Raw genomic sequence first — 72,089 nt, 5'->3', positions numbered from 1 at the left:
CAAACCCGGCGCAAGGAGCTGTAGACGAAAGGGATCACATCAAACAGGGACAACTGACATCTTTATCACAAAGAAAAATACCTTTCAAAGTACTCACAATGCCGCTGGGTATATTCCTGATGTACGGTAGTTCAGCTAATAAAACCGAGCAGCTGCACCTCACGGACACATACACAGTCTCAGTAAGCACGTTTAGCGAAAACCACAAACTCGTAAGCAGCACCCGCCGCCGTTGAGAAATCCCGAGCACAGTCACGGTTTCGTCCATGATGACGTCACGCCGGCGTCTTCGGCGTATTCTTTGCTCGCTGGTCTGAAGTCGGACAGACGAAGAGGCGCAAGGAACAAGTCCGGACAGCGGCCGTCATCCACCGTCTCAACACCCACAGTGCCATAATCCCGGTGCGCAGGCACAACATGCGGTGGGACGCTGACCCCGACTGCCAGGCTTTGCAGCGAGTAAGCCGACACCGGCCACCATATCCTTGAATGCGCTGAACACAAAGGCGCTCGAGCGGTGCTGAAGGCGGCCTGCGCCGAACTATGGTTCACCTGCGGTACCAAGAAAGAAACTGCACGGATCAAAACAGACCAAGGGGCGAGCCCTCAAAACCATGCATGCTCACCTTCCTGGAGGAAATTGGTCCGCTCCAAACATCCCGGCTCGTGGGATAACCGGAACCGCACACGAGCAGAGAGAAAATGGCTATGGGCCTCCCCCGCTTGCACACACCACCCTCCTCCCCCCGACCACTGGCCTGGCAGCCCTGCACCCTCGCCCCATCGCCGGGCGGAGAGAGGCGATTGCTTTTTGGGGACAGTCCCCCGTGGGGGGACCGGTTCCCGGAACGAGTCGCTCCCGCGTGCGTCCCTGTTCCTGGAAAGCGCGCACTGCTCTCGGCTTGTTCTTTATTTTTTCTTTTATTTTTTTTTATTTTTTTTTTCTTTCTTTTTTTTATACATGGTTGCACGTATTTCGCCTCGAGCGGACAGGATTGCGTTCGCCTCAAAACGCCGCTCGGCCAACACCACTCGGCCCGCGGCTCGTCAATTCTCCACATGGGCGGTCGCCCTCAGTAGCTCTTTCGCGACCGAACACCCGGGCAGTGACAGACGGGTCCAGGAGCCCTCTCGTATTTGATAGAAGAGCAGTAATAAAAATCTGACCGTACTCACACACGATCGGCATTCTCCAAATACTTATTTTTTCCCCCGTAGCGTACAATAAGCAGCAATGTTCATTAATTATGCGAAATGTGTGTTTTTCCACCTGGGCCGTTGCCCACACAGACATATCAAGAGGCCTGAAGGTTTTCCCGACCCCATTAGAAAAGTTCTTGACAGGCTTTCAGACATTTCAAGGCATCGTAAAGGGGACTTTAGACATTTCAGGAGAGCCTCTGACGGGGCCAGTGAACCCACCAGGAAATATCGGTGCCCCCGTCAAACATCTCAGAAATTCCTGAAGTCCCTTTCACACCCTTTAAAAAAATCCTGAAGTCCCATCAGAGCGATTTTCAATAGGGCAAGAAGGGGGCTTATAGATAACACCAAACAAGAATGCACTCGTTTTAACAAAAATCGATTCAAAACTTGGATTGATAAGAGTGAAATCAGATATTACTTCGTAAACAAGAATTTTCTTTATGTAAAGGCAAAATCACATCCTCTCCTATTTGTTCTGTATACAGCTTCACACCTGTAGTCGTCAAATTGTTCTACTTCACTAATACCAGAGAGCCATATCTCATTAAAGGCGAATACTTCAAATCTATGGTCTAAAAAAGATAAGAAAATCTTGACAAATCTTGACCTCATCCTCCTTGTTTCATAAACTGCAAACGTTTAGATGATAAAAGGAAAGCGAGCTAGATGCGATAAGACGAAAAGAACTAGCATCATGACAGCGAGGGTTACACGTTGAGGCTTCCATTGAGATCTGTAATCACTTCTTTACCATTCAACAATGTTTTTTCTATCCTTTCGAAATCGCCATCGTCACAGATCCAAATGGCCATTTCGCCCTCACTTTTCCGTACAAAAACATGACTGTTCTTTTGCAACACAAAAAGGAAGCCTTTTTTTTACAGCTCTGTTCTGCGAGCCACAGCAATCGCCTATTCGTGGGAGTTCAATGGCGAAAAAACGCAGTTTCAGTTCCTTAGTTTTGAGTTGCGAGTGACTCTCTATCCCCTTTTCCTTCAGGGAGTTTAATACGAACTGAACAATCACGACAGGTTCTTTATTGGCTGTGATGGAATGCGATAAAGGGCATTTAAGTGAGAGTTTGCTAGTTCAGGGAGTCCAAGATTATAAGCCAAGATGTTCAGCCTACCAAAAAGATTTCCATGCTCCTCCTATGCCATACAGTGAACCTACAGGTTCAGATAGCGATTACACTGCTCCAGCTCATTAGGCTGAAACTTCATTTGCCCAGCGCTCGCTGTCGCGCCGGTTGATGAATCCAACTCCAAGTACCCAACTCTCCTTTTTAAAGCAGAAACATCGCTACTCTGCTCATTCAGTTGATACAGTATTGTGTCGTAGTTAGCAGGAAGACCTTCGATTGATGCCTCGATCCTATTCACTTTTTCAACAAGCTCTGGGAGAGCATTCACCTTCGCCATAAGTGGAAGGAACATAGAAATTTTTTCATTTATTCCCTTTTGTTCACATTCATTTCTGGAATTCTGCAATTCACTAGGCATTAGGGTACCTTGTCTTTCTGCTGTTTCATACCTCACAAATTGCCAAGTGTCTTTCAAAAAGCCACCCTTGTTGCGAAAGCTAGAGGTTGTTATGTGAGAGCACTTGCCTATGTAATAAGGGTACTTGCAGGCCAATACATGTCATAATCTACCATCCTCAGGCACCGACTCATGGCAATACAAATACTCTCTCATTAAAAAAAAAAAAACGTTATGGCACAGCAGCGGCAGCGGAAGTAAAGTGTTTTTTTAAGAAGCGAGACATGGGCAAGCCACCAACCTGCGAAACATATAGACGGCAGTGAAACCAAGTTGCTGCGTGCCTCCCACCGCCTGTGCGGTGTGCGAGTGTCCAGCTATACCGAGATTTTCCCAATATGAGACACATACTGCATAATATTGGACAGCTGTATGAAGATTACCCCAATCATTACCAATATTAAACACAGACTGGATTATATTGGACAGCTGTACCATGATTATCTCAATATTTACCAATATTGGGTACATACTGGATGATATTGTTAACATTGTCCATCTATGCCAAGGTTGCCGCCATAATTATCAATATTGGGCACAGACTGGGTAATATTGGTAATATTGTCCAGCTATACCTAGATTGCCCGATATTTACAAATATTGGGCAAAGACTGGGTAACCTTGGAAAACTATACCAAAATTTTATTAATATTTACCAATATAGGGAACATAATGCGATAATATCGGTTATATTGTCCAGCCTAATCAAGGTTTAACCAATATTTAGCAATATTTGACTCACACTGGAAATATTGGTCGGCTATTCCGAGATTTTCCCAATATCTACCAATGTTTGGCACATACCGGGTAATATTGGAAATTATAGCAAAATTTCTCCAACATTTTCCTATATTGGGTGCTTAAAGCCGGCCCAGCTTGGGCCAAGTATTCTAATTTTACACATTATTGACCGGATATTTAGCGCTGCCTGGTCTGAGAATATCTCTTCTCCTCCATAGCTCTCTTCAAAACTATGGCCCACGACTCCCCTATGTATGTCTTAAAATCATAACGGCGGCATCGCTGACCATCCAGACAGATTCACTTTTTTAGATGCACATGAAAGAAAAACATGTAATTTTGTAAGCTATACGTTCAGTTCTAAATCGTATCAATAAAGTTATATTTATTTTAGGCACTAGTACGTTATAATTTGGAAGTCACACCCCACCCGTGTCTAAACTTCAGACTCTCCAAAATCGCAGTGCGCGTTTTATTTTTCAAGTTTCATTGTAGGGCCAGCGTGTTGTGTGCATGAAAACTAAGAAATATTGCTCTTTTTTGTTTTGTTGCGAAATATATTATTTCTATCTGTTCTCGAAATTGTATTAATCTATACCGTCTCCAGAAGATAAGGTTCTTCCTCCCGCGTACGTTTGCACTAGCATTGACAATTATAGTGATGGGGTTTCACATAGCCTCCCATATACTCACAAATCCTGGCACTTCGATGAGGGAGCCATAAAGTGCCCGGTCGCAGATTTAGAGCGCGAGGATCTGGTAGCACAGATCATTTCTCGGGGAGTTCGGCATTCAGCGCACAGCTTTTGCAGTGGCGAGGACCCGAGACATGGTTTGCAAAGCCGACGAGGAAAGAAGCGGTAGCCCGAGGAACGCGAGAAGCACGAGCATACTTTGCATCGCTCGGGACAAGTGTGTTTCGGTGTTTCGCCGCAGTGGGGCGCCCGTTACATGACTCTTGTCTGTTGCTCTACCTTTTCACTTCGGCGGCCGCGTCACGTGACGATCTGCCAGGCTTTGTCAGCATAGAGTTTCCACACTCGCAGGCCACGAGGAGAATGGAACCACGGTGGAAGAAATACATTTAAGGGATGACTCTGGCCGCTCTTACCGCGGAGAGCGAGCGACCAGATCGGGTTCGGAGGTAGCCTCGAACCAGGAGTAGTTAGTTCCGCGCCACCGCAAAGGACGCTGAGCTATGAATACCGCGGGAATGAGGTCCCTCCTCGGCGGCCACGGTGTCGGCGGCGTAGCGCGCACGCCTTTTTCGCGGTGTAATGGTGTGGTGGTGGTGTGCGTCCAGTGGCTGGCCTCGTGTTTTGATTTGGTGCTGTGTCGATCACAGGTACCACCATCGTGCATGAAGGTGAGCCTTAACCCGAAGCAGAAAAAGGTATGCTTTAAGGATGAGAAAGACGTGCTTCGTTCCCAACTGCAATTCCAGGCACCGGAACTGAGCAGAGCGAGTGTCCTTGTTTAAAGCTCCATCGAATGCCGCTCGCCTGGAGAAGTAGCATCGTGCGATCCCGAGGGTCAATCGTAAGTTACTACCCAGTGATCATGATTGTGCCAAGCATTTCCCTGACGAACTGATATCGAAACTTATCATGCGGAGTTTGGCGGGAGAGTTCTTCTCCATGCTGCAAAGAAGCCAGTGCTCTTTATAGACGCTGTTCGGGCCATTTTCCCTGACTGCCCGAAGTACCTTACATGTTACCTGTAATACCTGTAAGGCCTGTACGACGGAGTGACCCCATATTGTAAGTCTACAGATGAAAATTGATGTATGTCCTATAACCGCTAGTACTGTTTTGCTTTTAGTCACGGTGTATTCATTTCATTCAGTATGTCATCATACTGTGTCATCATTTCAGTCACTATGTAATCATAAATAATAATGTTTTCTGCCCACATGTTTTTTATGTATCAGAGTACCAGTCAGTGTTGCAAAATGGGCACCCCCATATTATTCCAATTCCATTCCGGGGAATTAGAGTTTTCGATAATTCAATGCCTTTCGATTCCTAGGAATGAAGACCCTGGGCCCATTCCCACTCCGGGAATGGCTCAATCGTTCCATTCCATTCCTTTAATTCCGAAACGTAAAAATTGGCACTTGACAGCTACATTGTGTTGCCATCATAAGCAGCATAAAGCTGACCTTATCAAATGCAGAGACAATTGCAAAAAAAATGCAATATTCCTCAAAAAAGCACTGGTTTTACTAAGCGGACCGCTGATGGAACAAAGCGTTTATTTAAAATGTACTGCAAACATCGAGAAATCCCCTTGATATGTCGATGCTTCTTTAGGTCATTGGTTTCGCGACCACGTGGCTCGCAACAAACAACAAAACTTGAATCCACTGATTTTCTTTTCTATTTTCTAACTTTTTGCATTTGACTTTTAGAACATACGCGGCCAGCGTGTTCGTTTGATAAGACCATAAAAATACCCAGTTCGTGCGTGGCGCAGGAATAAGCTATATTACTGTATTCTTCAGATACAGCAACACGGCTAGTACACTGCTGGAAGTGACTCCGTGCACAGCAGCAAGAGCACACCCTCAGACAAAATGCAACCTCTGCGGCGCAGCACGAGGGACTGTAAGACCATGGTCGTACGGTCCCTCGTGCGTGCACTTGTGCCCAAGCGTGAACTTGTGCGTTTTAAAGCAGGTTTCGCGACATGCATGTCGCGAAACCTGTTTTAAAACGCACAAGTTCACGCTTGCTTTACGAATCTCGATATTTCTTATTGTATTCAATTCAATTTTTGGCTGATTCGGATGCCCTTTTCCACCCTTCGCACGCTCATTCTCGTGTTTCCTCTTTAGATGGCGAATAAAGTTCGATGATATACGCCGACTGCACCGTGTATAGTTTCGTTGCACAACTTTCAGCGTGCAGCTTGTTTATTTTCTTCGAGACTAATGTCGAAAAATATCTTCTACGATGCCATGACTCGGTCTGTATTTATCTTGTCTTCTCGTACGAATTGTGGTGTTACTCTTCGCGCTGATCGAGCGGCGCGTTCAGGCAGCAGACGGTACCAACCGATTCATTCTTGTACCTCGGTGTCGGCTTTTCGTGTTGTGGCGACGGGTCGGGCAGTCAGCGTTGACAAAGCTCTTCACATCAAGATACAATTAACGGGGTAATACCGTACCGTTGGAATTGACATTCCCCGTGTTTCCTCAACACCACCGTCCAACTGACTTCTCACCGCCTCAGACAGGGTCCAGGCCAAGGAGCACGAATTCAGACTGGACAGCCCAGACGCGCGGAAGCCAAAACCTCAGTGGCAGCTAGCACCCAGCTCTCCTTCTCAGTTGTCCTCACACAACGGTCGCGCCTCGTCTGGCGCGGGACGGTCTTTCTGCAGGTCTAGTCAGTTTGGTCACACCAAGAGCGGTGACTATAGTTTTCTTCACCTTACGATGGACCTCAACAGACAGCACGAGAGTCATCGAAACCAATCCAGTGCCTTCTGAGTGTCGCGTGACCGGGTGACTCGTTGCGTCCGCAGCAGTCCATCGCAATGTGAAACGAAGTATGCAGAGACTAAAGTCAAAGGAAATGAGCGGGAATCCGCTAGCTTGCTTGTAACCCCAACCCACTAAAACATATAACACAAAAAACAAGCATCGGAACAAAGACCAAGTAAAAGGCGGACTTACACTACAAATGCAGTATAAAAAAAAAAAAAAAAAAAAGAAGCCTTGGAGCAGAGCTTGAGAGGAGAAGAGGGAAGTGAATCTCGCTTTGTTTTAATGCCGAAGCAATTCCACATTTCGCACTTCAAAAGAGTGCGCACGAATGAACGTGGAAGGCAGCAGGGTTGGCTGCCTGCTAAACAACGCTCCTCGAACTATAAGAAAACAATACCTGATCATCTTGCGGCGGCGCCCGAGTGAACGGGTTATCGAGCTCTGCGAGTTATGAGTCAGTATTTACAGCGCCAAAAAACGACAGGACAAAGTGAACGTCTTTGTCCTGTCGTTTTTTGGCGCTGTAAATACTGATCATGAACCGTCTTTGTCCTGTCGTTTTTTGGCGCTGTAAATACTGATCATGAACCAACTAGCCCAAATTTCTACTTTGCTGGAGTTATGAGTCGTCCCCCGCTCCCAGATCTCAGTCTGTGCACGCGCGTGCATTCTACAAACCGTCGCAGCACCAACAAAAGAAGCATGACAAGAAGTACGAGGAGGAGTTGTGCATGGCAGTTTCTTTCTTAGCCGCTCCCTTTTCTTTTGCTTGGTGCTTGGTTTCTTGTTTCGCTCTTGTGCAACGCCATCGAAGCCCGACGCTTGCGCGTCCGTGAAAGGCGCCACGTTACCCTCCTTTCCCCCTTTGCTCTTTGGTTTGACGCTTGTTTTTTGTATTGCATTTTTTTTTTTTTTTTTGCGTTTAAGTCTGTTAGGGCTCCACACGGGCTAGCAGTTTCCCGCTCATTTTATTTCTGATCAACTGACTCGCTGACTGGCTCGGTTTAACTGACCGCAAACACTAAAAAAAGGAAAAAAAGAAGAACCGTGCCCCATTCCATTCCCATTCCATTCCGTCAACGTTGCCGCCTTTCCATTCGCATTCCATTCCGGGGTCGTGAAAATACGGAATGATTCCGGGAATCATTCCAACTCCGGAGTGGCAACTCCGCAACACTGGTACCAGTTGACATTTTGTGTATAAATCATTTGTAACGCTAATACCTTTCTGCGCATGAAAAGAATTATTTAGGCCCCACTTCGTAACATTATTATTTTTTTTTTTTTTACCATAAGAAGACAGGAGCAGAGTGGAAAAAAACCCGCCGACCTCGTATAAAGCCAAGCAATCTGTGTAAACAATATGCGGAACTGTTACCGAACATGCCGTCGGACAAAACATGCGAGCACGGCCCCGCTGTTTAACGGAATTATTTCATATTAATCTAAATCATTGAAAGCCCAGTAGATTGTGTCGGGAAGTTTTATATTTATATGAGTATTTTCGTCACGTTGAGTCATCATCGGAATGTTCTCGTTTTAAAAACAGCCACCGCACGGAGGAAAAGGCAACCAGTGCCAATGCGGCAGCATAAATCTATCATTTTACCAGACTACACAGGGAGCAAGTAAAGAATGCATCAATTCTTTCACAAGCCTCCTATACAAGCCTTCCCAAGCCCCTCTAAACTAGGGCGCTATCTATACTTGTGAGAGTGAAGCGCGCTCGGTGCGCCGAACATAATCTGGTCGACGCGTCGGACAGAAAGTCGTCACCTAAATGTATTTCTTCCACCGTGATGGAACGCAACCCGTTTTTTTGGCTCGACGAAGGAAGAAGAAACATGCAGTATAATTTACAATTAGAACTACTAGAAGAAAAGTAAAGTAAAGTTGGCATTTAAATCAGAGGAATCACAATGCTACAGAGATGGAATGTTAATCTTACAGCCCAGGGGTTTAGACTCGGAGCAGTCTGGTCTTGGGTGGTGTCAGCGTGAAAGGGCGCGCTGCAAATAAGCGGATTTCTTTTTTTTTTTTTTTTTGTGGGGGGGGGGGGGGGTTATTTTGCTGGACCGAAGCTCGAAGTGGTTGCTGATGTTGAGGAAAAACTAATTTGGTGGCCTGCATGGTTGAACATCGTAAAAATGTAAGAGCGAACCCCTTACAAAAATGAACAATGAGTTTCAATTGAGCTTCTAATGTGTTTTTATAGATTCAAATGAAACTCATAAGAAACTCATCGTTAAATGAGTTTTATCATTACCCACTCCATATCTATTATTTTGAATTTACTCATTACAAATTCATGTGAGGTTTATCGTTACCCAATCAATATCACTTCTTTTCAGTTTACTCATTACAAATTTAAGTGAGGTTTATCGTTACCCAATCAATAGCGATTCTTTTGTGTTTACTCATTACACATTGAAATTTGAAATGAGTGTTATCAAAAAAAAAAATTCAATAAATCTACTCCCTACTGCATTGCACCCGAAACAAATAGCGCGTCGGTGCTAGTTCTGATATACAGATTTATTTCCTGTGCTTAAAATAATAACTGTATTCACTCTCTTTTACTTTTAAAGGCTTATTCAAACGATGTATGTCTTCAACGCGCCACAGTTTAGCGAAACTAAGATTTCGCGAAATCGGCCTGTTCACACGTGGAGTTTGACGCGCGAAACCTGTGACGTATTGACTCACGAGAATTTCGCCAAACCTTGTCTGCACCGGGAATATTAAGCGTCTCGCATCAAAATGATATGAAGTACGCACAGTGTGAAGAGACAGCCTGTTTTATTAATGCCACTCAATGAATTTCGTCAGATTCAGCTCAAGGGGTTTACTAGTCATGCTAAACCCGGGAAAAACCGCGAGATGATCTCGAAGCATTTCGGACATTTTTGCACCGCTAATAAAGAACGTTATCCCCAGTCATCATGTTTATATACAGTGCTTGCACCCGCCGCGACTGTTGACGAATCTGCACCCCGCCCCCAATCCGTACTGTAGGCGCCGTTCACACACCTGCGCAACCGAGTAGGACCAAGACTCGTCGCCCGTATGCATCGCTTCGCCGCTTGTCGCATAGGGGCTTGTCGCTCGACATGTTTGTTTTGTTTTCTTTCGGCTTCGGCTCGGATACGGAATCGGCCGAAAATCAGACTCCTCCAAAAGCTCGCTCCTCCTCGAAGGTCAGACGTCATAGCGAAGTCGAGCGGCCATTGGCAGCGTCCACGTTTCTCCTTCGGGAGATTGACGGGCGTCGGTGAGGTTTCAGAGAAAAATTGCTCCAGAAGCGAGAAACACGCGCCACTTTTTTCGAAGGCGCGCCACTTTTTCGGTTGCGTTCAGACGGGGTATCTGTTTCCCGAAACCTAGTTTCGCGACACAAGATTCGCCAACAAGATGCATCATGTGAACAGATCTATTTAGGCGCCCCTATATCGCGATTTGGTCAGTTTCGGTTTCAGTATTGTAACTTTTACTGGTTTCGGTTTCATATTTTAAGGATCGCGTCTTCGACGCCCCATCGGTAGCGACACCAGTTCTTTGTTTTTTTCCCTTTCCGGCATGGTCGGCATAGTTTCGCCAGTTTTCCGACCCTTGGGTCTTGGGTGTGTCGCGGGATGGAAATGCCTTTAGACATGGAAATGTGCTAATTTAATCAAGTTTATCTATCTGTGAAGTTTTCTCTTGTGATGATTATGTTCAAGAAGAGCGCGGAAGGCCGACGACGCGACAGAACGAGCAACTCAACGCAGTTGGTAAGCATACTTCTTTGTTTGCATTGTACGCGTTGAACGAGAAGTGAACATTATGGAGTTTTAGAATAATCTCGTAGCTGCTGTGCATGCGCAGACCCAAAACAAGCTTCGGACTCGAGCTTTGGGGCCCGTTATTTCTCGATAATAGCGTGGGTACCGCAAAAGGCGGCGTACCGCAAAAGGCGGCGCCCACGACATCTCTGTTGATCGCGTCTTCGACGCCGTCGCCCGCTCGGGAACTGCGTGAGTCGCACTCGGCGACCGCGGTCGGTATGGTCGAAGCGTATTGAAAACGCCACGGATCGCTGGATTCACAGCTCAAAGCTATCGAGGCGCGTGTACTTACGATCGCGGCAGACATGTAAGCATGCCTGGGTAGTGGATCGTCTGGGCTTCGTAAGTACAACAGAGCAGTTTCGCAGCGACAAAAACAAAACATCCGGCATTGAGTGTAAAAAAAACTATAAAAATGTTACTCTGGACAAAAAGCTTGTTTAATTTTCAAGATAAAACGTTCTTACTTTCAAATAAAAGCTGTCGCGACATCTTGGTTGCGTTTTAAGCGCGAGATGCTTGCGTTTGGGGGGGGGGGGGGGGGGGTCCCCTTCAAAAAAACGCTATTCTAAAACTCTTCGCCGCAATCCTCGCTATTTTGCCGTCCGTAACGCGCGGTAAAGTAGCGCCCGATATTCTAAAACTCCCTATTTTCTCGTTAAGCTAGAATGTTTTTTCTTCTTCTTTTTTTTAACTAGTTGGGTTTGCTTTATCTATCTGTCCTAATGTTTGGATCTATGTGTAGCGTAATGAAAAGTTGCCACTCATTCTGTGTATGGTCCGAGAAAGTGTAGCTCATGTCAACAGAGCACGTATTGAATTCCTAATGCTACTTTCAGTCCGTTGCTTTAGGAAATGTCTTATTGGTCTAGCAGTGTACTGATGTCTTTCAACTATAAATTGATTACATTGATAATACTTCATTACATTTCCGAAGTTAGACTTCCTTGGAATTCGGTTCATGCAGAGACAATATTCCTTTTCAGTCAAAATGGTTGAAGAGGATATCCATCTTTTGTTTTGAAGTTATGGAAGTGGACTAAATTGTACTGTTAGGACACACTTCGGTCCCCTGGCTTTCTAGAATTGAACTGGGTTTACATTTGTCGGTTAGAACTTTTGATAAAGCAGTTGTTCCTTTCGCCTCTTTTTTTTCTCTTTCATTTTGCAATTGTGATGTGATCAAGCCGAGGGCCGCAGTTATTCCCAAATGAAGCAGCAGCAGTGTGTTCCGAGCTTGCATCACTTCGATTAATTTCAAGGCATGCCACGAAATAAAAAGCCCTTGTTCATACACCGTTGGAATTGGGACTGACTTCAAAATGCAGTTCGACACAGTCTTTAAGCGGTATAAGACGTGTGTTGAATGACCCATGCGGTTGTCACAGGTTCGTGGTTGGTCACCCCAAAACGCTTGTCTTCCTCTTCCCATTGGTGTGAAGCTCGGCCGGCATTATACTCTGTTTCATACTTAGCGTGCAACGCTGTCAAAGCTACTGGCGCGAGTGCGCGGCTTCATCTACGGTTTTGCTTGCGCGAGAAGGCGTGCAAATGATCAACAAGATCAAGCCCCACGCTCTCGCCAGTAGCTTTGACAGCGTTGCACCTTAAGTATGAAAAGGAGTATAGTCTCATCCGAGCTCAAGCCTTTGACGCTCAGGTAAACATGTGCGAGGATTGTAATTGACCCTCCCCCCAAACCATCCTTAAACAAACCAAAATGACAAAAAAGACAAAATTTGTGACAGCGGTGTTTGAGAGAAACTGCAGACGTTTAATTACCCTGCCTGAAACTTTGCAAACATGTCAGTGTCGTTGCAGCTGTGTGGGCGAGGTAAATCCAATATGAAAACTGGACCCTGAAGCGACGCCTTCAGGATGCCGAAAATAATTATGGTAAGTTAGAAATTAACCCACTAGTATACTTCCTAAATATGTGGGCCGGGCGTCGAATAAAAAAATTTAACCCAGTTAATTTGTCACAAATTTTCAGGCATAATCTTGAAAAGAATGGAACTGCAGATGTTCCAAACTGGCTGAGGTAAATCAGCCTTACGGTGCACCTAGGCTGAACATACTTTTGTGTATTGTCCATGAGGTGTAGCTCTTGCATTGAAGTTTTATGTTGTAGTTTCTTCAATGTTTGAACTTTCAGCGTGCCAGCTGGGTAGTGTGTAAATGTTTTTTTTTTTATAGCGCAAGCAATATCTTAATCTTGGTGGCAGAAAATTTCGGCTAGCAGTTGACATGGTTGGACAACGGTGTGCATGCTTCCTTTCTTTGAAGCGGCCAATGAAGCGAAGTAACAGCATGTGCGGATTGTCCATGCATTTAATTTGTTGTTTGTTGTTCGTTTCAGACTACATGTGCCCCCAGTACAAGGGGGTGGCCCTCCAGGCGCTGACGACCAGCATGCCATCTCTGCTGTGCTGTCGAGGGAAATTTAAAGGGTAAATATTGCAGCTGCAGTTTTTTCTGTCCCTGCTACACTTCCTGCGAATTTCTGTGCATACTTGGTCTTTTTGTTTTCATAGTACTGTAAACTTTTGTTATAGTCCGTTGCAACTATAGAATAGCACAAGCCCCTCCCACAATTCCCTTCGCTCGCCGTGATTGGCTGTGTCCTCTCGGCTCTCCTCCTCTCTAGTGTTTGCTTATTAAAAAGAGTGAAGGGCTTTGTGGGAGGGCCTTCTGCTATTCTAGAGTGGCAACAGAGTATAATGACCTCAGTTAATTTAGCCATTTCGAAGAGTCCTAGCGGGCACCCATGCATTTTTATGGGAAGGACTCTGCATCATATTTTGAACCGACAAAATGACCCCACAAACGGGAAAGCACGGCTTTCTGCTACAAAATTAACCGAACCAAACTTTGTTTTCAAGATCAGACCGGAAAAAGTCGACTCCTGTCTTAAACGGCGAGTAACAGAAATCCTGTGCTAGTAGCGCCACGTTGGGAAGCTATTGCTATGACCCCCATCTTGATTTTTTTAATGCTTGTTATGGCTGTTTTCACATCTGGTATTTTCACTGTTCTATGGCCAAAAGTGAGTGGCAGGTCACCATAGGCTTCCAGAAGAAAGTGGTCGCATATGCAGAAATTTCTAGCAAGTTCTTAGCGCAGTGGCACTTCGTCGCAACCGAGGAAAAACTATGGTATTGTTGGTGCAAAACATTAAGCCTCACAACTAGCAGCAACCTAATCATGGATATACTGCACCCTACGGCGTTTATTTGAGTTCTACTCCACACAAAATATTACAGGGGCACTTAGGTATCCCCTTGTGGATTGAATGCGAAAGCATTGCCATTCCTAACGACACTTCCTTTTTTTTTTCCTCTATTGTTAGGAATGGCAATGCTTTCGCATTCAATCCACGTAGGTATAACTAAGTGCCCCTCTAATATTTGTATTACGTTACATCATACAGCGTCACACATCATGGTACGTCATGTCGTCACGTGAAGTGTGATGTCATCGAACCGAGGACGTATTTTTATGACCATCTTTCGGGCACATCAACGCCGATGCCGTCAAACATGATGTAAAAACAGCCTCAGATAAACAGGGACAAAGAACGGGTAAAGACATGCCATCTTTTGCTGTATTGGGACAAGCTTCTCTTTGAGGGGAGAGTAATGTCGCATTCCGAAGCGGCTGAGATAGCACAACAGCTAGCATGCCCGGCTCTCACACAGCAGCACCGGGTTGAAATCTCAGCCGTGGAAGCACATTTTATTCTTTCTTTTATTCCTCTGTTAACGTTTGGTACAACTCGGATTTTCCGCTCCATGGACATCAGTGTTGCGGAATGGGCACCCCCATTCCATTCCAATTCCATTCCGGGGAATTAGAGTTTGCGATAATTCAATTCTTTTCAACTCCTAGGAATTGGGACACTGGGCCCATTCCCATTCCTGGAATGGATGAATCGTTCCATTCCATTCCTCTGATTCCTAAACGTAAGAGTTGGCACTTGACAGCTACATTGTGTTGCCGGCATAAGCACCGTAAAGTTGACGTTACCAAACGCACAGACAATTGCAATAAAATGCAAAATGCCTAAAAAAAGCACTGATTTTACTAAGCGGAGCGCTGGTGCCACAAACTGTTTGTTTACATTGTATGCAAACATCGAGAAAGCCCCTTGATATCTCGATGCTTGTTTAAAACGTCGGTCTTTCGACCACGTGGCTCGCAACAAACAGCAAAACTTAAATCCACAAATTTGTTTGGTAAAATGTTTTGCATTTGTTTTCTAGGACATACGCAGCAAGCGTGTTTGTTTGATAGGACCATAAAAATGTCCAGTTCGTGCGTGATGCAGAAATAAGCTAGATTACTGTATTCTTCAAATACCTGCACAGCAATACGGCTAGTACGCTGCTGGAGGCGACTCCATGTACAGTGGCAAGAACAGATCCTCTGACAAAGTGCAACCTGTACGGCACAGCACGAGAGACTGTATATACCATGTCACGAAACTGTCTTTCTGCAGGTCTAGTCAGTTCGGTCACGCGACAAGAGCGGTGGCGACAATCTACTTCACCTTACGATGGACCGCAACAGACAGCAAGAGAGCCATCGAAACCAATCCAGTGCCTTCTGTTCTTAGTGTCGCATGACCCTGGGGCGCAGCAACGCGCCGTGCGTGTAGTCCCCCTCACTGTGCAGGATTGCCTGGGGTGACTCGTAGCGTCCGCAGCGGTCCATCACAAGGTGAAACACAGTAGGCAGAGACTAAAGTCAAAGGAAATGAGCGGGAATCCGCTAGCTTGCTTGTAACCCTAACCCACTTAAATGTAAAACATATAACACAGAAAACAAGCATCGGAACAAAGACCAAGCAAAAGGCGGACCTACACGTAAAAATGCAGTATAAAAAGACAAGCGTCGCAGCAAAGTGCAAGAGAAGAGAAAAGTGAATCTCACTTTGTTTTAATGCCGAAACAAACCCAGATTTCGCACTTCAAAGGAGTGCACGCGAATGAATATGGAAGGCAACAGGCCGCCTGCTAAACAACGCTCCTCGAACTATAAGGAAACAATAACTGGGCATCTTTCCGCGGCGCGTGAGTCAACGAGTTATCAGAGCTCTGCGAGGTATGAGTCGTCCCCCGCTCCCAGATCTCAGTCTGTGCGCGCGTGTCCTCTCCATGCCTTCGTTCCTTTTGCTTGGTTTCTTGTTTCGCTCGCTCTCGTGTAACGCCAGTAAAGCCCGTCGCCTGTGCGAAAGGCGCCACCGCCAGCCCCACCCCCCTCCCCCTCTGCTCTTTGCTTTGACGCTTCTTTTTTGTATTGCCTTTTTTGCATATAAGTCTGTTAGAGCTCCAAGCGGGTTAGCTGTTTTCCGCTTGCTCATTTTATTTCTGAGAAACTGGCTCGCTGACTGGCTCAAGTTCACTGACCGTAAACACTAAAAAAAAAAAAAAAATTAGGAGAACCGGGCCCATTTTATTTCCATTCCATTCCGGGAAAAAGGCACCTAATTCCATTCCCATTCCATTCCCCTCAACGTTGCCGCCATTCCATTCCCATTCCATTCCGGGGTCGCGAAAATTCAGAATGATTCCGGAATCATTCCAACTCCGGAGTCACAACTCCGCAACACTGATGGACATATAATGCTTTGGCATTAAAAAGGCACATCCAGTCAGGAATGCGCCTTTTCGTGTGGTAGGGTCGCACAGCTCCTCACCACTTTGAAAATCACTACTGAAGTACGAGGGGGCGTTAGTGATCCCCAAATCAGGTTCACGCCATTCATAGGTGAAGGATCCTTTTGGGTGCTCTGAAGATTTGTGTGGCATTTTCTTTCGTTGATTCATTGGCGCATCTCGCCGTTGATCGCAGTCCTGCACCTCGTTAGCTCTAACGGGCAGGATGGACAGCTCGGCAGACTCGTCGGCTGAATCCTCCGTGTGTAGTGTAGCATTGTCCTTAGGCTGCTTCAAGTAGGGATGCATGTGAACAGTGCGCAAAACACATGCCTCTTGCCCACGCTTCTATATTCATTGCTGGTCGCGGCGAAATAGCCAAGTGATGTGCGGCCATGTTCGCCCTAAAAAGTTTGTGAGACACTTTGGATAATGTCGTAATATTTCGTTGTAAGTCACACAAAAGTTGCGACAATCTTGTTTTGTTAATAAGGATTTCTTCTCGGGTTTTGTCATACGCAATTTTTTATCGTAAGTTTGCTCTTTGAACTCGGCCTCTGATGTCTCGATCTTCCCAATAATTGAAACTTAGTGTGGCGGATCCAGACCTTTGCTTTGGGGTGGGCGGAAAACCCTATTGAAAATTCCATCAAGGTACGTAATTTGGGACACTGACTGCCAGTCAGCAGCCCTGGTGGAACGTGCCCTGATGGTCCATCAGATGACGTCTGACTGCCACTGATGGAATGTCCCAAATTACGTATGTGGTGGTCTTTGATGGAACGTACTGTGGTGGTCTTTGATGGAACGTATTGTGGTGGTCTTTGATGGAACGTATTGTGGTGGTCTTTGATGGAACATATTTGATGGAAGGTGTGATTGTGATCACTGCTGAGCTGATAGGATAGGCTAACCAGATTGCAGCGTTGCCAGAGAAACTATTACATACTTTCGACTGCCATAGGATCCCTGCAAGTTAACTTCAAGGAGAGCAGCCAATAAAATGACAAGTAAAATGCAAAATCAAACCTGTTGTATCTTTATTAGGTCACAGAAAACGCCTGCCTTGAGCGATGCTCGATCTGAAAAGGTAAAACAAACAGCACAGTTAGAATAAATTAAGTTAAAGCAAGTGGTTACTGCAATGGTGGAACTAACAAATGGTGATTTGGAGCTCTTGTAGCAGGCAAAAACTGGTTTTGGGGCAGACATTCTCACTTTTGGAGAAAACATTTTATCAATGTTATTGCGTCATTTCCAATGCATAAGTTCAAAAATGCTATAACAATTTGGAACCTAATGCCGGAGCTGAGGGTTTCTCAGCAATGGTGACAGCTGCTCATATTGAATTCGAACAAGGGAATAAGTGTGTACCCGTCCTTATTTCTTGTTTTTTTTCTTTCACTTTTGAAATTTGATTTTTTAGGCAACAGGGACATTCCTTCACAAACGGGCCCACGTGCACCCAAAGCATGTTTCAGAGAAACGCCCTCGATGTCTGAAACTTTCGGGACGACCGTATACTTTAATTCACAAAACGTATGCGACTCAGCTGAAGCTAGAGATCAAGCATGCATGCTACGACAGGCAGTCCCTTGCTTCCATGGATGAACACGAGCAGCAGACATATTTGAACTATGCTCACGGATGTTTTTTGTCTGCGCTCTTCATGAAACAATAATAATGAGCTGCGACATAGCGGTAATGCCAATAGCCCATCTGTAAAAAAATTTGCCTCTTTTACGGAGAAATTCTCTGGCACCTATGCTGCCGGAAAGGTCATCCGTAATTCTAATAACGAAAAAATCCTTTTAAACACATACACAATCCGTAAATAAAAGGACATTCCGCAAAACAGATTATGGAAAGTGCTCTACTATCCGTAACGCTATTCAAGAGCTGTCCATAAAACAACGGACTGGAATATGCATTCCGTAAAACCTATTACGGAAATCGCTCTAGTATCCGTAAAAGTGCTTAAAAGTTGTCGGTAAAAGGGCGAACAGAGTAGGCTTTCCGTAACTTATATTACGGAAAGCACTCTTGAGTATCCGCAATCCTATGCGGAGCACAAGTTTGTCCGCTTCTTGCACAGGGGTTGCGGTGATGTCAGAAGGCCGAGCTCTTATTGGCCGATTGAACAAAAAAAAATAGTGCGTAGACCTCATGGTGTCTAGCATTGTGGTCTACCCACTATATCCTTCCAATCAAAGCCAATGAGAGCTCGTCACCCTTCTGACATCACCGTAATGTCCGTGCAAGAAGCAGACGACTTACTCTCCGCATAGGGCGATGTCAATAGAAAGGTAGGCTGTAAAATGAGCTCGAAGAATTAATGCCTTCATCTAGCAAGCTGAACTTATCAAAGGTTTTCTTTTTGAGACACAGATTCCCATGAAAACTTTTAAGGTGCAACTCCAGTCTGTGTAAAATAAAACTACATTATTTAAATTTGACAATGGGCACCAATGTATACAATCGAGAGCTGCCACAACCTGTTGTGGAAAGCAGGCAACACAGCTGAGCAATGCATCTGCAGCAAGTTTCCTCAATGTCAGTTGTTTTTTTCTTCTGTCAGTTCTGGCATTCAGACCAATGTGCACAATTATAGAAGGTAGTGGGATTACAAAACATTATCTGCAGTCTGAACGACCACCGCAGTCATTGCATTTTTAAACAGCAATAAAAAGCACCTTCTTGACAACACCAAACGTCACTCTCACTCATCTGCGTCGGCACTTATGCTTGAAAATAAAGAGAATGCTGTTTTCACATTCCACAGACACGGAGCTGTGCCTTTACATGTCACAATGGTGTTCACTGCTAAAATAGACCTTTGGTAAGAATATGAGCTCAATGCTTGTAGGTGCAGATTTCTCCAGTTCATTTAACAGGCAGTCGCTTAGTGATGCTGCCCTATACATAAAATAATGTTCATTATGACGCTGATACAACCAGGTTTTCTATAAAAAAAGTTACAGAATTTTGAAAGGGAAAAGGATCTCTTTAAACGAATACTGAGTACTCTTTCCTATGCTGCTTGCAGCAATCATGCAATGTCACCTGAATAATTAATGAGAAAATAAGAAAAGTACCTTCGAACACTTTATGTGGGTCCTTGAAGAGCCAAAGTAGAGTCCCCCGTGGTGTTCGGCCTTTGTTTTCATATGCTGCATGTAGCATGATGTGCTAAAGAGAAAACAGAGAAAAAATAATTAAATATCTATATCAGATGCAAATTGAGCTTGTGCATAAAACACAGCCCCCCTCAGTCCATTTAATTATTAGCCATGAATCTTATACAAAAGTCAAATGGACATTACCTCTAATTGTTCATCCTGTGACCCGATATCTAAAACCAATGTTTGACTTGAGGGTCTTGTTCTCCTGCTCTTTAGTCAAAACCGATACACTTCAAGCCTAAATTCGTTCGAAACTTAGAAAAAAATGCAAGGCCGGAATTGCAATAGTGATTTGGTTTATAATGTGAAGCATTTCTTGAGAACTGATGAACCAACCGGAAAACTCGATTCAGTTTGAGCAATGCTTTATTTCTAAGGTTCATGAGATGTTGCAGAAGAGTCTATGTAAAACTGGCTAAGCTCATATCCCAGACTTTCATAAGTTTGGGCAGCCACTCAAAATCTCCCATTAGAACGAAGGGCTAGTTGCACTCTTTCTCGTTGTCGAATCAGGTGGTCAGCCTCGAGTGCTTAGAGTGTGTGAACATAGAAACTTGATTTTCTCTTTAGATATCCCTGAAGGTTTTCACAGAACTGAGCGGGTGAAAGAGTGCATGTGTACTAAAACTGCTATCAAAAACTGGGGACTAAGCAGTAGCTTAGTCCATAGTCCCCAATCTTACAATTTGGGAGCTCCATCCTACCCACGTTTGAGCACACCTGTGCACACGCTTTTGAGTTGAGCGAGTGGTAAAAATTTACAGAGTATTTATATATGGCATGCAAGTCTGTTTGCAAGCTCCACACTTAGTGCACCTGATAACCCCCAAAATGTGATCTAGCCATTCCCTTTACCCCAAGTGCCTACCACTCAAGGAGCTTGCTTGGCCACCTCGTCAGCGCATTCTGGCTGCGCATTTCTTTTGTTGCCCGTTGAAAGGCGGACCCTTCTTCATAATTTTCTCCGAGAGACTGTTCCGATGTGTGCGAACGATGCATTTTGGTGTACCTGCATGCCATATACTCCAATTTACAAGTTGGATTTGGAGCTGAAAAAAGCATAGGGTCAGATGCACGATTTTAAAAAGCTTTCTCTCTGCGTGAGCGCTCATACAAACCAAGCTGTCATCATGTGCCTCTGCCGTTGCCTGTGCTAGCGTTAAATCGGTCACACAAACCATAAAACAGACCAACCGACTGGTGAAAAGTGACAAAAATGTTCGCCCACAAATGCTGTCGAATTTAAAGTGAAAATAGGTCAAGCCGAGACGAGCAACCCATTAAAAAAAAGGTACCATGAAACTTTCATTACACCAGTTATTTTATATCTACAAGAAATAAATATGTGAAGCCAACCGCATAAAATTAATTTATAGAGACCATATCGGATCTGCACAGATGAGGAAAAAGCCAATCTTGTGGAAGGCCTTCTTAATAACTGTGGCCTTTGATCTAGTGAAGCTGTACAAGTTAGGATAGAATAAACGTTAGACACAGATTTTTCTCCATACATTGTGGACAAATAGGCATCCGACTATGACTGTGGAGGGGAGGGGGACACAGGCAGCAGCTGCATCTTTCTTCTGCGTGCACCTCGACCAAGTCGTATTAATTTGGGTTGTGGGGACCTGTACCTGCATGTCTTGGCACAGAAGTCCGCCGAGCACAGCGATTTCTGTGCCAAGACATGAAGGCCACAAGACATTTTTCAAAGAATTGGGCAGCTAGCAGGACTAGTGGGCTGCGAAACCACTGCCACCCACTGTGAGAAAAACCCTGGTTAGATGTGATCAATATTGTTTAAACAGTTTTCAGAAGGGTGCTGTCAGTCACATCAAGTTTGCTTTTCTCTCAGACCATGCTAGATTTTAAAAACTGAACTATTTACTTGCCAGCAAAAAACATGTGCAGCCAACTCCACAAAATGACTTTTTCAAAGTGACCAATCGTCAAAAACTGCTCCACGTTGTACAATTCCAAATGTAGTTCCTGAAAAAAAAAAAGACAAGCACGAATGACAATCTATACAAATGAGAGTTGCTTAAATCGTAGCTGGCTATAACTATCCAAGGTAATCCTGCAGTACAATGGCCACAGGAGACTGCCAGAAATCAGCTGACTTGTGCTCCAAGAAATTCCTACAAACAAGACTTAAGAACCATGCAGTTCCCTTTACTTAAAGGTTACCTTATAATGTGTTAGAATATACAAGAAAACAGATTTCAAATCTTAGAGCAAGACCTTGTAGGCATCGACATAAACTAAGCGAAACAATTATGCGATTAGAGGACCCTTACAATATTTGTCGCCTTGGGCAAGATACTTTATATAAAAAGACTACCTAATTAAGCTAGTTAAGAAAAACGTAGCCTATATTGGTTACTCCTAAGAGGTAATTCCATTATCTTACTTTACTTCTTTTATTAAACAAATAAACAAGGAAACCTAGAAACCGGCTCTGCTCAGGTTTTTTTGCACAAAGTGCCGGTATCAGTGTTATTACATCTTATACTGAAGCAGCAGTTGCTTTTCTAAATTTTCATCCAAAAGTTTTACATTACTGAAGGCAAGCACATCCATTTCCATCGCTGAACAAGCTTTCAACTGGCACACTCGGTGGAATGGCGTGCATGCACAAGGATTTGTTCCTGGTTAAAACCTCAACAATATACAAAGCCATTGCCTCTGACGTTACCTTTCTCCACCACTGCTCCTCACTGTAAGCACAACTTTTGGAGGGAGTTGAGAAAAAATATTCTCCTTGTTTATCTGTTGTCAGTGTTTTCTCTGCATTGCCAGCTGCGCTTTGTCATTGGCACTTGTCATCCATAATCGGAAGTGCATAATCTTTTTGGTCATTGTCTATCCATGACAATCTAGATATAAGGTATGCATCACATCATGCTCCTCAATGTAACTGTAATGAGAAAATTAACTCCAAAAGAACATTGCTACTTTATTATTCAGTAAAAATAACGTGATACAGAACTTACTTTGCACAAACTTAGCGTGTGACAGTTAGTGTTACCAGGAAAACAATTGTTACATCAATATGTTGCTTGCAACGTGTCACTACTTAATACTACCTGCGATTCAAACGTGGCAAGTTCATCGGCTACAAAAAGTCAGCAGCAGGTGACCTAGTATGTTTGAATTTAGCTATAGTAACTAGATTCAAATGAATTTAGCATATTAGGTTTGAATCTAGCTATAGTGAATAGTAACACCAGTTGGTGTCAAAACAATGTTACATGCGACGGACACTACTACAAAACTTGTCGGAAGTGACACCAGCTGGATCAGCGTTGTCTACCTCTCAGAGTCGTGCTCGATCTGTAATAACTCACTTTTTACTTACCATGAAAATACACCAGCGAAGTTGACTCCGTAACTCGACTTTTCGTATCTTCTGAAAAAAAAACAAGACATACGCAAGACTGTCAGAATGCCAGTTAAAGCAAGTGAGAGTAGCTTAAACCGCAGTTGGCACTGGACATGCAAAGTAACCCTGCAGTCCAAGCATGGCTGCAGGAGGCTGCAAGAGATCAGCCAACTTGTGCCCTGAAAAACCTCTACAAAACAAGAATAAACCATGCAGTTTCATTTTGATGTTAACTCATAATATGCTAAAATATGCATTAGAAAAAGGCTTGATACATGTTCAAACTGGGGCTTTAGGGGCAACATGTTAGATGTGGCCGATATTGCTACAACAGTTGTCGAAAAAGTGACATCAGCTACATCAGCGTTGCCTCCCCCTCAGGGACATGCTCATTCTGTAAGAACTCAGACTGGAGACTTACCATAAACAAAATACAAAAGCGAAGTTGACTCCGTAATTCAACTGGTTCAAATGGTTAAATCGTCAAACATAGCTCGACGTCTTGAGGTGCACACTGTATTTTCTGAAAAACAAGACACAAGATTGTCAGACTGTCAATTTAATCAGGTTAGAGCAGCTTAAATAGCAGTTGGCACTGGACATGCTAAGTAATCATGCAGTGCAAGCATGGCTGCAGGTGGCTGGCAGACCGGCCGACTTGTGCTTTGAAAAACCTCTATAAAACAAAAAGAAAGAACCATGAGGCTTCACTTAGTTCAAAGCTTAAAAGTTACTATTTAAAGGGGGGTGCAACGATTTCCGTACTTCGGTCAAAAATTTGTGGAGGTTGCTCTCTGACACTTCTGAAGTAAAGAACAGGAAACCGAGTTCGCCTGCGCGTCCTAGTTGTTGCATAAAAAAAAGACAGCTATTGGCATTTCGGGCACCCCTCAACTCACTCCCAGTCTTCAGGGTCACACCTGGTCGCACTCCTAGTGACGTCATTCGGAGTGCCGTGTAGGTTCCCGTGTGCTATCTCGGAGGACGCTTCCTCTCCCTCTCTCTGCTGACATTAACGGGCGTTATGCTGCAGCTTGGAGCCGAGCGAAGGCACGTAATCTTGTAGCCGTAGTTCCTTCGGCTGCCACTTGCGGCTGCAGGTGGGGGAAAAAGCTTGGCTTCTGTTTTGCGATTATGCAGCGGAATCGCAACATTCTTAATGAATGGGATGTTTTCTGTATCCTCCGGGACGTGATGAATAACATAAAAATGACGAGATGCAAATTCTCTTAATCATAAAATCGTTGCACCCCCCCTCTAATAGTAATACATTTAAATATCAAACGAATAATTATTTTGTGCGAGAGCAAGGGGCAAAAAAGTTGCAAGGAGATAATTTGTAAAATGGCAGGATGCCGGTTGCTGTAATTAAATAGACGCAGACTCCTAATAACACGGGATATGAATACCATATCATGTCGCAAACATCTGCCTTGACACTGTAGCACTCGCACTGCGTGCATGCATCACCGGTTCACAGCAGCGTACCCCAGCAAATCATCTATTGGCTCTGGGGGCTCAAACATTTTACAGATCAACCATCTGTGGTTACAATTACAGGATGCCTTCCCGTTTTAAATTAACGAGTTGAAATAAGTTTTATTTGCATACAGTTCCCAGACTTATGTGTGGGCTTTTGTGAGTCGTTTCAGTTGCTTTTTTACGATGGTGTGTCCTGGAGCATTCTCAGATTGAAAATTCGTACAACTGCCGAACCGTCCTATCCGATGAAAGTATAAACAAAATATGACATCATTCGCTTCGATATTTGAAAGTTCTGAATACTCACCAAGACCCTAGTTACGCTTCTCAAAAGATTGGCATCAGTCACATTAGAGTTGTTTTCCTCTTAGGTACATGCTAGATGTCTAGGAATTCAAATTTGCACTTACCATAAAAAAACATACAGGTTCAAGGGATTTCTGTGGAGACCCCATTTGAAGCCCTTCAGCATCGCTAAAATCTTGAGCTGGGCCGTCGTTCGCTTCACTGCTCCCATTCTCTTCAAGCCCTTCTCCAGGTTGATTTGGAAGATTGGTCTAAGAGGATATATTGCATCATCTAACATTAATGCCATGCCTGCTTCAAGCATACTCAGCCTGGTAAAGGTGAAGCCATTTATTTTCTACTATCAAGTCAGACTATGGTAGTGTTGGAACATGTTAAACCTGAATGACTGCTGAACAAGCACACATTCTATAGACCGACACCCTGTTTATAAGCAAGCCCGCGTTGGCCAGACCAGGTGTGAGCACTGTGCGTGCGCAAAAACCAAATTCGCGTAAAGTGAAGCGTCTGCGCTGTGCCGCCGACAGCGCCACCGCAGCTGTGTGACGTCAGTGCTGCGTGCTGGTCTATACAAGATAACCATGCTTCCCTGCCTTGAAAGTTACAGCCTAATGACAACCAGTGTTCCCACGTTATCAATTCATTATAAATATGCAGCAGCGTAATTCTTTGTAAAATTAGTACAGCTCAAATGTTTGTGCGAGTTGTGAAAAAGGGCGCTACGGCAAGATAAATGATAGGGTAATCTAGATTATGTCATTCTATGACACATCCTGTGGACTTGACGCATTTCAAGATTTTCTCACATTTGCATAAACTCGAGAGTGGCCAAGGCTTCCATTGAATAGGTAAATTCAACAAGTAAAAAGCTCCAAACAAGACGCATACCGCCTTCAAGAATGGCATAGGCTCTTTAAACATTGGCCAATGCTCAGTGACAAGGAAGCAATTGTCGCTGAAGACGCCTCCTGAAAAAAATAGGAGCTTGCACTCAGACAATTTGAAACTGCAGGAACGGTGGCTATGTTTCTTACAAACAGTCTGACTGAGGAGCCAAGATTAATGCACACAATTTTGCAGTCCGTGGAACAGTGGTATTACGTGCCCTCCTGAGTGGCGTCGTGGAAGTATTGAGCGGAGGTATATTGCTTTAATATACACATAGAATATTATGAGCATAAAAATGAATATCAATACAATGATCTTAGACCATCTGGTTGGGGGGAATCAGCGTACAGTGACACAAGTGCATTCTATGAAATGAGAAATTCATCGGCTGCATTATGACCGCTAACCAACCAGTGAACGTGAAGTACGCAGTGGTGATACACCAATGGGGAATCAGTTCATCGAACGACGTTTCCTCGACAGATCGTTTCATCGACAGCTCGAATTAACCTTCTCTTTTTTTTTCTTTCATTTTTTTTTTTTTTTTTCGGGGGGGGGGGGGGGGGGTAAATTGCATGAGACTGTCGCCGCGAAGCGACCTGTACGGGTCGGTTAGGGGGGTTAACATTTTTGTAACGAGCAGCCGCAGACTGTCGCCGCGAAGTGGTGTGAACGCAGGCGGGGGTGTGGGTGTACGCGCACTTCAGTGATACACGAGTGGCGAAACGTCACTGCAGCATGAAATTCGCGTAACGAGTGTCGATGAAACGTTCGTGTCGACGAAACGTGTCCATAAAAAGTTGTCCACGAAACGTACTGCCGCGAAACGAATTTCGACGAAACGATATTGACCCCTCGGCGAAATGAGAAGGGTACAGGAAGCACGAACAACGATGCGAAACTCGTAAAGCGCACTCACGCACTCCGACGATGGGTTGTCACGTGCTTTACTGCAACTCTTGCGAGCCAGCACGCGCGAATAGCCTCCCAATCGCTACAAACGACGAACCGCGCGTCCCAGCGAGCTCACGACATGACACAAGGTTCAAACGAGCACCCGACTTGAGCTTTCAACTCTGAGAAGAACGTCAAACACGAACTGAGATAGCAGCGACAGTCATTGAACCCGAAAGTTTCAAGCGACGGAAATCCGTGGTTTCGTTTCTTTCGAGGAATGAAGTGTCAAAAATACGAACGTATATATGACAGTCCCCAATCAATGTTAATAAAAAGAGCAGAACAAACCAGTCTTGTACACGTTACTCAAAAAAAGTAATCGATTACAATTACTATTACTTTTATCTAAAAAGTATTCGATTAGATTACTTGATTACTCGACGGCAAAAGTAATTGGACATCACTTAAAGAAGTAATCGCTACTTTTCCGATTACTTTATTGTGTGAAGACATATCTTAAGCGCTCATAACAATGAACTACTTCCAGCCTATATTTCACATTTGCACAAGTATTGAAGAAGAAAAACTGGCTCCCTCTTCGTGGTCGTTACACCTTCACAATGCGGACACAAGCATAGAATTCGTTTGAAGACGTTTAATGATTTGGGCCTTCACTAGTGTGTGTGTGTGTGTGTCTGGGGGGGGGGGGGGTGGGGGTGGAGCGGACGGGGTTCTAGATCTTGTTAAGCTTGAGCAAGGGTTTTCGCTCAAAGTTTGCGTCGCTTATTTTATTATTCACATGTGGATGAGCTCGCATGTTATACAAAAGAGCAGCAGCTCCAGGATTTGCAACGGATAATGTGTAGTATTCATTAGCTGAAGAGATCGCCCCGACCACTTCTCAACTCGAAACATTGCTTGTCACAAAGACCACGTAGGGGAAATGGGGAAAATATTTCAACTGCCTTTGTTATATTTTGCATCCGCTTTAGGCATTCTTCGGTTCTGGTTCTCCTACAGGCTGCGAGTAGGTACGCTAAGCAGGATTTTTTTTTTTTTTTATTTCTGTGTGTGTGTGCGTGAGGGGGCTAGTTTGAACGAAGGACTCACAAAGCTACATTCTGTTTCCTCAAACTTTGCCCTGAATGGCCTTTGTCACGCACTGTGCTTCCCTGGGGCTTACCAATCCCAGTCCCAGCTCAAAAAAAAAAAAAAAAATACTGACATTTTACAGGAACTGTACATAGAAAGAGATTGACCTTGTTCCCTACAGCTCCGCAAAAATCTTTTTTTCCGTTAAAAAAAAAAAAAGCTAATTTTAGTTTTGTCATTTCATAACAAAAAGGCGTGTGCGGGGGGGGGGGGGGGGGGTTTCGTGGACATATTGTAACGGTTACAAGTAATTTTATTACTTCAAAAAGTAATCAGATTACTCTTGTGATTACTGTCTAATAAAAGTAATCAACTGATTACAAAATTACTCCAAAAAGTAATCGATTACAAGTAATTTGATTACTTGTAATGCGTACGGTACAAGTCTGGAACAAACTCACCGTTTTGATAACAACAAGGAAAGCTCGCACAAAAACCACCAAGCACCTCTACGCCTCGACAAAACAAACGCGGCAGTAACGGCCGTAACGGCAGCAAAACGACCGAGCGGAGATGGGTAGATGAAGAGATAGCGGCAGTGTGATTATACTAGACAAAAATCTCACCTCGTGCTTTTCAATTGAGCGGTAACTAGCGCCACCTCGTTTCGGAACGTTTATCATTAGTTGATTGACAGTGCAATAAATGATTCTTTAAAATGTGAGAACCGTTGTCTATTAGTCTAAACCAAATAAAACAACTTTCAGCTTGTCGCAAACAATTTTAGTTGTTTAAAGAATCGTAACTTTAGATTTACGGACAAGTCAATCGTATTTCAGATTACGGATGCTTCTCCGTAGCTTTTAATGAGAAGCTCTACGTTTTTTACGGAACGTTTTTGCCGTGCACACCTGATAGAAAGATATAAACTTTCTTGCCTAAACCTCTCGGGCCGAGTCAAGAGCATTTCAGTATTGCAGCGAGAGGTTCCGACAATGAGTGCATCGCTCTAAAAAGTGCTTCGGCTGCATATGCAGTTAAACCAAGCAATCGTACATCAATCGCCGTACTTCAGTTCTACTCACCTGCCATGCACAGTAGTTTCGCGTCGTAGAATCCTCCTTTCGTTGGAGCGTCTCCGGCCCAGTAGTACACCTTGTCGTCTTCAACTACACCGCTAAAGTGCCTTACATTGTCGGAACTCACAACAGGCTGGGTCTTGTCGAGTAGAAATTCTACTAAACCTTAGACATTGTAGAGCCCGGGCAGGATCGACAGGTTGAAGCAAGCGGGCAAACAAAACGAGTCGAGAGCGATCGTTCATGGAAGCTCGGCGAAGCCCCCATGGGCGAAGCGAAGTGCGAAGTGTCGTGTTCGACGCTTCGGCGGCTTCGGCGGGCTTCCATGGCTTGTATCGTGTGTTCTGAGGGTCCTCCTTTCCTAAAGGACTGATGTCCCGGTTTGTAATACTGATTCAGCGCTGAGGTAGTGCTGCGCTGTGAACAGGATGCCTTGCACGGACATTGAAGTTTAGATAAGCAGATCAACGTGTAACTGTGCATCTTTTTTTTTTATAGGTTACCAGTACAAGGTCTCCCATGGACATGAAGGCAGTACAAGGTCTCCCATGGACACGAAGGCAGTACAAGGTCCCCCATGGACACGAAGGCAGTGTACCGTATACTAGAATTTTGCATTTTTAATAAACCAGTTATTACTCCTTCACACGGTTTTATGCAGCCATTTCCCGAACACTGCATGCGTATATAGGCATACATATAAGTGACACTTGCACTCACTTTCCTCTTCTCTCAAAACAACGGTTACATCCGGACCACATGTCATTCAACCTATTGCCGTCTTCCCTCTTAGAGCTGTCTATCTAGAAACCCACGCTAGGAGTATAATTTCTAATACATATCATTTGAAAGCCTAGATACACTGCTTTGAGTCTCTGTTGAAAATCAAATGTTATTTTCTACTGCGTTGCAATTCAGGTTTTGATCGGCCATCTCATGAGGTATATTCCGACTCGTCGGAATATACCTAATGAGATGGCAGGTCAAAACCTCAAGTACAACGTGGTAGAAAAAACATTTGATTTTCAACAGAGACTCAAAGCTGTGTATCTAGACTTTCAAATGAAATCTATTAGAAATTCGTATGAGGTTGCGCGGCCGAACCTCAATTGAAACGCGGTGGCCAATAGTTTTCGTAAACTCCTTAGGGACTCGTTACAAAAAATCAATTGTTTTTCAACACAGACTCGAAACGGTGTCAATAGACTTTCAAATTATATTCATATGAAATACATTAGAAACTTTATGCGGTAGCTTTGTCGAAACATCAATTGGAACGCGGTGGCCAATAGTTTTCGTAAACTCCTTACGGATTCGTTACAAAACTCATTTGCATTTCTATTGAGACTCGAAAAGACACAATGAGTAGACTCCATGAACTTTCAAAAGAAATTCATTAAAAATTTTTGTAAGGGACGTCAAAGGACAAGAAATGACGGGAGAGTACACGCCCTTCTTCCGTTCTGTCCTCCTTTGTCGTTTGTCATTCCCGCTGATAGTTTTACGATGTTTATTGAGGACCTCGCGTGTGGCTGTGGGTTGTCTTAGTTTCCGTTCGCTTCCTCTACTTCTGCGTTTTCCCCGAGCCATCTGCCGGCTTCACTGTCGTCTTCTGATTGTTATGGTTGCGCTGTTCACGTCAGCGCCAACGCAGTTCACTTTCGTCACGGCAATCCCCAAAACCATCAGTTATAAGTCAGGATTCCTCCCTGTCGCTCCGATGCCCACGTCGCAATCTTTATTCGCAAAATGTCATCCCAATAGTGCCACCTTCCTGTATCTTTAGTATCAATGTTGGAGGTGTCAAACACGCGGTCGCAACAGGCTGGGACGCGGCCCCCAGGAAACCGGCTGTAAGTCACGGTTGCCAAGTCTCGAGCGCTGAAATGATATGCGCCATCGCGATCTTATCTTGCCGATTCATGCCCGCTTGAAAAGTAGCTCTGCTCTGCTAGCGTATCATTCACATAGTTTAAACGTATCTGTGTTACGCCTGATTTTTTGCCTCCTTGCTTTTTGTAATGTTAATCAGAGGTACAACGATTCTGATCCTATAGACCAAAGGTGGCCAGGTTGACCCAGCCTAAGAGCCACAAACAACCACGAAACTTCCAAGAGCTGCGGTAAAAGGAGGGGGGGGGGATTTTGTTTTGGGCAATAAACGAAACTCGAACTACTTTCAATCTGTCCCAGTCAAAAGCAGTCCAAGTGTACCTAAGAGAGCAGTAGCACAAGACTACCAAACCGCAACCTGTCTTTCGATTTAAAACGCGTTCCGTTTCTCTTCGAGAAAGTGCTCGTGTAACCGGAAGAGAGGCGGGGGGGGGGGAGGGGGTGGGGTATTGGAGGGAACCGAGAGCCGCACTTCACAACGCGAAGAGCCGCATGCGGCTCGCGAGCCGCAGCTTGGCCACCCCTGCTACAGACGCTTTACACACGCGCCAAAATACAGCCGCCATTGCTGACCTTCTCTTGTTTTACCGAGATACCGAGCCACTGAAATTGGCGTGGACGAGCCTCCACAAAGGCCAATGCTGGGGAGAAAGACAGAATAAAATCTAGGATGGCAATGACCTAGCCTGCTATGGTAATAATGAAGTGAAGTAAACGTAATAAGGGGAAACAAAAACTGAAGGTCAGTTATGGCGGCGCCCATGCACAGCTGCTGCAAAGCGTCTATAGACCAGTGTCCGGAAGTGCTCTTTTTAGCCTCGACCGCAAGGAGCAAAAGCGAACAATAATCTCGAATTCAGACGCTCACGGGGAGCGGGGGGGGGGGGGGGGGGCGGGGCGGGGGGGGAGGGAGGGAGGGAGGGAGGGGCTGCGTCGGCCTGCGCCGCCGCTTCCCGTTGAGGGCCTCTTTGCTGGTGTGCCGACTGCCGTTTCGCCGGCATCGGTTCTGTTTACCGCGGTATATGAGCATAGTGCCCGTAATGTGAGAGCCGTGGGTCCATACGCCACTTTGCCGCTGTTGGTTTATATCTAGCCGAGCCAGAAAACATGTCGCGACGAGTTGACCGCACCGCGATTGACGAAGACGAAGCAAACATGGCGACGGTTTGTGCGATTGCTTTGGTGGCTCCGGTGTTGAGTGTCTTCAACGTCCTCGTGAGAAGATTCCCCTGCCCTTCGAAGTTATTGCAAGCACCACGAGTGGCACGAAAAATGTGGAATCATCATCTCAACTACAAATAAGCAGGCCTTCACGAGCAAGAACGAGGCCGAGCAGGCGCTCGGCACAGTTCTGTCGTCAGATGTTCTACAACGCCGAGGTATTTTCATTTATCATTTGGAATGGCTTCAAGAGTGGGAAATTAATCTATTTCCCGGATTGTTAACGCCGAGGCGAGTGCCCTCCGTTGCAGTGCCGTTGTCGCTCAAAGTGCGGAGAAAACCGTGTGGCGATGGCGGCGGTGCTCTTTGATCGCTTTGATCTTGCGCCGTCGGGTTCATTGACTCCGGAGTAAACGTACGTACGTGCGTCTGCTGGATCGGTGTTTTGGACTGCCTCAAAACTCTCTTTCTCACGGGCATTTTTCTTGTGAAGCTTAGTAGCTCATTACACCTCGTCGTCGACTGCGCTCATTTGACTACGACGGACGAGCCTGCGTGATGTGATTTCACTGCCTAAGATCCTTGGTGTGCTCTAACGAGGGCTAATAAAGTATCACCGCGAACTTCTGAACAAACGAGTCCAAGTTTTGTCTGTTATCATAATTGATCGCCTGTCACAATATTAATCAGTAGCGTTCCTAGACTCCGCCTTACAGGCACCCTGCTTCGTTGCCCGATAGTAAGTGTCTCCTGGAACCTCGTAGAATTCCAGCTCCCACTTCAAGTAAGTACCATCCTTTAGAACTGGCAGTTAATAGTTTCGAACCCAGACGCTCGCAGCGTGTGTGTGACTGTGTGTGTGTTTGTGGGGGAGGGGGGGGGGGGGACGCGCGCTAACATACTCGGAGCCCTCGTTTACGCCGCTTCGTGGCGGCAGGCAAGGCGGCACATTACAAAAGAAAGCTAATTCGAACTGTCTATGTAACTAGACCCATTCGCTAGTCATTCGATGGAACGTCGTGGTCTCGTTTTCATTCGCTAAAACGGATCAAGTGAACGCCTTCCACTTATTTCGGCTCAGCAGAGCCGCGCTGCCGCAGAAAAGCAAGCAGATCGCGAAAATCGGTCTCAAACGTGCCACAAATGTAATGTAGTAAACAAGAAGCCAACAATGAAGCATTTCAAAACTACAAGAAAGCGGTTGCGAAATATATTTACTACGCAATGAACCCGGACTGAAACGCGGATGTCAAGGGTCAGCAGACACCGAGAACATTTAAGACAAGAAATGTTTTCTCTTGTTTTCTTGATCGAGATGGGTTCTCGAATGTTCACGACATCTTATCTGTTGAAGAACGGGCCGCGGAGGCTCCTGGTGAAGACATCTTTCACGATGTGTCGGTGCATTCGGACAGCCTGCCGCATCCAGCTCCCCAAAGCAACGCCGCCAACGCAGCCCCGCCCCCCCCCCCCCTCCTGCCTGCTAGTTCTGTCCGCGTGGTGGCGCGAGCGTAGATAAACATGGCTTTAGAGACAGCGAAGGGAGAGTGGATTTCAGAGCGGTTTTAGAGACAGCGAAGGGAGAGTGGATTTCAAGACTGTAGAGATTACCAAGCAAAGATTAAGTGAATGGTGGCAGAAATCGAGAGAAAACTAGGTATTTTCTTAATCACTGATGGCAAGGGGGTTTTATAGCCTCACTTTCTTTGCACTGCGGAGTGAATATAGATTTCACATTTAAATATTCTAAGCTTAAATGGTAAAACAAAATGGCTAGGTGGCGTAAGCTACCGCCCGATCCAAAGGGCTCAGCCGTATTCATCCATCCATCCATCCATGGCGGCGCCCTGGAATTGCCGCGGACACTGGTCTATAGGGGCCATTTACTGGGAGCCATATTTGAGGCCGCTGTTTAGAGAGCATGCTCAAAACAAGTTTAGAATACCGGACTGCGAAGACCGGCAATCTTGATGGTGTAGAATGCATGTAGCAAAATAACTGTGAAAGCTCGACGTTTGCGCGAGCCAAGCATTTGTGCGCACAGCTATGGCCGGCAGTGAACACTCCCTGTAGGAAGTATGCACCAGTGTTGCGGAGTTGCCCCTCTCCGGAGTTGGAATGATTCCGGAATCATTCCGCATTTTCACGACCCCGGAATGGAATGGGAATGGAATGGCGGCAACGTTGAGGGGAACGGGATGGGAATTGAATTAGGTGCCTTTTGCCTGGAAAGGAATGGGAATGGAATCAATCAATCAATCAATCAATCGTTTTATTTATGGCCTTTAAGCCAACGGAGACCCTAGACAAAAAGCTGCCAGTGGCAGCTTGACGAGATCTGGGGCCCGTCTAAAATTTGTCAGCAGGACATCCATCCAGAACACAAAAGGATATTACATGCAAAAATACGCTGAGTAATCACTTCATGCATTCAACTTCTAACAGCATTATACAAAAAGAAAAAAAAATTATTCGCAGAACTTGTGACAGATTGAAAACATATACAGCTACATATAGAAGAAAATTACGCAAAACAACACAAGGCGCACAAAAACGCATAACTTCTAACAGCACTGTACAAAATGCAAAACTTATACAAAGGTATGGGTATGCTCAAGAAATTTCACGGAACAATTCACAAGAAATGCATAAGTAATGATTTCCTTCCCATTTGATATATATCAGTATTATTATTAAGAAGATGATTAAGTAATAAAGGTAGACGATATGTAATTGACTGGTAAGTATAGTTAGTACGAGCTCGTGGTACTATCCATTTTTCATAAAGACGGGTGTTGAAACTACGAGGATGTTCGGAGATCTCTGACATCTTGCATAAAAGCGAAGCATGCTCAGGAGATGAAAAACGAAAGCTGTGCAGTAATCTATAGTCATACATCTTATCAAGATTAATTATTTTATATTTGGCAAACAAAGGTTTGGTGTGAGCGAGATAGTGCTCATTGGCAATATGACGAAGCATCTTTTTTTGAAGTAAAGTAAGTTTTTCTATGTTTGTTTGTGTAGTTGTCCCCCAAACAAGATGGCAATAATTAATGTAAGACTGAAATAGTGAATAGTAGATTTGTGATTTCACGTTAACTGGGAAAATATTGCGGCAGTGTGACAAACTCCAACCACCCTAGACAGCTTCGTAACAAGATAATTGACATGATCATTCCACAAAAGATGTTCAGAAAAAATTATTCCAAGCGTTTTATGTTGTTTCACTAACTCGATTGGTACGCTGCCTATTGTAATATTATAATTAATTGGCAGAGCCCTGCTCTTTGGTCGAAAAACTATAGCTTTCGTTTTCTGAATGTTAATTTTAAGGCCATTGTTGTTGGACCATATAAGGAACTGGCTAAGAACATCATTTGCGTCTACGATTAATTTTTCAACACTCGTTTCGGCAAGAAATAGGCTGGTATCATCAGCGTATATTATGTATTTTATTTGTTTGTTTATATTTACAATATCATTAATATACACATTAAATAACATTGGCCCTAGTATACTACCCTGGGGAACCCCACATCGTATGTTAAGAAAAGGCGATGTATGACCATCGATCACAACACATTGCTTGCGGTGCTCCAAATAGGAATGTAAAAGGGACAGAGTTACACCACGTATTCCATAACAGTATAGTTTATCAAGTAGTATTTTATGGTTTATGAAATCAAACGCCTTGCTAAAATCTATAAATATACCAAGGGTAAACAGGCGATTTTCTATATTTTTCAAAATAATTTCTTTTTGTTGAAGCAATGCAGACTCAGTTGACTTTCCTTTGCGAAAACCATATTGAAAATCCGAAATCACAGAATGTTTAGCAAAGAAAGAATCGAGGCGTTTTAGAATAATTGTTTCAAATCCTTTGGAAAATATAGGAAGTATAGAGATAGGCCTATAGTTTGTCGGTAGATTTTTATCTCCTCCTTTAAATATGACTGATACTTTAGCTAATTTCATTCTACTAGGAAACGTCCCCTGTGGCAAGGCAAGGTTAAAAATATGCACCAGGCAAGAGGCGATGATATCTATAACAAATTTTACGGGTCTAGCTTGTAAATCATCTGTGTCGCAACTACTACTGTTGCTAAGACCCGAAAATATAGAACATACTTCGTGTTCATCAGTCGGTTCTAAAAAAATTGTTTCGTGTACTATATCTTGTATAAAACTGAAGGCATTAGCATTACTTGGCGGCGGGCTTAAGTTTACGAATACTTTATTGAAGTGTTCTGCTAGTGATGCCCCAGAAACGTTTTTCCCGTCAACAGAAAGTTCACCAATAGCTTTACGCGGTATACTACGGTGTAACACCTCATTTATGGATTTGCAAACTAATTCTGGTCGTTTTTTGCAATTTCGGTTAAAAAGTTGTGTATGGTACTGCAGTTTAGCTTTCCGCAATTCAGATGTCAGGCGGTTACGAAATTGCTTGAAAATTATCAGTTTATCGGGATCTCTTGACGTTAAAAAAGACTTATATAAACGATTCTTCTTTTTTAACATTTTCAGGTGCAGAGGAGTGATCCAGGGCTTCCGAATATTTTTAGAGACCGTCTTTGTTATTAAGGGAAAATTCGAGCTATAGACATTGCTAAAGATGCTAATAAATGTGTTATACGCCTCATCTGCACATGTTTCAGAATAAACTGGGCCCCAATCAGTGCGCAAAATTTGAACCCTGAAATTTTCCAAATTGCGCTCGGATATGTTTTGAAAAACATATGATACTTTATTTGATTTCACTATGGAAGCGCCAACCCCACAGGATATAAATATAGGAATGTGATCGCTAATATCACTAATTATTGTACCAGCGTCATGGACGTCTGTGCTAATATTGGTAACGAAAAGGTCAAGGGCACTGGAGCAGGAAATATTTATTCTAGTGGGAGACTGGATCACATTCACGAAGCCATTGGAACTGATGATGTTATCTAATTGCGATGATAAAGTCGAGTGTAACAGTGTGTTCACAATTGAAATCTCCACCAAGAAAAAGGGTTAATTTATTTAGAGATATAAATTCAAGATACCTATCTAGAAACGAACTAAACTTATCAAAACACGCCGATGGCGGTCTATATACTACTGAGAAAACTAAGTTGTTACTTCGTACAGTTAGTATTTCAAAATCATCTGTCATTTCAGTATACCTTGCTAGAAGTTCACACCTAATGTTTTGCCGAACGTAGATGGAAACACCTCCTCCGCGTTTCACCTGACGATTTAAATAAAAATGAGTATAGCCTTGCAAGGCATACATATCATCGTGGTCATGGTACCATGTTTCTGTTAGCATAAAGACGTCGAATTGAGATGGAAAATGAGAAATTAATGTGTCAAATGTATCCACTTTATTTCTGAGAGAGCGCACATTGAGGTGAAATGCAGAAAGAGCGTTCTTAGTTTGTAAGCAATTCATTACATCGGATGGCAAAATACAGTCGTGATACCCCATTTCCATTTGGTGAGACAGTCATTTACATCAATATCTAGCAAATTTTGACGAGATCATCTTCATTCACAAGTTGAACAATAGGCGTGCTGTCAGACTTCCGGGCGAATATCTTTCCATTTTTTGCCCAGACAAATTTCCAGTGAAATTCTCGCTTCCTCCCGATAGCTTTGCCAAGCAGACGCTTGAGCGCTGGGCATAAGTGCTCATTTACAAAAACTGGCAAAGCCGGCGAGAGGCCAAGATCAACAGAAGTGATACGCCTCTTCTTTGCCTTCTCAAGTACAGCATCGCGTTTACGGCGGTTTAGAAACTGGACGATGATGTTGCTTTCTCCAGCGATACGCGTCGGTACACGATGACACACTTCGATGTCGGAGTGCGTTATCGATTCACCGATGATCTCACCGATTTGGGTCAGAACGGTTCCGAGTTGTTCGTTATCACATTTTGGAATGCCTTTAATCTCTAGGTTTACGTTTCGCGTGTACTGCTCGCAGAGAAGCAGCCGAGTCTGACATTCTTTCATCTCTTTCTGCAAATCTGCATTTGCTTGACGAAGGCCTTCGTTTTCCTTTTTTAATGCTACGTTTTCCTTGAGAACTTCGTCCAGTTTCTTTTTCATTAGTTCGAATTGGCCGTTCATGAAGTCCATGCTAGTCTTAACTTCACGTAAATCAGCTCGGATGTCTCTATCAAACGAGTCTTTCAGCGCTCTTACTTCTTTCTTTAAGTCCTCTTTTAACTCAGTGAACATTTTGGTGAGATCCTTTGCCATATCGTAGGTACAAAACAAAAACAGAACAAACCAGCACAATACACTATACACTATGGCAGCAACGACAGAAGAAATAATAAAAAAAAAAAAAAAAAAAAAAAAAACCACGTCAGACAACAGGATAATGAACCAACCTGCAAATACGTGGTTCAGCGTTTAGTGCCGTGAACTGTTGGCCGTCGCTGCTGCCAAATGACGGTGGTGTCGATGGTGGTCCCCTTTTACGCTACCGCTTCGATGATGTAATCGGCGCAGGCCAGTAGATGCGCGAGGTGATTGGTCCGTAGCGGCACGTGGCAGGGCAGACGGATAAGCAGAGTTTCCGAGATGATGCGACGGTCCTGCACCTTGCCCGATGATACAGACGAGGCAGCAGCACAAGATATCTGCAAATACGTGGTTCAGCGTTTAGTGCCGTGAACTGTTGGCCGTCGCTGCTGCCAAATGACGGTGGTGTCGATGGTGGTCCCCTTTTACGCTACCGCTTCGATGATGTAATCGGCGCAGGCCAGTAGATGCGCGAGGTGATTGGTCCGTAGCGGCACGTGGCAGGGCAGACGGATAAGCAGAGTTTCCGAGATGATGCGACGGTCCTGCACCTTGCCCGATGATACAGACGAGGCAGCAGCACAAGATATCTGCAAATACGTGGTTCAGCGTTTAGTGCCGTGAACTGTTGGCCGTCGCTGCTGCCAAAATGGGGCACGGTTCTTCTTTTTTTCCTTTTTTTTAGTGTTTGCGGTCAGTTAAACCGAGCCAGTCAGCGAGTCAGTTGCTCAGAAATAAAATGAGCGGGAAACTGCTAGCCCGCGTGGAGCCCTAACAGACTTATACGCAAAAAAATGCAATACAAGAAACAAGCGTCAAACCAAAGAGCAAAGGGGGAAAGGAGGGTAACGTGGCGCCTTTCACGGACGCGCAAGCGTCAGGCTTCGATGGCGTTCCACAAGAGCGAAACAAGACACCAAGCACCAAGCAAAAGAAAAGGGAGCGGCAAAGAAAGAAACCGTCATGCACAACTCTTCCCAGTACTTCTTGTCATGCTTCTTTTGTTGGTGTTGCGACGGTTTGTAGAATGCACGCGCGTGCACAGACAGATCTGGGAGCGGGGGGCGACTCATAACTCGCAGAGCTCGATAACTCGTTGACTCGGGCGCCGCCGCAAGATGATCAGGTATTTCTTTCTTATAGTTCGAGGAGCGTTGTTTAGCAGGCAGCCAACCCTGCTGCCCTCCACGTTCATTCGTGCGCACTCTTTTGAAGTGCGAAATGTGGGTTTGCTTCGGCATTAAAACAAAGCGAGATTCATTTCCTTTTCTTCTCTCGCGCTTTGCTCCGAGGCTTGTTTCTTTTTTTTTTTTTTTTTTTACACTGCATTTTTAGTGTAAGTCCGCCTTTTACTTGGTCTTTGTTCCAATGCTTGTTTTCTGTTTTATATGTTTTAGTGGGTTGGGGTTACAAGCAAGCTAGCGGATTCCCGTTCATTTCCTTTGACTTTAGTCTCTGCATACTTCGTTTCACATTGCGATGGACTGCTGCGGACGCTACGAGTCACCCGGTCACGCGACACTCAGAAGGCATTGGATTGGTTTCGATGACTCTCGTGCTGTCTGTTGAGGTCCATCGTAAGGTGAAGTAAACTATAGTCACCGCTCTTGGTGTGACCAAACTGACTAGACCTGCAGAAAGACCGTCCCGCGCCAGACGAGGCGCGACCGTTGTGTGAGGACAACTGAGAAGGAGAGCTGGGTGCTAGCTGCCACTGAGGTTTTGGCTTCCGCGCGTCTGGGCTGTCCAGTCTGAATTCGTGCTCCTTGGCCTGGACCCTGTCTGAGGCGGTGAGAAGTCAGTTGGACGGTGGTGTTGAGGAAACACGGGGAATGTCAATTCCAACGGTACGGTATTACCCCGTTAATTGTATCTTGATGTGAAGAGCTTTCTCAAAGCAGACTGCCCGACCCGTCGTCACAACGCGAAAAGCCGACACCGAGGTACAAGAATGAATCGGTTGGTACCGTCTGCTGCCTGAAACCGTCACTCGATCAGCGCGAAGAGGTACACCACAATTGGTAAGAGAAGACAAGATAAATACAGACCGAGTCATGGCATCGTGGAAGACATTTTTCGACATTAGTCTCGAAGAAAATAAACAAGCTGCACGCTGAAAGTTGTGAAACGAAACTATACACGGTGCAGTCGGCGTATATCATCGAACTTTATTCGCCATCTGAAGAGGAAACACGAGAATGAGCGTGCGAAGGGTGGAAAAGGGCAGCCGAATCAGCCAAAAATTGAATTGAATACAATAAGAAATATCGAGATTCGTAAAGTAAGCGTGAACTTGTGCGTTTTAAAACAGGTTTCGCGACATGGTCTTACGGTCCCTCGTGCTGCGCCGCAGAGGTTGCATTTTGTCTGAGGGTGTGTTCTTGCCGCTGTGCACGGAGTCACTTTCAGCAGTGTGCTAGCCGTGTTGCTGTATCTGAAGAATACAGTAATATAGCGTATTCCTGCGCCACGCACGAACTGGGTATTTTTATGGTCTTATCAAACGAACACGCTGGCCGCGTATGTCCTAAAAGTCAAATGCAAAAAAGCATAAAAAAAGAAAAGAAAATTAGTGGATTTAAATTTTGCTGTTTGTTGCGAGCCACGCGGTCGCGAGACCGATGCCCTAAAGAAGCATCGACATATCAAGGGGATTTCTCGATGTTTGCAGTACATTGTAAATAAACACTTCGTTCCACCAGCGGTCCGCTTAGTAAAATCAGTGCTTTTTTGAGGAATTTTGCTTTTTTTTTTTTTTTCAATTGTCTCTGCAGTTGATAATGTCAGCTTTATGCTGCTTACGCCGGTAACACAATGTAGCTGTCAAGTGCCAATTTTTACGTTTAGGAATTAAAGGAATGGAATAGAGCGACTCAGCCATTCCAGGAGTGGGAATGGGTCCAGTGTCCCCATTTCCAGGAATCGAAAGGAATGGAATTATCGAAAACTCTAATTCCACGGAATGGAATTGGAATGGAATGGGGGTGCCCCTTCCGCAGCACTGGTATGCACTGGCGGCCATATAGCTGTGTTCGCGGCTGGTGAGCGCGCGCTGATGGCGAGCTTGAAGAGTTATTTCGCAACGTGCATTCCGCACCATCAAGAGTGCCGGTCTTTGCAGCCTATTGATGTGGGCTTGTTCCGAGCATGCGCTCTAAACAGCATGAAAAAATAGGGCGTCCGGTGTCTACTCCCTTTAGCCTTGAAGCGCGAGCTCTTCGTGAAAGGATGCATTTCGGCTGCGCGAACCCTCAATCACCAGGAGCAACTGTCAAAGATAAAACTACCAGCTCGGGATTCTCGCCTTCCAAAGAATCGCCATTAGAAGAAAGATATTTTTGAGAGTATTGTAATAAAAATTGTCAGGAAAGAAAGTACTACCTAATTAACTGATACTTTTTGAACAAACACTGAACCCAGGAAAAAAAATTGACTCCACATGGTTAGCACAGGCAGTTCTCAAAAGAAGTGTTCGTCAAACGAAAAAACAAACAAACAATATCTTCGCGCAATATTTGTGTTAAAATAAAAAAAAATTTCGATATGCGGGTGAAGCCGAATCTTTAACCTTGTAGGATGGTGATTATAGCGTCTGTACTTAACTGGTGTGAGCTCTGAGTTCGCTGGACCTCAGAGCGAACACCAGTTGTGTTTAGCTTGATTTATTCCCGGGTGCACTGAGCAACGGGAATAAATGTGTGCTTGCTCTCTCGCATTAAAATGCGAGCACGTTGGCTGGACGGGGACATTTTAATTCTTGGTATAACATAAGATCAGGGCCCAATGCGGTCACATAAACAAATCAAATTTAAAGGTGTTACTGGCAAAACAGGTTTTTTACAAAACGAAAACAGCACGAGGTCCCTCCTCCGAAAGCGGGGATACCGGCGTGCGTCATCTGCTAAGGGCGCACGCTCAGAAGCATGGATCTCGACGACGCAAGCACGTTTCCGGCTGAGCTTCACCCTTCTTATTAAATGTTTCATGTTTTTGTTGTTTCTAGTTACTAAAGGTTTTGTTGTACCGTCTCACATCCGTTGAAATTTAGCGAAGCGATTATTATTAAGGCGGAAGCTTCCATAATCTTAGTGTGTTGGTTGGTATGCCACCGCTGCTCCCACGCATTTCTTTTATCTGGTACAAACTATAGATTTAATAAAACATTGAATGTTGATTGGAGCTGTGGTTTGATCATAAAATTAACCCGACTGATCGCTACTTTTTAATAGATAAACAATGAATCCGTTAGTTTATTCTTCGCTGGTCACATTGCCTGGAAGACGTTAAAACTACACATTCGTTTTACTATTTTTACTATGTCATAAGTGGCATATTGCATTCCCATATTAAACTTGACGTTTGACTCCGTCAAAAATATGAACAGGGGAAGCTTTTTAAAGTGAAGCAATTTTTAAGTTATTATTTAAGCAGTATAATCACCCTCGGTGACAATCAGAAGCAATCTGAAGTAGTTTACCGCGCAAGCCTGTGTCATAAAAGAAATAAAGACCTCAAAATTATTAAAGCATGCATTTTTTACTCTTCGTTGACTTTATCCAGCACAAAATTCCTATAAAACGACAAAACAAAAATTGCAATTAAAGCGCTATTTGAATAATCTGAAGGTTAATCGATGAACTGCACAGTCCCGATATACGTGAGGGCAGAGGTTGATCGGAAAGTCTCGCGAGAGTCCCTATCCTTCATCAGTAAAAGAGTGTCGCTGCGGTCGATGCTGCCTGTGTCGTGAGGCAATTCCTTTGTTGGAGTTGCAGAATCTACTGTGTCTGAATAGAAGATTGTTTAGCCATAAATGTATACTATTGGCCTCTAGACATCCGCGGCTCTTACCAAGAAAATTGAAATTGATTCGGGTGAACCTTAATACCGAGAAGAGCATTTGATACCACAAACGCCGCTGCGTTGCTGGGCTACACTCGTTTGTCACACTCGCCGCAGATATATTAGAACAGTTTGTTTCACTTGTTTCAGCTGTGCTGCCAACGAGCAGTTTGCGGATCGTAACTAGAAGAGGCAGTCTCCCCTCATCGCAACGTAGTAGCATTGTTCAGACTTCGAAAAACTTACCCGCATCATGGCATAGTATAGGGAAACATTGGCTACAGCGTAACTCAATTGCAATTGCAATACAGCACTAACTTCGCTTCAAGCTAAATATTTATATTACTGCAAAATCTAAAAGCAAAAAAAAAAAAAAAATCCATCGAATCTTTGCTTTTACAGGCCACAGTACCAGTATTGTGTTATCCGGGTTGGGTCATTGTTTTGTTAAATTTCCACGCTGATGAACCGATACATCTATGAAAAAAATATTTGACATAAATAGTGCAGTTCAGCCGGATACAGGCATCCGTCGTGGTGATAATCCATGCTTCCCAACGTCTGTCTAGAGCAGACGACGCATCTACACGCACGATTATTTAAATTTAAGCCGTACGCTGGTAACACGATTCAATCTCCTCTGAAGCACCGAACTGTGCCGCACCATTGTTCGCTAGAATTGCTTTCCCACCGATAGTATGCGACAAAATGAACGCAAGAATCTACGCCGTCTCGCGCGCGAGCGTGGAGAGTCCATGGGGCGGCCGTGCTTCTATCCCCGCTTTGATGATGATGATAGCGCGACCGTAGCGCCACGTCTAGGTCGACCTCGAGGCCGATACAGCATTGCAAGAAACACTCGACCCCAGGGGCAACAAACCGTTTTCGAGCCCGGTCACTGGGTTTGAGGCTAGACTTTCACCGGCTTCCCTGCTAACCCTAACTGAGTAGACCATGATTTCAAAAGGCACAGCCTGCGTAGGTGCAGTTTCAAACATTGCTGGCGGCTAAGTTCTCGTCTTGTCAAGCTGTATTTTATGTTTCATAGTGTATGTATTTTCGTGAGGACATCAATAAAGCTCTCTACAACATAAAAAAAAGAAAACATTGTACGCTTTTTTGTTGAGTACGCGCGCGTTACAACGAATGCGACTAACATACTAGTTGTCGGTTGTTTTTTTCACGATAAGTTTTCACGGCGCCACCCCATTTGCTGCGTGTCAAACGAAAAAGCTCGTAGCTGTCGAAATGATTTAAAACAGAAGATAGCCGAAGGGCATGAATTTTTCACGCTCACAAATGACATGTTTATCGATGGACAGGACAGACATACAATTTAGCAAGTTTTAACATTCGAACATTATATTGTACGTACCAGATGATGCAGCGTTATCTGAAAAATGTTTATCCGAGAAAGATCTCAAATAACACAGTCACAGCCGATGACAGTCACATCTTGATGATTGGATGGAATCCAAGCTGACTTCGTTTTAAGGCACGTTTTGGGGAGAGCTTACTTTTTTCCAGACTTGTGCCTATCTCCAATACTTTAGTCAAGATACTGTATTTCAAATACTCTTTGAAGTATCTTGATATCTTGGAAATACTTTTGATCTAAAGTATTTTATACTCTATTTTAATTACATTTCTGAGCATCTTGTACTCATTATCTGAAATACATTTTTGACATTCCGCCATTTTCCTACTTTTTTGGTATGAAGTGGCGTGGGCGTGGCACCAGTAAACGTGAACAATCCTTCGAGCAACCAAATCCTGTTGCTAGCTCCAATTAGCTACGGTCACTTTGATTGAGCTCGTGAAAAATACATCGCTTTTTGCCAATTGTGATTCATATTTCAGCCCAAAGTTCGTACAATGAAGGTTTTCCCCTCGCTTTCCCAAAGGCGCCTTTTGTTTCCCAGTTTCCCCCCAAAAAAAATCCTCAAAGAAAAAGGGGTGATTTTACGTAAGTAAAGATTGCCACACTGAGGCGCGACGCAGACCTGGAAAGGACCTACGACAACAATGAAGACTTGAGTGTCAAGAAAATAATAAATAAAAAAAAATAGGCGGACAAAAAAATTGTTTTGCTTTTTGTGCATTTGTGTCTGCTACGGTAAGACGTCAAGGTTTTCTGTTGTTTATTTTCTTTTTGTGGTCAGTCCGTCACTTATTGCTGTCACGAACACAATAGTATGTGAACATTGATAAGCAGAGAACAGGACAGAAAACGGACAACGAGCAGGATGACCTCTCAAAATGCCAACAAAGCGTCCCCGAAGGTTGACTGACTTTTTGAACAACACCTAGTTGAAGAAGGTGTGACCACTGCCGTGGCTATTACGTGGGTTCTCTTTATTATCCGTCCACTCATTTCCGCATCCCAAGTTCGCTTATGATTATAGTTAAACGATCCGTCTAAGGCGTGCCCCAGGACGTGATATTGAGTGATGTCACTATTGGTGAGGAGCTCTGACCCGTTTGTTGTCTCCGCACCTCGGTGTATACCTAGCACAAGGTCTTTGCACATGCCCAGAGCCCTTGTGGGCATCTCCATGTCATCTTTTTTTAAATATAGCGCGGGGCACAGTGTAATGTAAAAATAATAACAATAAACGAAGAGACGCTAAGTGCCGGATCTCTCCCGAAAGCAGTCGTCAGAGGATGCGAACTTGACCCACTTGGGCTTTTGTGCTGAGCTGGGCACCTTGCATGCTGCATTGTTCGTGCAGGCCGGAGTGGTAACAAAAAATACCCTCTTCCCACTCACCGGAGAACGCGAACTCTGAATCCAGCCGAACGCTGACGCCGCGTTCGGTTATGTCAGCCGAGCGCTGAGTCATTGCATTCGTTGTCCCCATCCGTGTAGTCTTAAAGTTAATCACTGGGGGCGCCACGATCTGATCTCCTACCCTTCTTGTTGTCCCGGAAATGCTTTGTAACATTTATCAGTGATATTGTCAAGCGCGTTGTCGAGCGAGCATGTGGCCGAATGGTTACTGCGCTTGACTCTCGCGCAGTGGCTCCGGGTTCGATTCCAGGGAGCACACTCCGGTTTTATTTAATCTCTCAACTTGACATTCTGGTTACTTCAAAAACCTTGTCGTCTGATCAAGTTACAAATGTGCTACGCGCCGAATATTCTAAGCCGAATGTTCCAGAAGCACACCCGGATACAAAAGGCGCTCCGAATGGCGGTCCGGAGTCGGTGTCGCCCCATGCATCGCTCAATCCTGCTGTTTCGCCAACATCGACGCCTGCGACGCTAGCCTTTCTCTATTTTGTTTTGGGTACAAGTTCGCCCCATTAAGCGTTGAGTTTATTCAGTTATTCGCCGTCTCATAATTTGTCATTCGTGACAATATTCTGCGCCTTTTAGTTGGACTCCATAAAATACGATACTTTTTTCGCTGTTTTGTGTTGTTGCGTGTTAATAAACCATTCGGGTAAACCAGGTTTGCGAAACTGTATAATTGTCGTTGTGTCTGACGTCGATAGAAATAACACAATGCGGAAGTATCTTCAAAACTAATTGAAATACATTTCTAAGTATTTTTACTCAACTCAAGATACTTTACAGTGAAAGTAACTTGAGTAGTATTTAAAATACTTTATAGAGCAGGTATTTAGTAACTTAACTTAATTACTTTTATCGAGTATTTTGTTCAACTATGCTTTTTTCACACCCGCAGCAAGCAAAGAACAGGGCGACTGACTCCAACATTAACAACTATTTTTGGCTATGACTAAGAAGGGCTCTACGCGTATTATCTCTAGGAGGGGTAAGAACAGTTGTCATTGTTTGTAAAATTGCATCGAGGGCCGTTCGACGTCCCCCCTCTTTCGTATCTCGTGAATGTCAAGCAGAAACACTTGAACGGCAGGCACTTACCGGATTCATTTCTCACAGTGGAAGATAACACAGAAAGGGTACGCAGCATGCGTCAGAAAAATGAAGTGCAAACTTTCAAGAGGGGCCAGGAAATGTCGAATGCAAAACCGCAGAAGATACGTAGAAAATGGCGCTAAGCCTGTTTACACAGTCCAAGAGAGTGGCAGAAAAGTTTGAGCTAATAAAAGGCGCGAGGGTCGCACCAGCCGCTTGAGCATCAGCAACATGGCGGCGCCCTATGGGCGTTTCTTGAAAAGGTGTATACCAAGAACGTTCACGCAGCGACACTGTTGCAGAAAATCTGCGATACATCTTATTCCTGTTTGTTTTGTCCCTCCACTTCGTAATGCATTCGCGCTTTAAGATTGCTGAAATAAAATAAATAAATAAATAGATTAAAGTATCCTAGTCATGCCATCTATATTAGAAATTAGTTATAATTATGCAATCATTCGCCCAGTTTTACCTTGAATAAACAATTCTGTGTGTTCTGTAAGCAGACAAATAACTAAATCCGGGGATACATTTGACCAGTCTCATTTTTCATGCATTATCATAAAAAATTCTAGGTACTGTGCATGAAACGTACTGTACTTTCTAAAACTCAATGATGAAGGAAATTCTGGGAAGCAAAATTCATTCATTTATATTTTTATTCACTCTGTAGGCCGGACCATTAGAGGAGAGTGGGTTAAAGTAATAAAACAATAAAAATATTGCAGGATTAAGCTAGAGGATTAGCAATGTCAGTTTCGAAGAAGTTGGGGTAAGGTTTCGAAGCGGAGGAGCTTGGAAGGTGATTTCAGTCGGTCCGAGTCTTCGGGGCGAAGCAGCCGAAGAGCAGATTGGTGCGGCTGCCAGCAACCCAAAGGTAACTGTTGGTCGCTACTGGATGAAATATTCGAAGGTAGCAAAACGCGAGCGGCGCTAAGGTTTCGTTTTATACTGATTATTCTTATAAAATAGACAAAAACTGGAAAATGTATGGCAAAAAAAGTAGAGTTAAGTAGGTTGAAATTACATTACAGCTGGCAGTTCCGAATTATAATAATAATAGTACCTTTATTTTTCCAACAAACACAATGTTGAAAAGGTGACTTGGGAAAAAAGCTGTAAAAACAGCTTGACGAGCCCCAAACCACCTACACCAGCAGTCGCGATGCAGGCACTAAAGATTTATACAAAATTGAAACATGACATGTGTACTACATGTTTGAACAACTTTACAAAGAAAGAACTGACGCTAAACAAGATAAGTAGCATATTGATACAGTTTACACAATACTGAATACACACACAGAACGTTAAACACCACTGAAATAAACGCGAAAGAAACCATCGATTTTAGTGCTTATCACGGACAATTTGGCTCGAAATAAACATTTGAAATAAACATTTCTCGTAAGATGCTCACCGATATATTGCTAAGCTCAATGCCTTGCCTACTAAGCTGGTTAAGGGTAGAGGGCAAAGTATATTTTAAACTTTGGTGGCCGTAGTTTGTTCTAAAAAAGGGTACTTCCCAAGGTTCTTTAATTCGTGTTGGGTACCTATAAATTTTATCAGTTAGCTTCGCTAAGTTTTTAACGTGACATTGGGATAAATTTGTTTCTATTTTATACCTTGCACATAAACGATATTTATATAAATCAAAATTTTTCATCACACCAATCTTACAAAAAAGATTGCTTGAAGAAATAAAACGCACGGAGTACTTTTGGATCGCGTCTGCGCTAACAATAAGCAAGGTGATGTGAGGGTCTCAGATTGACAATGCATAGTCAAGTTTGGATATTATCAGCGCTTTGACTAATAGAAGATTCAGGTTAGCCAGAGCAAGATAAATATTTTGCCGTAGATAATCAAGTCATATCGAAATTCATGCAAAGGCGCAGGTGAGCTGAACGAGAATAATGAAAATAATCCCTGGAGAAGGAGAACAAGGGGGAAAAAACAAACTCAATTCTGCAAACACAGCTAGGGGACTGGTGCGCAACTGAAAAATTTCTGACGATGCCGATTTTTCAGTCGCGCACCAGTCACTTAGCTGTGTTTGGATTTTCGTGTTTCTCCTTTTTCCCTTTGTTCCACTTTTCTAGGCATTATTTTCGTTATTCTCTTTCAGCTCGCTTTCAACTTTGCACTAATTACATTATCATTAAAACCTTAAAATGCAGGCCGTTCCCTCTTGTTGGTGTTAGACTGGTGGCAGCTGATAAATCCCGTTTGCTCTACTAACGTCTAACTTCTGGTTAACACAGTTGGTAGAGTGGTGCACTGGAAATGGAGAGGTCCCTGGTTCGATACCAGGACCAGTCGGATTCTTTTTTTTTTTTTTTTCTTTTTCGAGTAGCCAAGTGTTCGATCCGTTAAGTTGTTGTGTAGTTAGTGTGAGTTTGCCAAGTCCGAGGATGCGACGTTTGAAATCTGCGCAAAATCACCATTCACTCGCATTTAGTAACGTTATGTATCATCAGCCAAGTGTCACAACATGAATTAATGTTACGTAAATCAGATTGGATTGCAAGCGGGTCAGTAGGATTCAGAGGTTCGTGATAAATGACAGTTGTGAACGAACACTTTTATGGAAGAAGAAATGCCGTTTGGACGGACATTAAACGAAATAAGGAATAACAAAGGTTCTCACACTGACTTATGTGGAACCCCAGATGTTAAGAGCACAGGGTACAAGCCTTCATGTTTGCTACCAGTCAAAATTGCGCACGCTTGGGTAAAAGGCATCCAATTCATTTTAAAACATTGGGGTCAAAAATAAGCCGACTTACATTAATGGCAGTAATTTATGGGTGATAAAGGTAAAGGCTTTATAAAAGTCAATAAAAATGCAGTGAACGTTGAATGACCTATCAATAGCGTAAATGATGCCGATAGGAAAGCATAGGCGTTGAGTTTCGAATTATTATTTTGTTAGTGAATCCGTTTTGATAAATACTAGAAAGGAATTGGACTCAAGAACTCATACACTTTAAGAGTAGATAACATGTCAGAATGGTTTTCATGGCATGCTGGTAGCAAAATGTTTCGGCAGTCCTATGGACAGCGATTGTTATTTGACTTGTGAAGAGAAACCGCACTTCCCAGGCGTCCAAGAATATACAGGATACTAAAAAGTGTAGAAGAAAAAAAAAATTGGTAATATAATTCAGGAATAAACCTACGTGTTTTACAATAACTTGGGGATGATACTGTCTCCACCCGGAGAGAGAGACGGTTCACGATTGCGAATAAGGTTTTCTTATATCAGTTCAATCAATAATTATATGATCTACTGGGTGAAAATTATGAACAGAACTTTGAGGAAATAAGTGCAATGGATTGTGAACAGAACTACACGAAAATGCAGAGCCTAATAAAACACAAAAAGTTTCCTTATAAGTGTCCCACTCATCAGTTAATTTATTTAGCATTTTTATCAATATATTAGCTCGTCTTTTCACTTTTTTGGCCGCTGCGCAGTATTTTTTAGCCCGTGGCTCAAAGCAGAGCGAAGGTCACCATTTTGTGCCAATGCCACAAAAAAAGCACACACACACACACACACACACACACACACACACACACACACACACACACACACACACACACACACACACACACACACGCACGCACACGCACGCACGCACGCACGCACGCACGCACACACACACACACAGATATAGATATGCAAACGCAGAAAAGCGTTTATATTTGAGCGCCATCACACGTGCTGCAAAGATGAACTGTGGTTAACATCAATTTATTATATGTGGAAAAACCGATTCTTCTCTGGCAATAATCAGCGATTCTAATGTCTTTTTTTTATAGCTGTGACGAGAGCCTACTATATTTATAATGTCAGTAGCACAGATAGCGATCATAAATCGGGTTCTTCATTGAATCATGAATCCTCAACGTAGGAAAGGTTGGCCCCTGTCCTTTCGCGTTTTTCCTCTAGAGAAAGCATGGGTCAAATATTTAGAAAAATCCGCAGATGGGAAAGACTTTGATAATTCTCAAACGCATCTACACTTTTGAAAACAGGGTTTAAAAAGAAAATACATTTCGATCATTCTGGGATATCAACCCCTTGCGTCGTCTCCAGGATATTCTCAGGAAAACGTAAGAATTGATTCCAGCTCGATAACTGCGTATATTTTTACGAAGATTTAATGACGGCAATAACGCAATATGAATCAATACTAATTTGACCTTCAGGAAGAAATGCAATGATTTTTAGGTTCAAAAGAGGATTTACAATGGTCCAATATAGAGTTTTTCAATATTCTGAATATCGACCCACACTAAAGAAGCGCAGTATTCTTGTTTTGTATGACAAATTTGGACACACGGCACGTGTCTAAACTAACATTGTCTTGTTTCCATGAAATACTTTAATAGCTCAGAACAACCGGAATATCCCGCAATGTTTCCCATTAATGAACTCACGAACTTTTGGTATTATTCAAAACATTTTCCAGATTCATTTGGCTCTCATAACTCGAGGTGAAAGATTTAATTGTATTCAAGAGGAAAACAATTCCGTCTCTAAATAAATTGCGAAACCCCTATTTCACGGCAATCATGTGCTTAACAAATTAATTCCTTAAAAATAAAATGTGTCACAAATTGACCTGCGATTGCGTTGCTGCGTCAAACGTTCTTGGTTTAGCTCTAGTAGCCTCCAGGCATTTCTTCTCGCGCTGTGCCTCGAGGTCTCTCCACCCTTCGGCACCGCACTGACTCCACCCACTCCACCCAATCCTCCCCAGCCATTGACTCGTTGACCCACTGACTTTTCCCGTCTGGTCGACCTGTGTCCTCAGAGTATGGCTAATCACGGGTAGTGCGTAAGTTGAACTTATGTGTAGGTCCCGTGACGTCAATTTTCCCGCTAAATATAGCCGGGAAAATAAATTTGAGTATAATTCACGTGACACAAAGTCATGTGACGTCATTTTTCACGCTAAAATTAGCGCGGATATGCATTTTGTGTATAGGTCACGTGACACAAAGCCGTGTGACGTCATCTTCTCCGCTACAGTAAGCGGCGAAATTAGCGGTTACGCGTTTTGAGGCTTTATTTCACCTGAAAACCTAACCTATAAATGTTTTACGTTAATAACAATCACGGCGCAGTATGAGCTGGTGCAATACCAGGTCAAACATTGGATATTTTTTTGTGTAAGCAAATACGATTTCGCTTCTCCAATGCTGGAAACTCCTCCAGAAACCTATGGGAGCGGCGGAGAACGGCTACTGCGGCGTCTCTACCGGACCTGGAGTTTTCGCAAACAGACGACGCAATGAAAAAGAATAACCTCCGCGAAGTCCTCGACGTTTGCGAGCCCCATGGTTTTATTCTAGGAGCTGAAACTATTAATTACGTTCACTGCAGTTGCACACCGATATCCACTGCCCACAACCGCAACAAGAATCAAATTACAGCGCACCTAGAACGATACATTCATGTATTTATTACCTAGGCTGAACGCATTTTAAAGTAGATATGTCCGATTGGTTCGCGTCCGAAAATCGGAAAGAGGGCTTTTATTATTAGAACTATGCTCTCCAATCTTACTTTATATGTGAAAGGAACAACGCGATAACCTTGTTGTGTCATTTTCTGAAAAGAGGTGATTATCAGAAGATGTGCGACCTACAAAGTGAGGGCGCCAGTCGGTCCAGCGGACATTGCTAGAATACCTACTTGCTAGGCGAAGCCGACCAGTAGCGGACGTGCCCACAAACATATAATTTTGCCCGGTTTGTGCAACAGAAGTGGCAAAACATTGAACATAAAAACACTGAACAAGCATCGCAGCGGTCAGAATAAAATGAAACTGATAACACAGAAGACGCCTTTTGGTGGCTAAATCCCAAAACAAAACAAAACGGGATCGCAAATAAAATCACAAGTTTGCAGAAGGCACAAACGCCTCGGTGTTAATGCACACCGTGCTAGTAGGCTTAGAAATGGCAGAGGTGTCCCGTGTAGCTCGACGATGTTGTAGTGTTCGCCTACAACTTCGACAAGCGCTTACGACGGCCTCGTGCAGTACTTCAAGCCATCAAGCTAACGAAATGTCGGTTCGCTTCTCGTAAGCACAGGTTCCTAGGCCACGTCGTGAGCAGCGAAAGTGTTCGTCCTGACCCCGAGAAGACGTCTGTAAGCCCTGTTGATGATTTTTATTCTTTCTTTTTAATTCTGAGATATTAAAGTTGCTGTAACTCCTTAGAGCACACAACCTCACCATGTGTCATCGTGGTGCCCAGAGATAGTAAGTGATGACAGTGCTATAGACGGAACTTATGAATGAAAAACATATCACGGCTGAAATTTCTTGAACAATGTAATCAGAAATGTCATAGCGATGCAATTATTTCCAAAGTTGAAGTTTAAAAACGCGAACCTAACAGTGTATATATCATTTCAAATTTTTGGGTAATATATATATATATATATATTTATAGGGTGTTTCACAAAAAGTGGCCAAATTCGATATTGCGAAAACTACGCGTCGCAACAAAAACGGCTTGTGTCGTTTTCGCCCTGGGCCAGGGGCCTATTCAGGAAAATGATTGAAGTCCGGGATAATTAGATTTTTCATTAATTTTGCGCGATTAACTTTTTTAACGTTGTGTTTAAGGGCGTGGTTTCAATCAGAACATTGATAAGCATCATCGAAAAACACTAAATCAACAAATTGCAGAACGATAGAAGGCACGCGCAGCATTTTACGGCTTTCTGAAAAACCGCACAAAATTGACGGGTTTTAAGTTAAGGTTTGCAATCGGAGCGCATCTCGGCCCCGGTGGCACCGCACCCCGTGGAGAAATATTGCAACCAACCTCTGCTGGGCTGCCCTCGCGCAACTATTTCTCTACTCAAACACGAATGTTTTCTTTTCGTGCGGCATGCGTCTTAAGCAACTCTGTCAACAAGTGAACAGCAACCGGACTCCGATTAGCTGCACTGTTAAACACAAAAAGAAGTTCATTCGATGCCAAGAGAAGAACGGTTACTCCATTTCCTTGAGCTGCGGCCATCAATACATAGGTCAGATCGGCAGATGCACCCATCACAAACTCCGGGAACATCACAACAAAGTTTCTAAGGCCTCGCCAGATTCTTATCATCCCTAGTCATACATGCCCGTTCGTGTTCGCTTTGTCATCCCCTGTTTTATGAAACAGAAATCCTGGGGAGGCATAACAGCAGATTCGGCAGGGAGATCATAGAGCCATTCGCCATCACCACAGCAAACAACAACGTGTCAAACCCTTCCCTCCTGCTGACGAAAACTGAGGTTGAATTTCTATTATCCGAGATAAACCCACCTCTTTGACTTGTTAGAAATCATCATTGCGCTTTGAAGACAGGGACATAGGAAGAACAGAAACCACAGAGCGTTAAGTTTCAACTGATTTATTTCAAGAGCCTCAGCGTATAAACACACTGCGTCACCGCACCAAATCTCAAACAATCCGTGGCCCCGCCACTCACCGCAAGTACGCCAACTCCTTATCCGCCAAGTCAATTGACGCCACACTGGCACAACAAGTGCCGAAACTATTTATAGCGTCAGCCTCCATAATCTCTCTAACAGTCTTATATTTGTGTCTAGCGAGAACAGTGGAAGAAGCAAATAATGGTTTGCACCCGCAGTAATGACAGTGACACGACAGATGACCATCCCGAACCCCGCTCACTTTCTGGTAATGTTCCCTTAGCCGTAGATTTAAACATCTGCCTGTCTGGCCGATATAAATCTTGCCACATGAAAGCGGAATTCGATACACCACCCCTTCCGTGCAAGCGACAAACGGACTCCTGTGCTCGATTGGGCAGCCCGTCGGGACCTTGCGGCATGGATCTGTCATCTTGTACATTTTTGCGAGCTTTTCGGGTGCAGAGTAAACAACTTTTACGTTTAGACGTTCTGCTATTTTTCTCAGACTGTGCGCTGTTCTGTGCATGTAGGGAACAACGGCAACGTTTTGTCTCGCTTGACCGGCCTCTGGGCGTAGGCTAACGTCCTTTCGAATTTTCTGAAGGACGCCTTCTGCTACAGATACAACCACAGCCTTTGGAAACCCGGCACGCTGCAAGCGTTTGTTTTGTTCAATCAGACTCGAGGACATTGCATGATGGCAAGACCTTTTGAGGGCGTTCGTAAAACACAAATTAGCTATTCCTCTTTTAACGAATTTCGAGTGGGATGAGTTAAATGGTAACAACGGCTTGTCGGCCCTTGGGTGGTATGCCCAACACATGTGCTGTTCAGAGAGGGTGAATTTAATGTCTAAAAATTGAATAACACTCTCTACGGGTACTTCATGCGTGACCTGAAGGGTGTTAAGGACATCACCAAAAAACCGACAAAAGGCTTTTCACCGTTGGGGCGGGAGAGTGTAGTATCATTGTCAAGTAAAATTAAAAAATTGTCAACATATCTAAAAACTTTAGTAACGCTAAAAGCACTCAGGTGGTCACAAAGTACTCTGTCATGGTGCGCTAAAAATACATCAGTTAATTGGGAGCTATGCACGAGCCGATACACACACCCCTTTTCTGAATAAAAATGTCGTCATTCCATTCAGCAAAAGTTGAGTTAAGATAAAAACCTAGCAGCTGTAGGAAGTCTTCTACCGACATGCCCGCTTCGTTTTGAAAAGCGATGATCCCGCGGTTGTCAATGCACCTAAGTAGTTTAACATGTGGTAGCGAGTAATACAAATCTTTTACGTCTACAGAGCAAGCTAAGAAGCCTTGTCCGAGTTTTCTTTTAAAAATTCTACAACCTCATTCGAACTTCTGATCAAAAACGGATCATCAATCTTAAGCAACTTTAGCTTCTCTCGCAAGAAAAGAGCGATCGATTTTTGCCACGTTCCATGCTCTGACACAATCATCCTCAAAGGACACTCCACTTTATGTGTCTTGACGCTGAACATTATCTGCAGGCTACAGCACCTGCTGTTGTCAATGCTTTGTGCCAAACGACCGAGATTAAACTTCTTGCACAGATTCTTCACCTCCGTCTTTAGTTTTTTCAATGACACATCTTGACGTTTGTTAAAAACCGAAGAAATGGCCTCAAGGGCCTTACTACCATATTCTGCTTCTATTAGAACAACAAGACCTCCCTCCTTATCGGCAGGAAGAAGCGAAAGCCGGCGTTCCTTTAGCAACGAGACTGCTTTCCTAATGGGCACGCCTGATGAATCTGGCTTGTTCCGAGTCAGCACGTCCACTCCTTCTGAAATGCTTTTCTCCACCTCTCCGTCCGGGGCGTGTCTAGGCACTCGGCGTACTAGACCCCTGGGGTTCTGGAGCCTAATGGGCACGCTTTCATGTGGCAAGATTTATGTCGGCCAGACAGGCAGATGTTTAAACGAACCGCTAAGGGAACACTACCAGTGAGTGAACGGGGTTCGGGATGGCCATCTGTCGTGTCACTGTCATGACTGCGGGTGCAAACCATTACTGTATTTGCTTCTTCCACTGTTCTCGCTAGACACAACGATAAGACTGTTAGAGAGATTATGGAGGCTGACGCAATAAATAGTTCCGGCACGTGTTGTGTCAGTTTGGCGTCAATTGACTTGGCGAATAAGGAGTTGGCGTACTTGCGGTCAGTGGCGGGGCCACGGATTGGTTGAGATGTGGTGTGGTCACGCTGTGTGTTTCTACGCTGTGTGTTTCTACGCTGAGGCTCTTGAATAAAATCAGTTGAAAGTTAGCGCTCTGTGGTGTCTGTTCTTCCTATGTCCCTGCCTTCAAAGCACAATCATGTTTTCTAACGTACCATACCAACTTGCCCAGCAATCAGCACTTGTCAATCTATGACTTGCTCTTCGCGTTTTTTATCTCCCCTTCTCTCCCCGCTCTCCCTCCTGGATATAGTTGGCTGCTCGTAATCGTCGGAAAAGGATCCTTCGTCCTTTCGGTCGAATTCAAGGCCACTGGGTTAAAAGTTACTCGAAGTAACAAAAAGAGTTATAATAATGCAAACGGAGTTCATTATAGATCAAATGGAGGTATAGTAACACGAAGTAATCAAAACAGTAGCCAAAATGTCAATTAGGCCGAATTATAAAGTCTATTCGGTCACTAGTTACTTAAAGTAATAAAATAAGTAAATGTAATGTAAATGGAGCGAATAAACAATAATAATTTTGTTATATATTAACCCCAAAAATTAAAGCAGTGGTTGCAATATCAATGAGGCTGAATAAAATTCCCCTGGATCAAATGTTACTCGAAGTAATCAAAAGAAAAATGTTAAAGTATGATTGAGCTCGTAACGGATAAATTAGCCCTATAATTACACAAAGTAAACAAGTCACCAATTGTCACTTATGCCGAATTAAAGTCAATTGAATTGACGGTTAGTGAAAGTAATCAAGAGTAATTATAATGTCAATAATCATTAGTTAAAAATCAATTCGTTGAATAGTAGCTAAAAGTAATGAAGAGTCATCACAATGGCATTTAATTCGAATTTATGGCCAATGGGTTAAAAGTAACTCGAAGTAATTGAAAGATAATAATAATGCCAACATAGTTTGTTGTAGATCAATTTTAGCAATAATACACGAAGTAATCGAAAGAATAATTATAAATTACAATTGTACTCATATCATCTGAATTGCATCAATGATAAGTCGAGTAATAAAAAAATATTAAGCGAAACGTCCCTTAAGCTAGAATGAATTCGATTGCGCCACAGTAACTCGAGGTTACAAACAGAGTAATCAACATATAATTACGCCTCCTCAAAAGTGGGACTAGTACCTCCAAGTGATCACAATAGTGATCAAATGGTTAGTTGTCTCCAAAAAAAATCTAAATATATAAAAAATTATTCTAAGTTACCAAATCTGTAAGAAAAAAAAAGCAACCTTTGGGTACCAATGGGTGTATATATATATATATACTGCGGATTAAATTGACTGACCCCGGGATGAAACTGGGAAGCGCAAGGAATAAATTGTGTGGCGCTTGGATTAAACTGGCCGTCGCTTAGATTAAAACCAGCGGGACAACCTGTAACAGTGAGCTGGTTCAGAACTTTGTGGCCGAATCGAACATACTTTACATAAAACTCCGTATCGTTCTCAAACAAGTTCCATATTGAACAAAAGAAACACGAACGACGCCAAGACAGCTCTTCGGTCCCTTTGCGTCGTACAACGGTTGTCAGCGGAAGCTGTCGCGCAGCCTCTAATGCACTTCGAGAAGAGCGACGCTTCTAATGGGCCGACCCTTCTGATGAACTAAATTTCCGCCTTTATGCTTCAGTGTTTCACTGAAGCATAAAGGCACTAACCGCGAAGTTGACAATAGAGCAGGCGCGTTTCGAATGCCCACTAGTGGCGCAGAAAGTAAACCAGCCCCTTATCAATACTGAGGTAATATCAGGATTTGCGCGGAAGTGTGCGTCTGATACCATATTCTTTTTGTGCATCTTCACGGGCCATTCAAAAAGCCTCTCCGGCAAATTCAACATGACGAAAGCTAGACGATTATGCGCCGCATGTCGTGGCTGACTGAAACATGTCGACACAAATTCAATTTACCGAACAGACAGGCCACTTGGCACCGTCACTCCTCTCGAAGCGTACCTCAAGTTCCGCGAAAGCTTCTACTAACCACTGTTGAGTGGGGCGACGAGCACGAGAGGCGTCCGCTCCGTTGTTCTGGTTTCTTTTATTCGGGACTCTGCATTGCGCTTGGTGTTTTCGTCCCAAGTATCGCTCTTGTCGAAATTGGTTTAACCGTACTCGTTCGTTTTTGGTACTGCGGGAATGTGCCGAAGATCCCCATGCGCTTTTATTTATGCGCGGTAAGCATTTTTGGCCACAAGTGTCCTGTAATGTCCATAATTAGCTACTCAGTAAATTTGAAACTGGAATATATGTATTAACCAACGTTAGGTTTCTTTTCATGCGTATTTTAGCCTTAATTTCCGTGTTTAAATGCTTATTTAGATTTTTGTCGTAGATTTACTATTTTTTTGGCCTTTGAGTCTGCAACAGATTGCTTATCAGGCCACTTAGCCAAAACGTTTGGAGACCCCTCTTCTAAGCCAATAAAATAAGTATACTCTTCAATATGTACTCACCTTGCACACATTTGCAATATTCGTTTAATTACTTTCTACTTTCATGAAAAAATAAAATGAGCGATGGTCTGTGTAATTCACAAGGCAGTCCCAAGAATAATATGAGCATTTGAGACCAATGTCAGTACCAATAGCTTTTTTTTTCAAAACGAGTTGAACGCGTTCTTTACAAACATCTAATTCAATTTTGTGATGAGCATAACATTATTACAAGCAACCATAATATTCCAATGAAAAAGTAAATCAATCGAAATGGCATTACTATATATTAAAACAAAACAAGATACTAGATCACATCAAAAACGAATATTATGTACTAGGTGTTTTTTTTTTTACTTTAGAAAAGCCCTCGACTGTATAAAACATGACATCCTACTTCGAAAATTAACACTCTGTGGAATAAGGGCACTGCATTAAGCTTAATTGGTCCGCAGTTACTTAAAGGGGTCATGAAACGCTTTTCCAACTTTTTTTCTGTTTAGCTTTCCTCCTCAACTCATAAATCGCGCATTCTACCAATCAGTCAAGAAGGCGAAAAGACGCGGGCCCCTCTTGGTCGGGATCTGGTTTGTGTACCCGGACAGAGCCCTTGTCCCCCTAGAAGATTAGCCCGTCGCTCAAAATTCAGACAAAAGTTGCTTTCCCCACCTTGTTCAACCCGAAGCTGACAGTGCTGTGGAAGCTACGTGCTCCTTGGGCCAGCCAGACTTGCCGCGTGATCACGCTCATTTGCGCACACCCACCCGCAAAAAATGAGGTGAGGTGATGAAAGGTAGGTGGCTGACTGGTCCGGCAAGCGCGTAGCTTCCAACCCAATGTCAGCTTAGGGGTGAAGGGACCAGGTGAGGTCCGGTTTCGTGTGACGTGCGTTTGGACCCGATGACGCGCTTTTGGGACCGCGGATGTATCACAGTGAAAATGCAGATAGCTTACGAAGGGGAGGAGGTACGAAATAGTCCGCTCTGTTTTCAAATTTTCGCACTGAAAGTCAGGTTTTTGACTTTCGACATTTTTTTCCTTTTGGCTCACTAAACGATGTGCTATTAGTAAAATCCCAATCTAAAATGATTTATCCCAACCCAAAATTCGTTTCATGGGTCCCAATATAGCGTAATCGACCTATTTTTCGCCGGTTCGATATTTCGCGATTTCGGTCAAAACTGAAGTTTTAGAGTATTTTGATGGTTCTAATTTTTGTGACGCGGTGGGATCTCAATATAGATTCCAGTATGCTTACATTTTACCGGAATTGTTCGCGGGGCGTATTTTTCGCGAATTTTAGGTGATTCGCGAAATTCGCGAAAATTAGGTCATCGTGAAAATTAGGTCATTTACAATACTGTCCTGAATATGCGCGCTTCTCCCTAGCAAACCTCCAGCATGATGTGTGGCGCAGGGATCAATCCTCGGGTCACTACTCCTTCTGTTCGACATCAACAATATAATAAATATCCCGCAAACGCCTGAAATAACATTATATGCAGATGACGCGAATGTTGTATTACCGGAAATGTTTCGATACCAAAGAGAGAGAAAGAAATTCTTGGCAGTACCAATCTCACTTACGGTAAGGTGCCAATCAGTTATAACTAAATAAGTCCAAGGCAAGATATATAATATTTAGAGCAAAAAATCAACCTATTCCTAGCACAATTAATGCATTCTTTCAAAGCTCCCCTTTCGAACGCGTGTCCTAGTGTCACTCTCTTCCCGTAAAACTTAATTTTCTCCGTCACGTCATACATTCTTCCCGATCGTACTCTTTATATGGGGATGATATTGAAATTTCTGTGGCATCTTGTAATATGTCTAGCTGTGAAAGATAGCTACAGCTAACCATAAATAAAATGACTAAATGGGCAAATGAAAATGATTTTAAGTTCTCTTGAGAAACTAACAATCTGTGCTCCCTTTTCTCTGCGGTGCGGGCTTTCGTTAGATCCGATTCTCATTTAAAATGGAAATAGCATTGCAGTGAGACCATAGCATAAGCTCTTGGGAGTGATTTCCGAGCGCAAACGTATACTTTGTAACTCACTTCAGGTGGCCGAACAAAAGTGTATAAAGACGATGAACATCCTCAAAGTTCTTTCTCACAACTCTTGCGGCTCGGATAAGAGGTGTCTGCTTCGTATCTACTCCTCTCTCGTACGATCACGTTTTGATTATGGTGCTCCTGTGTATGCATCTGCTTGGCCGTCAGCCTTGAAGATGCTTGTTTTAGTGCACCATCTTGAGTTGCGTCTAGCAAGTGGTGCTTTTCGAACATCTCCTATCTTAAGCTTGTATGTTGACTCTAATGAAATCTCACACGAGAAAAGACGGCAGCTCCTAAGTCTAGTTTATGTTTACAACGTGTTATCAGATTCTAGTCATCCCGCCCACAGGTGTATCCAGGAATCTAGATTTTGTCGTACCTCTGACCATAAGCCAACTGTTGTTCGACCCTTCGTCGCTAGCTTGACCTCCCGCGTGGAAACGTCTACCTCCTAGGAAGTGCATGTCATACTGCTCCATGGGATATAAAGCCTATAGCTTGTTATTGGTACTTCACAAAATTTAATAAAGATAATGTCTTCCTCCTCATTTTAAAACAAGAATTCCTTGCACTGAAAAAAAGTACGAGAATTATTATTAATTTTAGACTTAAAGACCCAAGTCCTGAACGCATGTGGGCTCTCCTGTTGATTCAGATTATTTTACACATGTGATACGGCAAATAGTGTTGCCAGCCTTTTTACTGCCTAGCTATATGACGTGCTGTGAACACTTGACAATATTATCTGGAGCGAAGTGATGAAAGGTGTTCTTTTTGTGGACTCTCGGAGCGTTGTTACTGCAGCATGTTCACTCAATCCAACCAAGAACAAGCTAACTCAACTAATACATGCTAAAGTTCAACGGGGCCTCAGGGATGGGAAGAATATTAAGTTTGGTTTAATCCCAAGCCATGTGGGCATTGCAGGCAACGAGGCTGCGGATAGATTGGCCGCCTCCTCGTGTAACGTTTTACCATCACACGCCTGCATACTATGCCAAGACCTTATAGTGCCCATACTGCTTGCACTTTTAAAACTGTGGCAGTCCGGGTGGGATTTCGCCAATAACAACAACCTTCATATCATCAAGCCATGTTTCGGTACCTGGGAAGCCTCCTATTGCCGGAACCGTTTCCGTGAGGTTCTTCTGTGCCGCTTGAGGATTGGTCACCCCTTCCTCACACATCGATACGTGCCTGTTGGTGAGGAACCATCGGTGTGCGACCACTGTGGAGACACATTGTCTGTTCTACAATTTTTTCTTTGCCCTAGCCTTCTACAACAGCACGAGTCTTTTTTTTTCCTGCGCTTTTCAAGTACTATATTCCTTTCCAACCTACCCTGCTCCTAGGGGAGCAGCCTCTAACGTCCGTTGACCGTCTCTAAGCTTTTCTGAAATATAGAGCGATTTTACACAAACTTTAGCGGAAATTTTTCCTTCGTAGCTCTTGCGCCATAAAACCCACAAACAACTTTTGAACGCGTGGAAGCATTTACATTTCTTGGTGTTAGTTTCAATAAAAATTGATATTGGAATGCTCAAGTGAATATTCTCCGAAGAGAGATTTCTCGGTCAATTGGTTTAATATTAACATTAAGTTATCTTTTCTAAAATAGGTTAAAAAAGCAACTATGTACATATCTCAGTCACTCCAGGCTGTAATGACTTTTGGTCTAGGGGCCGACCGGAAGAAATTATCTTGAACAATTATTTTATTAAACGCGCCGTCCGGTTAAACGATAATGTATCATGGTTGATTCGACCTCCCCTAGTTTCATTAAACGTAAATACTAAAAATAGATAACATTTGCGCCTGAAGTTAGCTATTCAAGTTCCTACTCAAATTAACGTTAATAATGTAATCTTTAACAATGTAATCTTTAACAAATTAAAATTAAAGACGTCAGCAGCTTCCAAAGCCAAAAGTTAGAACTAATTATGGTACCCAAAAATTACCCTATCAGATAACAGACATTTTAACAAACACCACAGAGTATTTGAGTTTGCCAAAAAATATATTTTGTTTGATTTCAAAAATATCCAAGAAATTACTTCTTAATAAATATTCTTCGGTTACCCCTATTTGAAATCTTAGCTCGATACGCCCATAAACCGATCTACACTCTCCCTTCGAACACCTCAAAATCCCTATCAATCAAAGTATATTTTTCTCTGCAGTTTATGCTTTCAGCAATTGTGTCGAAACCTGTTTTCTTCACATATTACTTAAAACAAGAAAGCGCCAAACCTATACTTGATTACAGTTTTATTTGAAATGTCCGATTTTGAATATTTGGACACAACTCGGGAAAATGTTAGCTAATGTGTAATGTAATACTGAATTAAAAGTACTCAAGTATATTAAATATATATTTCAAGTACTTGTATTTCGAGCACCGTCCATCCGTCTTCAAGATATATCCTAACGATAAAGTCTCTTGTCGCTCAACATAAAATGAATGTCAGTCTTCTTCCCTCAGGTGGAAGATATCTGTTCAAACACGGCTATCTGCAAATGATGAGGAAATTATTGAGGTATTTAGCACACAAAGTATAGAAAAGAACTGGACAGAAAAGGGGGGGGGGGGGCGAGCGCCACTTAAAATCATGTTTACTGACAAAAAAAAAGGAAAGAGAGAAAAAAAAAACAGAATGGTCCGCCACGGACTCCTGCATTTACCACCAGCCCCGTGAATGATAGTAGCTCGTTCATCCAGGCTTGTGTGGGCCCTTCATTGTCTCTTGAGGGAATTCTCTTTCCTTGTTTGACAGCGTCACGGATTCCACACTAATGCAGTTCCTATCATCTTAGAGGATGTCGAAGGCCTACAGCACCTCGTGGGTCCACTTGTCTTTGTTCCTCCCCCAGATGTTGGTCTCACCGAACAATGGTCCGCGCGCGCACTTCCTGCAACGGATTGGAAGATTTCCGCCCACTGCAGGACCTTCGTGCAGTCGGCGACGGGGCTATCTGCAGGTCGGACGCTTACCACATCACTTTGCAGATTCTGACACCCATCATCGGAAGCTGCGTAATCAAGGCCGGCAGCGCTGAACTTGGGCGACCAATCAAGGGCAAGCCAAGAACACGATCAGCAAGTGTCAGCAGTATCGGCCTCGGCAGCGACTGAGACGCCACCAGCACGCTACACGCTACAAAAGAACCAGGCGCGGCATCGACAGGCGCAGTCGGCGACGGGGCTATCTGCAGGTCGGACGCTTACCACATCACTTTGCAGATTCTGACACCCATCATCGGAAGCTGCGTAATCAAGGCCGGCAGCGCTGAACTTGGGCGACCAATCAAGGGCAAGCCAAGAACACGATCAGCAAGTGTCAGCAGTATCGGCCTCGGCAGCGACTGAGACGCCACCAGCACGCTACACGCTACAAAAGAACCAGGCGCGGCATCGACAGGCGCAGTCGGCGACGGGGCTATCTGCAGGTCGGACGCTTACCACATCACTTTGCAGGTAGGAAAATACCATAACCTTCTTTGAAGACCGGAGTCCCTGTCGCCGACTGCTGCCTAGCGTTTATTGAGATGACCAAAGCGATAAATGACGGCGATCTGTGCTTTCACTGCAAAACAACTATCGGCGAGGACGACGATACTCTGAAATGTAATGAATGCCATCTTAGTTACCACCTCGGAACCTGTGCCGGTGTGACTGAGACCGCTCTTCGGGGGAAAAAGCCAGGTTTTGTAGAAACATGGAAGTGCCAAACATGTCGGGGGGCAAAGCCGAAAATTCGGAGCAACGCGGGCGATAAACTGTCTAAAGAAGATAAGCAGGGTAAAGAATCGCAGGACGTGCAAAGCCAACTGGCTCATATAATGAGCATGTTGACGGTGCTTGCACCACTGAAAGTCCAGGTTGATGAGCTGGTAACCATGAAAGACACGGTGATGCAGATTGAAAAGTCAGTTCAAAACATGTCTGACCAATACGACGAAGTGTTAAAAAAAATGAAGGAACACGACAGTGAAATCAAGATTCTAAAGAAGAGGGTAAATGAACTGGAAAACGAGCAAAAAAATGACGAAACTGCCCAACTTAAGAGAGAGCTTAATAAGCTGGAGCAATACGGGCGAGCAAATAATCTTGAGGTGCACGGACTCGTTAAAACCTTGAATGAAAACCTGCTGGACAAGCTCAATGAAATCGCTGATCGAATAGAAGTGCCAAAACTGACTAGAGATAGTGTAGAGGCGGTCCACCGTCTTCCTGCCAAATCAAACAAGACGCCCGTGGTAATCGTCCGCTTTATCAACCGAAACGAACGTAACGTGTGGCTTGAAAACAAGCAGAAGCTGAGAACTGGTGCAGGAGCAGAAAACGTTTACTTACAAGAGAACATGACCGCATCAAACAGGAAGTTGTTCTATGATGCCAGGACGAAGGCCAAAAATCTTGGTTACAAGTTCGCTTGGCACAAGGAGGGATTATCATACGTAAGAAAGAAAGAAGGCGACCCAAGTATCCGAATCGAGCATGACGATGACCTTGTCAAAATCGAATAAGATTAGATCTTCTGTGGCTGTTCGTTGTTTTTTTTGTTGTTTTTTTTTGCAATGGCTAATGACGCTTTTGTACTCCCGCAAAACCTGAAAGGCCACCTTGGTAAAGAATATATCTCAAGTATGACATGCTTTCACCTAAATGTACAGTCGGCCAAAAATAAAGCTGTCGACCTTGAGTTACTTTTTAGTCAATTTGATTTTTTATTCGAGGTTATAATGCTATCTGAGACTTGGTATACGGATGAAGAGGATGTCTTAAGATTGCCTTTGTATCGATCCTTTTACATTAATCGTACAACTAAACGTGGTGGTGGTTTGTCTATCCTAACAAAAGACCCTGCGTGTGAACTTGTTAGCGATTTTAGCTGTATCACTCCTGATTACGAAGCGCTATGTCTACGTAGCAATCAAAATATTTATGCTGTCATGTACCGACCACCTAAGGGTGACCTCGAAGTGTTTTTTAAGTTTTTTGAATTATTTTTGTCGTTTGTTAATAAGGAAAAGTGCACAGTTGTTTGCGGCGGAGATTTTAACATTGATATGTCAATAGATACAAATACGAAAAGAACGCTAGACTTGTTAATCAACACAAATGGTTGTACAAACGCTATCACTAGACCTACACGTGTTACATGCCGATCTCAGACACTCATAGATTTGTTTATTTCGAATTACTCAACCGACTGTATAAAAGCTGGTGTCATTGGATGTGCCTTGAGTGACCACCTCCCAGTATTTATCGCTCTAAAAAGTGTTCCGAGAAAAGCCAGTAAATCGCAACGAACAATGATTCAAAAAATAACTCCCGATGAACTTGACCGTTTTCGAGTCGCCATTTCAAACGCAAACTGGGATAGGGTATTACAAGAAAATACTGCCGACGGGGCTTACAATGTATTTATGGAGTTATTTCATGAATTGTATAACGCGTATTTTCCTTTTAAGTCCATTAGAATATCAAAACAGATAAGGAAGCCTTGGATAACACGAGACTTGCTAGGTAAGATTCGTACAAAAAATGTTCTGTATGGTCGGTTCGCCAAATCTAGAGACCAGAATGATCTGAAGCAATTTAAGAAGTACCGCAATGATTTAACCAAGGAATTAAGGCGCGCCAGAGAGAGCTATTATTTTGATGTGTTTAAAGTAGCACAAGGACGTACGGACGCCATGTGGAAAGAGTTAAATTCCCTTCTCAATCGTAAACGACCCTCAAACTCTATCGACAACATCTTTTTCAACGGTACTGAACTTACCGGATGTTCTTTAGCAAATGCCTTTAACGAGCATTTTATCAATATTGCAAGTAATGATGACACTCTATATTCTTCTGCTTTTAGCGACAAAAGAAACAATGACTCCATATTTTTAGAGCCGGTGGTCGAACCAGAAGTAATTTCCATAATTTTACAACTAAACAATAGTGGAAGCTGTGACGTGGATGGCATTCAGATAAGACCCGTCAAGTACGTTGTTCACTTGATAGCGCCGGCGTTATCTCATGTTTTTAATCTCTCTTTATCCACGAGCGTATTTCCGAAGAAAATGCAGATAGCTAAGGTGTTAGTATTGCATAAAAAAGGAAGCGTAAACGAAATGGGGAATTATCGGCCTGTTTCTATACTCCCAGTTTTCTCTAAAGCTCTCGAAAAAATCATTTATACTCGAATAATGGCGTTTTCAAACAAACATAACTTAATAAATACCTCACAGTTTGGATTTATGAAAAATAGGTCTACCGAGGCTGCCTTATTATCTATAAAAGAATTTATTCTCCAAAACTTCGAAGAAAGAAGACTGGTTCTCGGTGTGTTTGTCGACTTCTCAAAGGCGTTTGACTGCCTTAATCATAAAATACTTCTAGCAAAATTAGACACTTACGGTTTCCGAGGGCATGCCTTGCAGCTAATAAAGTCATATCTGGAGCATCGATCGCAATACGTCTCTATCAATGGAATCTCCTCTGTTACCAAGCCTATTCACTCTGGTGTACCACAAGGTAGTATATTGGGTCCCTTTCTCTTTAATATATACATAAATGACATAATAAATATAGATTCAGAAGCGAAATTTGTAAATTATGCTGACGACACAAGTATATTTTTCTCTGCAGAAAATACCGACTTATTATTTGATAAGGCGAACCGAATGCTCTCCGGGTTGAATTTGTGGAGAACATATAATTCACTTCAAATAAACACAGAAAAATCAAAAGCAGTGCTTTTTCGCCCTAAAAATAAAATAATCAACACTACGAGAGATCTTAGTTTAGACTCAACCAAGATTGAGATTGTAAATTCCTTCAAAATTCTAGGCGTAATTTTTTCGGATAATATGTCGTGGGATGAACATGTTAACTACCTTATTACAAAACTGTCTAGAACTGTCGGCATGTTAAACCGCCATCGTTATACCTTACCGATACACGTCAAGTTACTAGTTTATAATTCCTTGTTCTACTCGCACTTAAATTATTGTAATTTAGTTTGGGGTACCACCATTTCAACGAATCTTGAAAGGATACATTTGTTACAAAAAAAAGCAATAAGAGCCATAGCCGATGTCCCATTTCAATCGCATACATCCGACCTATTCAAAAAGTTCCGCATTATCAATGTACACACTTTGTATGCTTACAGGCTCAGTACAAGCCTTAAGATAGAACTAATTAGGAACACAAACTTTCTAGTAACCCTTGGCCGCCTCTCAAAAAATATTATTACTTATCCTACTCGTGGCGCTGAATGTTGGGGGGTGGTCACGCCAAGAACAAATTATGGCACTCAAATGCTGAGGCACAATATTCCTAATTTATTAAATCTTTACGAATCGAAAAACTTGGACTGGAATAAAATGTCAATAGGGGAAATCCGTTCATTATATATTATGGGTGGTCATGATACCTAGTTAAAACACTGTTCTCGTATTTGATTATATTGCTTTATCTGCCATGGTGAATTTTTGCGTGTTGCAACCTCTGTGTGTATGTATGTTTTTTTTTTTTTTTTCCTGTTGTGTTCCGTCGCCGTGCACTGTAGGCGGTCAAGGGCTCGTCAAGCTGTGTATGCAGCTTTTTCCCTTGGTCGCCACCATCGAGTGTGATGGAAATAAAATATTATTATTATTATTATTATAATACTCTCGGAGTCGATCATTGACGCACCTGTCCGTTTGACTCATGCAGCTCTTGCGACACGAAAGTAGTGTTTAATATACGACGCCGAAGCGCATGGCAGAAATTGCTTTTCATGCTTCTTGGTGCACTTCTGTTTTGTGGAACCCTCAGCATGCGCATTCGAGCTGAGGGTATCCGTGACGCTGTCAAACGACAAAAGATAATTCCTTTAAGAGACCGTGAAGTGCCCACACGAGCCTGGATGAACGAGCCACTATCATTCACCGGACTGGTGGTAGATGGACGAGTCTGCGGCGGATCATTCGTTTTTTTTTCTTCTTTCTTTCTTTGTCAGTAAACGTAGTCGTGAGTGTCGCTCCCCTATTCTGTCCAGGGGCCCTAATCTGGACACTTGGCGAAAGAGCCGGCGAGAAATCTCACGGCTCTGATTGGCCGGCGCCAAGGTCAAGTGCGGTGTTGTCCAATTACGCCCACAAGATTTCTCGCCGAGTTTCTCGCCAAGTGTCCAGATTAGGGCCCCAGTTCTTCTTGAGAGTTTGAGCGCTAAATATATCAATATGTTAGACTACAAACTAGCCCAAATGTCAACTTTACTACAATGAGGGATTTATTAGACTACACATGACCATCAGGACCCGATGAGAGCATCTAAACTGCAAGACCGAATTTTGGCGTTTCGCATGCTTAATATGTGAGCGCAGATTCCATTTCAGGGTTTGGATTTGATTGCTACTTTGTTATTTCCTTAGATATAGTCGTTGATTAGGTTGCTCGGTCTCACGTCAGCTCAGCACTGAAGAAGACCTTTGAAGTTTTTATTTGAGCGTGCATCCTATGCACTCACAAGACGCGAGTTAAAGCAAAAATGTCTATATTTTTTTATTAAACTGCTCAGCATAACAAGGCAGTATTGTGGGCGTGTTGCCTGGAGCGCGTCTCCGACATGGGTCTTCACAGAATTCCTAAAAGTAGTTAATGAATTTCCGTCTGATCAACTCATAATAGTGTCAGGATGCTACCCGCCGCTCTCCTGGTGGTGTCGCAGCTGCACAGAGAGAACCAGCCGACGTCTGTCCTGCTGCAGGTAATTTTGCAGCCAGAAAGTCAATGGAAACTAAAGCAGACACGAGCTCGGACGCCAAAGCAACAACGACCTTCGCGTCAGCTCGCTATTTTTACCAAAATGCTTAAACCCAACCGTCGCAATATGCGACGGCATAACTCGCCTCATCCTGTGACGTCATTTCTTGCCACTTCGGGAATGCTTTTGACGCGTAGCGGGATAAGACGTTAAAGGCACCGACCGAAGACGTTTTCTTGGGACGTTAATTGAGGGATAGTTTTCTACCTCGGGTATTGAGTTGCTTGACATTAATCATTCTAGCGGCACGAAGACCCTTCCTGGCATTTAGTTGCAGGAAATGCGACGGAAGCGGCGGTGACCCATTTGCTTCCACGTTGCCTTCGGAGAGGACGCCCTCTTCGATAGCGGGGCTTTTGCCGGGACGACCCCGTACGTGCGCGGCGGTCCCCGCTTCTCGGAGTTAAGACTGGTTCGCGCACTTGCCCGAGTCCGACCGAGGGCGTCTGCAACCGCTTCCGACGTTTATCTTTTTGCGTGTTGCAATGGCAACGGGGCGGCAGTAAACTGCTTAAAAACCCGCTTTCATAGCAACCCTTAAAAAGGATTAACGTCGGAGACCGTTGCAGTCGCACTCGGTCAAACTCAACGCGAGTGTGTAAATCGCCCTTTCGGCGTTCAGGTATACGGACCCGAAGTCAGAGCTCTAGAAGTGACGTTCATTGAGAGCAGCCACAATTCACAATTTAAGGAAACGAACTTATTTTACCCGTTTCAATATTTTAATGCAATTAGCAAAGATGCGCTTTCCGAAAATATTCCGCGTACAGATAATTGATGTGAGGAATTAAAATGTCGTGCATTTCTTATCATGACACGAAGAATTTGAGTAATGAGAGTATTAAATTTTTATTTTCAACGGAAAACTTTGTGAGAATAAAGTTTTCACGATATTTAAGCCGTTTACAATTTTTCGAAGGTATTAAATGTATAGCGCTTGTGTCGGAATAAATTATAAGGATCGACGGAACGGACAAAAGACGCGTGAAACGCAAAAAAAAGATCCTTTCAGTGAAAGGGTCATTCCGCACAAAAAGCCCGCCACTCTATGAATACAAGTAATAAATTTGTATGGCCCCACATTTAGTATACAGTCGAGTTTCGTGGGTGTTTAAAAATAATATATATTTTCTCCAGAAAAATGCGCTTCATTTAATTCGCCAGAATGACGTTTTTCAATGAATCCTTATTGAAACAAAAAACGTACTCATCGGTCATTCTGAATTCAAGTAAACACAACCGTTTTCACGCGAAATAACTTTATTTAGTTGTAAGTAATATTAGAATCATCAAGATATTAAAAAAATCACTTCATATGCAGCGCGTGAGGAACCCGGGATGACTCAGTATTAAGTCTCCGGCGTGGCGCTTTCTTATAGATTTCACTAGACTTCTGATCGGTAGCAAAAGCGTCGTCGGCCATTAGACCGGTTTGCTCTGACCCCAAAAACGGAACACGCGCGCTCTCACTTTTGTATCTCCGTAGCAGGGCTTGGCGCGCGCAGCCTTGACTGACATAGTGCGTCTTAAATGCCTACCGAAATAAAAACAAAAAGACAGTCCGCCGCAGCCCTAGTTTCGCTGTGTGCCAATATTCGATCTTGCAAATGTTTATTCCCAGAAATTAACTCGCGATCGAAGCTTTCCTGGTAACTGTAGGAATTGAATTTCCGCGCGCTTGCCGAACCCTCGAGATATCTCGGGCGAATAAAACGATCGCTCGTTTAATGTAAGTGTCTAACGTAATAAGTCTACGCAGACTGTAATTTAATCCTTTGTATTCACTACCAATATAACCGAAACTTACAATAAACTAATTGCGGGAGTTAACTGCCCCCCCCCCCCACTGTTTCATTAGAACAATAGCTTAACAAATTGACTACTAATGACAAGTGTCACTCGTGCCACACCTTACTGACCATAAGACCCGACCGTGAGTGTGACTCGCGTTGCGGGTTCGGCGCATGTTTAACGCCCGTTCTGGCAGATAGCTAAACCACTCCTGTTGCTACATTTACTTTTGGCAGTTTGCTCGATTGTTTTGATGTTGGACAGAACAAAAAGGCTCCATTTAGCCGAGAAAAAAAAAAAAAAAAAAAAAAAAAAGCTGACGCTTGTGAGCGTTCACACTAAAACAACGTGGCTTTGACGGGGAGGTCCACCTTGGAGGACAAAGAGATACAAAATCTTTGTTTTGAATGGAATTAATGCTCAGGCATAAGTGAAGACGGATTCTCCGGCCTTTCCGATGTTTAGAAA

At 43.5% G+C, this 72,089-nt stretch overlaps 1 protein-coding gene, 1 long non-coding RNA gene and 1 pseudogene across 2 annotated transcripts; 1 reads left to right on the top strand and 2 right to left on the bottom strand.

The window, feature by feature from the left end:
• Positions 1–1,913: 1,913 nt before the first annotated feature.
• Positions 1,914–2,627, bottom strand: LOC115327756 (annotated as a pseudogene).
• Positions 2,628–10,709: 8,082 nt separating this feature from the next.
• LOC120843499 lies at positions 10,710–13,186 on the top strand. The gene is made up of 3 exons (XR_005716206.1): positions 10,710–10,748; positions 12,613–12,698; positions 13,162–13,186. It is a non-coding gene; the product is annotated as an uncharacterized LOC120843499 (long non-coding RNA).
• Positions 13,187–34,353: 21,167 nt separating this feature from the next.
• Positions 34,354–34,945, bottom strand: LOC115318651 (the record flags this gene model as incomplete). Its single annotated transcript, XM_029978358.4, has 1 exon — positions 34,354–34,945. A coding segment is annotated over one exon (489 nt), but the record flags the coding sequence as incomplete, so codon positions are not given.
• Between the last annotated feature and the right edge of the window lie 37,144 nt (positions 34,946–72,089).

This window comes from Ixodes scapularis, unplaced genomic scaffold (assembly GCF_016920785.2).
Source record: "Ixodes scapularis isolate PalLabHiFi unplaced genomic scaffold, ASM1692078v2 PGA_scaffold3__209_contigs__length_174095766, whole genome shotgun sequence".
Classification (NCBI taxonomy): Eukaryota; Metazoa; Arthropoda; class Arachnida; order Ixodida; family Ixodidae; genus Ixodes; species Ixodes scapularis.
Note: the sequence above shows the minus strand (reverse complement) of the source record. Positions and strands in the feature narration are given on the sequence as shown.